Raw genomic sequence first — 72,089 nt, 5'->3', positions numbered from 1 at the left:
TATCAGTGAAACTCGAGATCTCAACACAGGAGTGAGTTTGTTGTCTGGAAAATATTTGAAAGGTTTGACATTTTGGAAATGAGATAGCACTTGGAAAGTTAAGTGTATCTCTGCAGCTTTCCATTAAACAAGCTGCGCTTTACAAGTATTTTAATTCATCATGCATACACATCTCCCATCCTTAACTTCATGGATTTAAGTTTGTTGGCAGTGGCCGGGTCCTTTGCACTGTCTGAACAGTGTTTTCTTCTATAGAAAACCACATGTTCTTAAACTTAAAGCCACCCATATGCCTACTTTTGGCTTTGGTTGTAATGGCACAATAAAGTTTCTCTACAAGTAAGCTCCTTCCCCTGCCACATGAGTATACTTAACTAATCAGAGCATACAATCATAGTCACATTAGGTACATGTATCCTCAGTGTAACTGAATTTGTTGCTTAAGAAGTGTTTATGCTGCAATATCCTGTGGGTGGTCAACTTCATTTTATATAGTTTTATTATAATATATATAATAATATTTTAATACAAAAGCAAATATTTGACAAAGAGGTGGTACACATCTATTGTGGAGTTTGTAATAATTTTCATAGGTAATCCCAGGATAAGTACAATGAATAAACAAGTTAAATTTAAGGTGTGACACACTCATACACAAAGCCACATGGATCGTCAAACAAACCAAACCACCCATGATTCTACCCGTTTGCTCTGAGTGTCTAAATGTTTTTAATTAGCTAGAAGTTGTGGTGTTCCCTCTGTGACTGCTTACTGCCTGCCCATCACAGTCACTTCCTGATGTGTCCTGAGGATGAACTTTGGGAAAAAACATGGACTGGGAAAAAAAAGCATCATCTTCTTAACCAAAACCAGCCTACAGTGAGGCGGCTTGCGGCTTGCCTGCTGCTGCACAGAACATTCCCATCACAATCATGTTCAATTGTCCCCTAATTGTCCTCCTCTCGCTCCCCAGAAGAAGTTGCTGACATGAGAAATTAGGCAATCAGGATGGCATTAGTGCATGAGTGGAGGACTGAGGCATGGTTATACTATAATGTATAGGCCCCATTGGGGGTGCAAATAAGCAGGAAAATACTCACATCTCCCTTTGAAGTGATGGCTGCTCCCAAATTAAACTCTTAGTCACACTGCTATCAAAAGGATATGGTTGTTAGCAGTGCCCTGCTCTGATCTGAGCACACTTCTGGATCTTATTACAATGTGACTTTTGATTGATTCCCTTTAGGGTGGATCATTGTGAGTAAACATACATATTCCTGTCCTTTTTAGGAGTCTGTCATAGGAGAGTTGTGAAATTATGGGTTTTTATTCTAGAATGAATGCACTTGCAGAACATATACGGGAGCATAATTTGGTCAATATAATAAAAAAACAAAACAACTTTGGATTTTATTCTTCTTTGGTATTGTTTTATTTTGATAATGTCTATTTTTTAATGTAGGCAGGAACTTCAAGGAAAATTTGTATTCTCTTTGTTATGTCACATTGCCCTCGGTTTATCATGTTAATATGTTACAACTGAAATTAAGGTAGTTTGAATTAATAGTTTTTTTTATGTGAGTTGTCTGTATTACTAATAGTGTCACTTACTGAAATGTGTATACTTCATGACCAGACGGAAGCAAAACAGCACTCATACGCTAGATGGTGAATTTAGTTACTATGATTATAGAACAATTACAAAAAAATCCAGTAATAAAAATTAGAATAAAATAAGTAAATGTTTTTAGATAATAACATAAGGAAGAAACTTTATCCAAATAAACTGGGTCAAAAAAAGAGGGAAAAAAGTTCCACAAAACCTCCTGGGGGATTCAATGAGATTACCCCCCAAAAAGATTGAATTAGTTTGGCCAACAGAAGGAAGAAATGCTAGAAACTAATGGCAAATAACAAGCTTGTGACAATTCATCAGGCAACTTCACAGAGGGGAGGGCTTCAGTGGAATGCCTGAGACGAGACCTTTCCCCTGTGCTATGTTATTCTAACAAACAATGTCAATGAGATGGCATCCTACCTCTCACCAATTTGCATGGTTGTCAGAGGAGTGAAAGCCAGTTTAAAGGTACATCCTTTATGTGCCGGAGAAAGGATTAGGGCCAGCCCCACAAAGAGGCTTTGATTTTCTTGCAAATATGTATAAGAAGTTTGGCTCAGAAAAGTGAGTTTTCAAAGCTCCAACTTTTCCAAAGCACAAGGTTTTTTTTCTTTGTGTGTGGGTGTTCAAAACAGAAACTCTGGTGATGAACAAAGTTCACCCCCTTACAAATATAATATTACACGTTTAGATTGAAAGGATGTTGTAAAAACTTAAATTGCAGGAAATTATATACATTACAAAAAGAAAGGGTATTAATTTGGACTTGCATTATAGAGGATCATAATAAAGTTATCATTTAAATAAAGACTTTAATTTAAATTTAAAGAATTTTTTTTTTACCTTCCCAAAATGATGTTTAACGTGGGATTCATCTGTGAGAGTTTTCAGCTTCCTCCTTTTCTTTCTTTCTTTTTTCGTTTTGTTTCAGTCTTTGAAAGCTCCTAACCACTCAGTTCAATGATCGACACAATGATCCCACATACGCGAGAAGCGAGCCTGTGTTGCCACACCATATGCACTTAGCGATGAGGTTAGAGAGCAACCCTCATTAGCATGTATAAACTCCCGGTGTCAAGAGGTCGCCTTTGACCCTAACACGCAAAATCTTGCTCAAAACATGGCTGACACAAAGTGTATCCATGTGGGTGAGGGATGTGCACTGCTGGCAAGTGGTTGTGTCTCTTTAAGTACTCAAAATTGTAAAAGTAGGTTGAAATCCCTTCATTGCTTCCACTTGGTGCTACAGCACATATCCATTAAAGACTGACAATCAATCTGTGTGCTTTTTGCTTTCCACTTGAAATCAATTGAAAATAAATTATTAGACCTGATTAAAAACTCTTATGGATGCATCTGCACTTGCTTACAGCAGACTTACAGAAATCCTTCACTGTCCAACAGTTGCTTCACAACTTTAAGTCACTTAATCGATTGATGGTTACATGGCAGCAGTATTTCCAACAACTCCAGTTGACATTATAGGGTTTACACGCAATAAAACTCACACTGCTTCATGCTTAAAAAAGATCACCGGAGAGGCGATGTCCCTTCGGTGGCAGTCCAGCACAATGTGTTCCAGTTCACTTTCATCATGTTGTACCAGCTGAACATGGTGTAGCTTTCAGCCCTGCCCTGTGGGAAACCAGCCTGTCTTTTCTCTCGCTGTGTGTTTGTGTGTGTGTGTGATGCTGTCGAGCTATGTTGTCCCAAGCTTTCAGCGGCACAAACTCCCTATCCTAGGGCCTCCAGCGTGGATTGGCCACAGAGACTCTGTGTGGCATGCTCGGATGAATGCTACCCTGATTCTCCACCAGAATGCCACCAATGCAACCCCTAAAGCATGTCTGTTGGACGGCGCTTGGCTGCCAAGAGGGGGTCACTTTCTACATTTCTTGTTCTACTTCTTCCTTTTTCTTCCTTTTCTTGTCCTTTTCTCTCTCGTTCTGAGAGAAAAGGACGCCTGAGTTTACAGCCCCCTGATATTTTTTCACTGAGAAAATTCTGTCACACAGTATAATTACACACATATGAAAATACAAATATGCCATATAGCCTTACATACACAAACACACACGCACACACACACCCACACACACACTATATCTCTTACCCTCCAGTGGTTAATAAGCTATCAGCTCACATGGGAACCTTCCGCTTTAGAAGCATTGCTTAGGTTTTGTGAAAATGTTCTCCTCTATGCATGCAGGTCAAACCATGAAACTTGATCATATCCTCTAATAATGGTAATTGTTCTGTTTATATCACGTGTGAAAAAGTCAGCCTTGACACCAACAGACTGGTGCAGCAGTAGTCAACCAGTAAATTGCTCCCCTGTAATTGTTTGATTACAGTATTCTGCCTGGGACACTGGATAATGTAGTCATACTATATTGAGGTTTAATTTTTTTTTTCTCTCTCTTTTCTGTCTTTACCCTGGAGTTCATGTCGAAACAGCTGTCTGGCATATAATACGGTCCTCAATGCCTCGTGTCAACAGGTTTACGAAAATAACAATGTCCTCATTGTTTAGATAGGCCACCGTTCCAGACGGTCTGAATCTTGAGTTGTTGACGTTCTTGAATACTTTATGATATTAATTCTCTCCCCCAAGGTGACTTAACATGACCTAATAACAAGTGCCCTTATTTTTGTAAATATACGTGACAAATTCTAGCGTTAAACTTGATCCCACTCTCTGTGCGTGTTTTGCCTATAGTACAATAAATCAGAGCACTAAATAATATAAATGGGAACAAGAATAATACACAGGATATTCTGTTCAGCGTCACACGTAAAGGGTGTAATCTAATTAGATGGTTGTTTAATTCAAGTATCAGTCCTTGTCTACAGAGAGGGGATTTTATTCACAGTGTGAGTCAGACAGTCATTTCTAGGTCTGGCGGCTTTTCAAACCCTTATAGAGATCCAAAAAGACCTGTGTGCGGTTTTATGTTAAACTTTAAGGTCAGGCTAATTTTTAAAATGAGACTAGCCACAGTGTACATTACATCTGCTATTTACTTTTTGGCATTTTTAAATTTCTACAGTGACTTTAAGCAGCTGTGGACATTCCCCCAGTTCACCAATTAATACTTAGGGGCCAAATGTTACCAATCCCAGGGGAGGCAAATCTAAACAAACTCCAGGTTTCAATTTTCAGGCAACCTTAGAAAAGAGGATGTGAAAGTTTGAATCAAATATCTCCTTTCAGATGTCTAGTTTGTTTACATTTTGTTTCCTCTTGTATTCCTTTGGGGAAGCTTGGAAATGGTAATAATGTCAAGACGTGCTATGTCTTTAATGGCTCAGGCGAGGAGGAACTCGCCTCCAATGTCCATGTAATACCAACACTGTGCTGTGGGTGTTTGTACGAAAGGCCTAATCAATTGTGAAGCTGATACGTAGGTAAAATAAATGAGACTTCAAACAAAGTAAAGTAGTCCTCGAGGGATGAAAACAAGGCACAAAGGGAGACGCACTTTGTGTGACATATGCAATGTTTCATCTGTGAAGAACACCAGAGAGCTGCGGCCTGTTTAACATAAACTCAGAAAGGTTGGATTTGTTTGGTGTCAAATATAGTAAATAATTAGCTGATTCAGAGCAATGTGGAGTTCTTCAGAAACCTAACCTCAAGGCCACAATAACATAAAGATATAAACACCTATGGCATTGGTTGAGAGTCGAGAATATGCTGGAAAAATGTAATATGTAGAGAGATTCATGCGCTACAAATGTTTTTTTTAACTCATTGATTTAAAAAAATAAATCAATTAATCTGTTAATTCCCATTCATTCTATCAGTGGTTGTAAATTTAAAAAAGGAGTTTTGCAGATTTTATTTTATTTTTATGAACCCCAATGTTTTTCAAATTCTAATAACAATTTTAAGAAAAATGATCACTGGCAGGGAAAACATGGTTCGTCAGTTTTCTTTATATGACGTGATATCCTTTGTATAAATTACACAATTAATTTGAAATCCTCTTTTCTTTGAGAAAAACATAATATCTCCCGAACTTATTTATGACCTTATGATTTATACAAACTTAAAATATTTGTGTAGGCAAGTATGAAGGAAGCCATCTGCAACTTTAAAGAAATATTGTCCCGAGGGACTGACTTTGATCTATATATCACTTTTTGCTGTCAGAATGTAGCAATGCAATCTGACCTTATACCATGGCCCCCTTTCAAGCTGTACAAATGTTCATCACTGTTAATTTAATTTTTGTTAGGGTCTTATCCTCAACAATGACCAACTTAGACCCAATAGCACAAGTTCAGGGTTTGCAACGACAGCATTCATAACCATTTGCCAAAGCTAGTCTGAAACACTCAGCCTTCACGATCAGCGGTGAAATCAGTCCTCAGAAATGTCTGTACTAACCAAACATTATCTGTTGGTGATTATCTAGCACCACTGCTGAGGTAGTGCGATCCAGTGCACAGAAGTGGCCCCGGGGAACCCTCCCTTTTTCGAGAACTAATGTTTACAATCATTTAGGGGCGTCCGTGGAAGGCATACAGGAGACACTGGCGTATGTTTGTCTCCGTTTTGAGGATTGTGGTTAAGCTGAAGCTCATCTGGCAACCTTATGGGCTGCTCATCCACTCTAAAGCTCCTGCCGCTTCTTCCTCCCCTGTCCTCTCTCGCTGTCACACTTCTTTTTCCCTTCTTTTCTTTTTTTCTTCTTCCCTGTGATCTTGTGGTTATTTAATCCTTTTCTTCCTCTTATACTTTGTAATTTTGCTTTGTTTCCGCGTCTGACTTTCTTCTCCTCATTCTACACTCTCAACTCGTCCTCTCTGTTTATGCGAAGCCACTCATCGTATCAGCTGTCTCTAGTCATACATGTCATCCAGTGGTATGTGCTGATGGCTGAGTTTTAGTAGGTCTTTCATGTGTGCATCATCTGTAGCAATGGCTGGAATGGGATGTAGCTCGAGTAAATCAGTTTGTCATATGAGTAAAATCTGCTGAGTGTGTGGGTTCATGAACAGGTTTTGTGGCTTATCTTCTGTCTTCTCTCCCATCACAGTCTGTTTGTTTCAAATGGCCCCAGAGATCCACTGCTGTAATATATTTAGAAAAAGAAAGAATCTCAGCTTTGGTAATATCTTTCTTTAAAACTGGTCCTATACTGCTTTTACTCAAGGCTGACACATTACCTGAGCAGCTCTTTGAGTTAAGTTTGATGGCCAGACTGATGTAACAAGGGTAGTGCTAGACTGACGTAATAGTCTGACTCAGCACTGATGTCAATTCCAGAAGAAATACATGAGCGATATTAAGTCTCTCACTCCAAATTCATGCATTTCCCATTTGACAAAAAAGTGCCACTAAGTCAGCCAGAATGGTTGCTTGCATCACTGCATGCAATGTGTGCAATAAGAAGAAAGTGATGTAAGATGGTGATCTAAAATGAGTGCTACAGACAGCCTGGCTCCCTGAAATGATTTCAATTTCAACAAATTATTTTGTTTGTGAAATGTTTTGTGAAATTAATGTTAATTTATTATAAAATCATAATGCAACTGCATGTGAATGCAAGACAATAACACAACATAGGGTAAGAAAGTGAAGGAAACACAGGTAGAAAAACACTGACACTGGAAGAGTGCATTGAAAAGTAAAGGAGCTGTGGTTGGGGTAGTGGGAAGGCATCTACATCTGTTTTCAAATACCCAGGACTGGGATTAGGACTCAGCTCATACAAAGATGTTTTTTACGGTAAGTTAACATTTTTAGCTGAAGTTTTTCTTATTTGACCATAACTAAAAACTTGGGGTTAGGGTTAACCAAAATTATTTCTGTTGCATAAATGTAACCCTACACTTAACTCTTACTGACTAAAAGCTTTAGTTGTAACTGTGTTCAAGCAATTGTATTGTGACACGATTCTGTGTGTATATTTTCATAATGTCACACACACAAAGTCAATTAATGCTGAGGGAATGTAATCAGTTTCTGAGTAAATTGGTTATATATATATATATATATATATTATTTTTTTTTTTTTTTTTTTTACAAAATAATGCACAATAAAATGTTAAGTTGTATACTAATGTTCTTACTGAGCCTTTGTTTAATGTTACCCAAACAAGCAACTAATCATTGCAATGCTCATCATATGTCTGAGATTGACTTCAGTTCAGATCCACTTTAAGCATCTAAAGACAGCCCCTGCTAACCATTTCCATCAGTGCCACTGATGGAAATGGTTAGCAGGGGCTGTCTTTTTTTCATCTTTTGGATTACCTTTCTGAAGTGAATTGTTTTCATTCTTTTCAGTTTAACAAAACCATGTTCTTCCATCCTTCACCCTTGTGCAGTAATTCACTTCACACACACACCCAAACCTGAACTGAACATTCAAAAGAGCATGGACTGTTTTAAAATCTGCTCATTTTTGTTTTCTTCAAGTGCATGTCAGCAGGTAGGAGAAATAGATACAATATTATAAAAACCCAATGATTGCTGAGTTTACATATTAAACTGAATTGGATTGGATTTAGAAAAATCTGATGGTGAATGCCTGTCAGAGGAAACAGATGTGTATATCACATTAAGTTGTTGTTAAAGGTCCAGTGAGTAAAATTTAAGAGGATCTGCTGGCAAAAATGGAATACACTAATAATTCTGGGTATGTTTTCATTAGTGTATAATCACCTGAAAATGAGAAATGTTTTTATCTACAGGGTCCTCTTCTATGGAGGCTGCCATATTGAACTGCAATGTTTCTACAGTAGCCCACAGTGGACAAATGAAATACTGGCTCTAGACATGGTCTTTTGTGTTTTTCTTTTTCCTGCTTTGTTGAGTCAAGGGGTTTCACTTGGTTGCAACCTCACTGCTAGATGTCATTAAATCTTAAACCATTGCACACTGGTCCTTTGAGTCTTTCCAGAAATGAAGGTCCTGCGCCAGAACAAGTGAATGCCAGATTGGTAATCTTGTCAAATGGTGAAACAAAAGAAAGGAACATCTGATGGAGTTTGGGTCTGAAGTGTTGCAGAGAAAAACATGTTTGAATGCTAATTACTGTGACATAAGAACTGTTTGAACTCACTGTAGGACATGGTAAATACCGCTAACACCAGCACCAGGTATCACACACACACACACACACACACACACACACACACACACACACACACACACAGACGCACACACAAGAGAAAACACAGCTGAGGAGGAAATGGCATCCTGGGGTCTTTAGCTGGACCAGTGTGTTTATTTTCCTCCCATGGTGCACCATGGCCAAGCTGCTTAACGCAAGGCTGGGGCTCTGTATAATGTATGTGTATGTGCCTAATTGTTTGCAGCCTCATGGTTGGTATAGTATTATTATTACTCTAATGCATGTGTAGTATGTGAGCACCGATACAAACACACAGTCGGCCACTATTTAGCTTGTGTAGGGAAGTTATGAAGTAGCAATACCTGAAAACTAAAAGAATGAAGAAATTGTCTTTTTCTTATTTTATTCTGTATTAATACACTCAGTAATAGGGAGCATTTGATAAAGCCTATAGTACATGAACCTAAATACTATCCAAACAACTAGTTGAGTAGAGGGAGCATGGGGCCTGAGTGTTGGATAAACGTTTGGTTTTCCCCGCTGCCTCTGCCTGTGTCTGGATTATGAAGGGCAGATATACAGCACTTCAGAGCGTGCCAATTAACAGCCCCAGCAGCGGCCGCCACACAGGAGGGCCCCTCATAAAGACTCACCCTATGGTGTAAGCCCTGCCACTTCCAAGTGCTTTATCCGGGGCCGAGCCCATACACACAGCTGTTAAACTGGCAGGTTTCTAAGCAGCCCCAGCATCGCCGACAGGCCCAGGAGTTCATAAAGATTTTCTCAGCAAGTGCTTTCCCAAGGAAAGAGAGTGAGGTGAGAGGAAGGAGACAGAGAGGGAGGGTGAGCAAGGCGGCTGGGCAATCAAGGGGCAGACCTTGCTCAGCGACATGATAGAGCCACCACTCTTCCTGTCTTCCTGCCTTCATCTCTGTCCCTCCATCTCTCTTTCCGTTCTTGACACTCTTCTCCCTTTTTTTTTTTTCATGTGAAGAACCAGTGATTGCGATGGTGAGCAAGCCAACAACAGGCAGGGGGTGGCATGCTGAGGACTTGGAAGTTTGGATAACTCCAATCGTCCATGCCGCTGCCACCCCTGCCTGCCACATACCAACTGCTGGCATTTGAACAGCTTTGATACATATTTTAAAGGCTGCAGTTCATCAGAACTGTACTAATCTTAGTTAAAAGGCGAAGCACCATATACTGTTTTTTTCCTGCATAGAGGCCCAGCGGCACATGCTGCAAATTGCTGGGATGGAAGTACATGCAAGCTGTGTGTGGATAGACAGGCTTATGATATTTTTAAAATCTCCAGATATATACTCATTGGCAAATGTATACAGATTAAGCCAACACAGAAATCTCACTGAGCGGATTACTGCTCCACTATTGCTCTAACGACAATGGGAATTGACTTTAAAAATTTAAAAATAATAAACTTTTCGACAAGGTGCACACAATGATAGCAAATGACTTGTCCACTCACTTTTATTCAACTTTATTTGATAAGGATTTTGCTTAGTATTTAGTATCTAGAAACCATAAATTAAGTCATATAAAACTAATATATATTTTCAGATAATCACTACAGTAACTACGAGGCTCTACAGTGAGACAAACTCTGCTCATGAAAGAGGCCAGTGTTCACTGCTGTTGTGACAGGGCGGAGATGTGGACCGCAAGCTAACTGAACAGCACGCTAGATATTGTTTGACCAAGCCATGTGTGTTGTGTGCATGGATGCACGCAAACGGCATATGCATGTATACCCATTGGTCCAAACATGTCTGTGATATGCATGTTTTAGTATGTATATACAGTGTGTGGAATGACCACTTGCATTCATGTGTTTGCATGTGTGCAGCCGAGGGTCCACTGCCATTGTTCCTGCAGACTGAAGCAGAGATAAAGAAGTAAACTGAGCTGACCAAATGCTAGACAGTATTGGCCACAGATGTGCCCAGACAGATCACAGAGAAAACGTGATGGCATTTCCTCAAGATGTGGATGTGTATTTTTAAACTTTGATGTGAACATGATTTGCCATGAAAAAATGCTTTGTTCGTGTGATTCACATGGTCTCAATAACAGAGCTCATACATATTGTATGCCTATCCAGGAGTTTTTTTTGTCTCAGTAATAATGTCTGTTGATCTTGAGAATGAGCCTTTTGGTAAAGAAAAATGGTGCATGTGGTTGAATATTACTTTGACGACAGGGATAACATGCAAAGCATGTCAGCGGCTGAGACAGTTGGTATCACGGTTACAACAACACTGTGATTTTCTTCACTTTGAGGTCATGTATGGCCACAGGTTCTTTGTCCTCTTTGAATATATTAGCCAAGCAGTTAAAAGACATGATGGGATTTAATAAAATGTGATCAAATAAATGTTAACATCTAAAGGCTGCCATATAGATGCAACATCTTAAGGCTGTGTAGATGGTTATTTTTGTCAGCTACCAACCAACATTGTTTGTTTGATATAATAGCATTTTTCCCCCATCAAAGACCATTTTCTTATCCATGCTGACTTTATCTGAACTGTCACTTCTCTTGTGGCTATGCTGAGCTTCTTCAAAAGGTTGCCTACGTACAATGGATGTATATATTACTAAAGTTTAAAGAACCAGTTAAAAGTCATAGAAATGTTTATGGAATGTGAGTTGGTGTAATTACATGTTGATTTGAACCACTGTTGGCACTATATTTAAATATTTGCACAAATGTAATCCATACTCTACTATTTTCTAGGTGCTGCTCATAGGTTGTTTTGTGCTTCACAACATTAAGGAATTCACAAAAAATTCACTAACTGGATGTTTAAGGGAATAAAAGTTCATTGTTTCCTACATAAGTTGCATGACATTCATTAACACCACCCCACTGTTATGGTGGACAGGTCTGCACTTAATATTTGACATAGCAATCTTCTGTTAAAACTCCCGGCATTCTGCGCCATGTGTCTTGGCTAACATTACATGGGGTACTGTGCAGGGGAACGGCAGGCGTGAAGAAAGAGCCTCCGGTTCAAGCAGAGGGGAAAGGTATCACTGCAAGGTAGCCTGGGTGTTGACCGGCCTGCTCTGTTTAGTTCAGGTTTGCGTGTGTGTGAAGTGATAGTTCCAACACATTATGTTCCTGTTCTGCTCTTCTTCTGTTTCAGCTTTGGCAGGTGACCCGCCACTGGATGTACTGGCTACTGTACACTAGGTGACAGCTTCTGACATTGTAATTGTCTGCTTTGGGCAAGGGGATAGAGGGTGTAATACATCTTATGTTTCCTTTCAGTAGAAATTATTGATAAGTTGAGCTGAGAGGTGGTGTTGGTATCACTAACCTGGTCCGAGCAAATCTTGATTGATGATATTCATTTGGGCTTACAGATATATTCTGGAATCAACTTATCAAACAGTCATAAATTTCAAGGGATTGACTTTTCATGAAGCACCTTTAACATATAGTCCAAATTTAATCCTCAAAACATACTCCTGCAGATGTGTTTTTAAAAACAAAATAGTAACTGCAACTTTTTTTGTCATACTGTAGCATGGTGCTGTTCCAATAAACCAAAAGGCAAATACAGTAAATAAATTACTGTTAAGAGTAAGTTCCTGTAGTATGGTGCTGAGGTCACATATCAAATGTTACTTTAAACACTGACTTTACAGTATAACCCATACAAAAAAAACCACAACATCCCTCCTGATTTAATGGTACTTTTTACTCTCCATACCAGTTAGAATAAATATAAAAAAGTGAAAAAATATAATATATAATTTGCAGAGCCTCAGGAAATACACATACACACTATACAAATGGACATTTTTCACCACAGTGAAAAGAAGCAAAGTAAGAGCGACAGGGCCAGAGGAGAGTTGGACGGAGAGAGAAAAAATTTCACATTAGCAGGCCCGAAGATGGTGAGTTGCATTTGATATCACCTTCTGCGCTGCACATGTGCTGCGAGTGTTCAGAGGGAGCGAGGGAGAGAGGGAGAAGTATCCTCTCCTAAATGGAAATTCCTGTGCTTTCAGCCACAGCTGCAGTATGACACTTCAGATGGCCGCGCTTCCCTTTGTACAGCCCCCTGGAATTAGCCCAAACCACAATGGCATCACATCAGAAAAGACGGCAGGAAAATCAGACTTTATTATCTGTCGCTATAGAAATATCTGTGCAGGGAGGAAAAGGGGGCACGAGGCCCTTGGCTTCCCTGCCATGTCAGCCTGCATCTTATTATTGAAAACGCACACACACACACACCACACACACACACACACACACACACACACACACACACACACACAAACACAATTGTTTTCAAATAAGTGTCAGCTAACCCACTGTTATGATACCTGTGCTTAGGGATGGCTTGGCACAGCACCGGAATGTAAACACTGGTACTGGTGGCTTATTGTTTTCTTTTTTTTTATTGCTCTAATTTTGGAGGCCATAAAAACAATAATTTCTGACATCTTCCTGTCAAAAGCCCGTCATCTGTTGCGTACAACATTTTGCAAATGTAAATTCCTTTTGCTGCTGGGAAATTGGTGCAGCATATATATTGTCAAACTGAACCGATACTACATCGTGACTGAAGGAACACTGTTCAACTAGCGCCAGGAAGCAAACGAAGAGAAGTAGTATGGCAGAGAATAAAACTTTCCATCAAATTGTGTTTGGGGAGGGGATTCACTTCAAAGAGAGCTCAACAACAGTGCTGTCTGTCTAATTTACGTTTCCAAGCACATGCCAAATGTAAAAACCCCAATTTTGAGGAGTGTATAATTACAGGGAGAGAATGAATGACTATAAATACCCCCATCATTACTAGTCCCTCCTGAAGAACATGATCCATACTGAAGGATAATTAAGGCAAAAAATTTCTGATCCTCCAACAGACTGTACCAGGAATGTGTACACGCGTACTCGTGCCTCTGTGTGTTCGAGATAGAGAGAGGGAGTGTGAGTGTGTGTGTGTATGAGAGGGGGGGGGGGTGATCACAAGGCATTCTCCCCTAAATATAGTTCTGTTCTGGTGGAGCTGCTATGTACGGATACTTCAGGAGAACTCAAGACAGACCAGCTTTAATTGGTTTGTGGAGTCATTAATGGAACAGAAGCGCAACTTGAGTACAAGTGTGTGTGTGTGTCTGAACAAAAGCGCTTATGTGTGTATATTGGACCCTGTCAATGCCCTTTAAACAACAACAGACACATGGAAATAACTTTGATCAACAAACATGTAGCAAACAAGAAGATAATAATGAACCTCCATGTTCAGCCGAGGTCTCTTAAAATAGAGCATTTCAACTAGGATATATCAGATTTGAGGATAATATTTCTAGATTAGGCCAGCTAATTAGTGCCCCAATATTTGGCACAGCGCTTTGACTGAGATCCAAATAAGCATATTGTCCTCATCGCAGAGGAGTGAAAGAGCTTTTCTGTGTTCTTCACTCAGAGTCAGAAAGAATGTTCAAGTGAGACAGAGAAAAACTTTACTCGACTGCTCTCCCTGCCTCGCTTTGTTATCTCTTCCTCCCTTTCTTGCCCGATCAAAACATGAGAATGTCGCTTTGAGTGGCCAAATGAAAGAAAACCAGGCAAACATGAGCGAGAGACCGTGTTTATTTCTAGTATATCTATAAGCCAGGCCAGGTTTTTGTGTCAGCAGGGGTTTGCATGGGTTGTTGAGTTGTTGTGAGTTGCTGCTGAACCGGCAGCGAGTCAGTCAGCCAGCCAGTTGTCAGGCAAGTACCAGTTCCTTGTTGCTATTTGTGTTTGAGTGTAGCCGTGCCGAGAGCCACCCTCCCTCCGTTTTTCCTTTTCCAAACCGAATCCTCCAACCTCTTCCTGTGGCAAGAAATCGTGTCTTACAGCAGCCTATCGCTCCTGGAATGAAAAGCCTGTGACCAAGACATCCGTCCCTTTCACTGGCATTGTGTCGCTGAAACAAGGGAGCAGGAGCAAAGTAGTCAGCTAAAAGTGGTGTAGCAGGGTTCGATGGTGGCCCCGCTGTGGCTTCTGCTGCCGGGCTCCAGTGACTTGTTGTTGCTTGTTGTTCTGTGTTTCCCCTAGCTGGGGCCGGGGCCAGGGCCAGGGGACAGCTTTTGTGTCATCGTTGGACCAGTGCTGCACTTATGAAACTAGATAAATGGATTAGAGGGGCGCAGATATGGGCGGGCATCTTTGAGGAAAAAGACAACGGAGATGTTGAAGGGAAAGCGGGGGTTGGAAGAGGAGGGTGAAGGGATAGGAAGAGGCAAAGACATTTGTGCTGTTGGACTACAAGGGGTCGAGTCTGTTGTAAGAATAGCCTGCTTCTGCCAAAAAAGACAAGACAGTGATAAACTTTCCTCCCCATGCAGTCACCTCTCTCCCACTCACTCTCCCTGTTACACACACGCGCATGCACACACACACACACACACACAAACTGTCACAATGCACAATTCACCACTAAAATGAATGGATTGCCACAGTGTGACACGTCTCAGTTGCAGGGGGAGATGGTCCTTGTTCGCCAACAAAAGACTGTGGTATTATGGGGGGCCACAGCCTGCGACAGAATGCTAAATTGTTTTAGGGTCAACAACTTATTGTCTTTGCATGAGCTGCAATTTACATATCTCCCGAGAAAATAGCAGAACCTCTTCTACCTTTGAAAGCCTTTTGCTGGAAACAGTTTTGATGAGTTGATTTCTTTCTTTCTTTAAAAAACAACCAAAAAACTCTGGTTTTTTTGTCAATAATGAGTAAATGGATTTATGATATAATGTATGGTAATTATTAATTTGCATAATCTTATCAATAAAACCATTCTAATGAAATTACCATAATGTAAGCATTATTTACTAACAATGGCTGCAGTGTTTTAAAAATCCTATAATAGTATGTATTTGCCTCTGTAATCCCAAGGAGCGTTTTTCTTTAGCTCTATATTTACATTTAATTCATTTATCTGCTATTCTTTTTTTTTTTTTAATTTCATGGTCTTTATTTTCTTTTCCTCCCCTGCATCGTGGCCCAGGGCATGCGGGGAAGAAATGGCTGCAAGTGACAGCCTAATTATCAGCTCCAACTCTGCTCATTACCCATTAGACAATCCACTGTACATCCACTTACTAAATGAATAATTTTGTATATATTATGGAAACACAATATTATGGCCTGCAGCTAACGCCTTTGTGCTAACCTCACGCTGTTTCAGTACAAAAGAAATAAATGGGACACCGAGAGGTTATTTAATTTTACCCCCAAAAGCCAGCTCATGATGTGCAAATGGAGTGCGGAGGGAGGGAGGGGAATATGAAATTCACACACCTGTCTTTTCAGTCGCAATATTAGAATCATTATTGCCAAAGCACGGGTTTGTAAGTGAAATTGACAAGAGTCAGTTAGGGCTTCACATGGCTTAATAATGTTCTAATTTCGACCGACCGACAGCTAATGACGGGGGGTGGATCACTTACTATGTCTACACGTTGCAATATTTTACAACAATTGAGTTAGTGCTAGAGAAAATGAGAGGGGACCAGAAAGGTGACTGTTAAGTTAATATTGACACAGACATATTAAAACGTCCTCCTTGGACTATTACAGTAAGATCATTGTGAATATTCTTTACCTTCTGTTGATTGCTCTTGAAGCCTATTTTCTATTTGCATATTACGATGTATTTGCAGACTGACCCCGCTCCGGTCACCCAAACCTTCAGTGACCTTTGTTAATTTTTCCTCCACTGCGTGACTGTTTAGCGAATGGCCATTTAAGTGACACAGATTTATGCGCATAGACGTCCCCCCTCTGCCACACAGATATGGTCTAGTCAACGATTACCGAGCATTTGCTAGAAAAAAAAAAAAAAAAGAAAAACTCACTCACAAAAATCACTTTTGCTCTTTTGCACTTTGCTGTAATGTTTTAAAGACTTGTGGAATTATTTGTAATGACTTAATTTGGAAGCTATGCAGTCTTTTCAAGATGTAATAATATTGCAACTCGAAACAGCAAATTATTTATTGCAGATTACTGTTTGGAAATGAAAGATGATCTTGGCCCCTAACGAAAAATAACCATATTTTTCTTATAATATTTTATGTGAACTCAGTGTCACAATATTCCCATAAATAAAGGGATTTCTTGTTTGACTATTTGTATTCCTCTAGAATTTGAGATAGCATAATGCAGTTAGGTGCAATGGGTTTAAATCAAACTGTAAAGTGTATTGCATTGTGTGTGATAATGCAGTTATAGTACAAGTATTTGTGATTTATAGCTCTATGGAGGGTAAAAGCTGTTTCAAGCTTAAGCAATATATTGCCTGCCTATAGAGGTCGCTGTGATATTGCAAAACAGATGTGCATAAGTCACTCCACAGGTTTAGGCCACTCAAATAATTCACCTTCTGGAACAGCTCACTTCGCAGCTTACTGCCATTTACAAAGGAGCCCTAACTCAAATAACGAAGGTTGTCTCTGATTATACTGAAGTCATTTCAGGACAGACTTAAAAAAATCAAAATAAAATAAAGCATATGTGGAATTTTTAACCAGACAATAAAATAATAGCATAGCAGGTAAAGCTAAAAAAAACAACAGTTAGGCTACATGTGCAGAAGGTTGTTAAGAAATGTTACTTTAACTTTTACTATAATATATAGCTATATTACTAAGCTCAGGTGAATTACCAGAAAAAGAGAAAAATACTATGCTCACATCACCTCGCATCACAGCTAATTATTGCACTCCCTCCCCCCTTATTTTGTTTAAACCCCATTAGGCTGCTGTGGTAAATCAATATTTGCTTTTGGTCACCGATTGAGGAGCAAAGAAGCTGCTTTTATAGGCTAATGATCTCTATCAGCCACGGAACAGACAGGACCCCAAACACTGACCCTGCTCCACAAGGCTGACAATGCCCCCTCTCCCCTCCCCTCCCCACACACACACACAAAAAAAAACTAAAATATTAATAATTTATCTTCGAATCGACTTCTCTCTCTGACAGATTAGATTTTAACCATTTGATTTTGTTTGGACTGGGCGTTCCCATATTATTACTTAATGACCTTCCCAGCTGCTCCTGTCCATTTTCTGTCACCAGCAACCATCTGGACACTTATTAGCACCTCAATGCATCCACGCTGCTTTCCTCCCAAACTTGAATAAAATTAAGCCTGGTTGCACACTGCCAATATATTTTTTTTCTCCCATTCCCACCCTTCTTGAAGACCGGCAGTAGGCCTACATTGGCTTTCCAAATGATTATTTGTTATAATAATAATAATAATAATAATAATAATAATAATAATAATAATAATAATAATAATAACAACATTAAATCCACGTGAAAAAGAAATATAGGCTGAGCATACTCTTGGGTTTTCTCTATAATTTCATTTAGTTTATTAGGCAAAATATACGATCTGGACAAATTCCTTCAACGCTTCCTATTTACAAATTTAAATCACTTGGTATTTACATTAAAGAAAGGACACCAAAAACACAAGATAGAGACAAAAATAATAATAATAATAATAATAATAATAATAACAAAGTAAAAAGCCTACCAAAATGTCCCAGCCTGCCTGGGCAAAGTGGAGAGAGAGAGTAACATTATAGGCGCGATTATAGGCTACACAACAATAGAGGAAGTAATCCATCCATCCACAGGATATTACCAAATTACGCCATTTGTTCTGTACCGACTGAATGCTACGCTGCATTATTATTCGTCATTGTCCTTTTTAGGGAGTGAAAAGTCTTTTTTCTATTTTTCTTTTCTTTTTTTTTCAAGCACGAAAAAAAAAATGTCTTGATCAAGCCGAGGAGAGAGCAGTGAGGACCCGTTGCGTGGCGTCTTGTGGACTCCTGGCGCTGGAAGGCAGAGAGGATCTGGATAAAGAGTAATACAGAAAGGTAGATAAATACCCCCGCCGTGTTTGGACAGCGGGTTTCAATATGCATCTCAAGTGTCTGCTGGCTGAACAGTTTTGATATGAAACAGACTGCAGTCCCCCTCTCCAACCACTCACTTGCTGCTATAATAATAATAATAATAATAATAATAATAATAATAATAATAATATGGAGATTAATCATAATTCGTATTTTTACAACCCGAGCATACTATAGCATGTGGAAAAATAAAATCCTCTTTATGTATCTATAATTCACTTGCATGCTTGTTATTTCTTTACCTCTGCACATATTACAAGATACATGTTGCATGGACAGCTATGCAACCGTCATATAGGAAGAAGGCGGTATTTTGTAATACTTGAAACAGAGGTAAACTTTTTTCCCCCTCTCGGTGAGAGCGCTCCCCTGGGCTCCGGGTCTCCCAGGGGTCTTTAGGGAAAGCACACAGCCCAGACAGAGCCCGTTTTACTCGGTGACTTGATAAGTAGCCACACTCTCCCCAGAGGGGAGGAATTAAAGGGGGTGTGGGATGGAAGTCAAGACCCCTGTAACCCGCAAAACAAACTGTGTTTTATTTATCTTTGTTTATTTTATTTTGCAGTGTTATTATTGTTGTTTTGTGTAGAAAAAAAATAAGCTAAAAAAAATGGCCAGACATAAACTTTAGGCTTATATACTGGAATTTGTTAAACGGTTACCACATCCCCAACAACCGTATTTATTGGTTGGATAATTACAGTATTTATAATTTCATCATGATCCTGGGCCTACTCCAACGTCCATGTCCATGCTTAATTTGACTTATTTTAATTACTTCTATTTTAGATATTACTGTGGGGAAAATGTCCAACTGAGTTCATAAATACTAATGCAATAATTATATCATTCTACATTTATAATTCATTTTAAGGCTGGGACTCGACGTGTTTCCAAACAATCCACAAAAAGCAAAACAGTAAAAACGTGTCTTACCTGTCATGGATGGGTCGAAAGGAAGACTTCAGGGTCTGTGTTGGAGGTGAATCAGACCTTACACCGTTTTCATGGTCTACAAGGAAATAAACACTCATGAGCACTGGCATGTTTGATAAAGGCCTATATATTTTCTGATATATATATATTTATGTGAACATGTCTAAATAAACAAAATATGAGCCCATGTTGTTGTGTATGTAGCGTGGACATTGTGGATTGTGTAGGTAGTCTGCATGCATGTGCACACTTTATTATAATTCTATATCCAAAAAAGAAACAGTTAGTTGAACCCCTAATGTAACACACATACATAGGTTCAGTATAAATGCTTAGCGCTTGTACGTGACGTGTGCGCGCGTGCACGCGGACAGACTGTTACCTACCTATGTGCTTGGGACTGTGCGTCTCTGGCGGGGCCTTGCTTTCATTGCTGAGTGCTGCTGCAGCTGCTACCGGCGACACCACCACTGATGTCGGCTGCTGCTGCTGCTGCTGCTGCTGCTGCTGGGCCGGCAAGTGGTGGTTGTGGTGGTGGTGGTGATGGTGCTGGTTTACTCCCAGAAACGACCTCACATTCAGCAGGGAGTTCTGGCCCAGGAAAGCCCCGTTTGTCCAGTTGTGGAACTTTCCAATCTGGCAAGTGTACAGTCCATGACTGGGGAGGAAGGCCGGGTGGGTCTGAATCTGGTGGTGGGGCGCTGACGAGTGTGTGGTGGCCGCCGGGGCACAAGGAGACGTGGGTTTCTGAGATGAACTATCGGGACTAGTGGCGGTCTCTGCCAAAGACCATATTTTAGGCTTATTGTTAGACGGGAGAGGAAAGCTCCCGGGTCTATCCGGGGACAAAACTCTGGTGTTGTTGTTGCCGTCCGAGTTCTCCTTACTCCCTGGGTGAACTGAAATTGTGCTCTTAGATTTGTCAAAGGCCTCATGGGCCTGTAGGGCGAAGGCCCGTCTCCTCTCCAAGCTGTCCAACTCTCCACCTGCACCGACACCGCCCCTGTGGTCCCTGCTCCCCTCCGTTGATTTATCGTCATCGTCCTCGTTGCTTTGATCCCCGTCGTTGTCGTCGATTTTGTCTATGTCTATGCTCTCCAAATCAATCTCCTCCTCGTCTTCGTTTTTCTCCGCCTCGTCTCCACTGCCGAACAAGTTACCGTCCTCGCCGTCCTCTTTGCTCCTGCTTCCCCAGGTCACCTTGTTCTCCTTCTTGAGCCTCCTCCTGGCGTTGGCGAACCAGGTGGAGACCTGTGTCAGCGTCATTTTGGTGATGATGGCCAGCATGATCTTCTCCCCCTTGGTCGGATACGGGTTCTTCCTGTGCTCATTGAGCCAGGCTTTCAGGGTGCTGGTGCTCTCCCGGGTGGCGTTCTTGGGCCTGGCAGGGTCCCCGTACTGAAACTGGCCGTATGGATAGAAGGCCGGAGACGTGTGTGCTGCGAAGCTGGCAGGATGGACACCAGGACTGTCCTTCAGCTCATACTGGGATCCCTTGAAAATAAAGGATAATTTGTTATAACAGCAGAACATGTAAAATGCACATCTAGTTTGGTACACTGAATTGTAAAAATGCATTCTTTAATTCTTTTACAGTGTAGCTCAAACGCGTGCTGGCCTTTGTATCTATCTGCATTTAAAACAATTTGGCTAAATGATCAAAGAGTTGCAGTTGCACCTGACTCTGAGCTTTCCACAAATAAGCTTCTCAACTTGCAAAATGCAACATGCCACAGGCCTGCTGCACCTGCGCCTGCACAAACACTCACTCAAAAAAAGGCAGAGACCTTCCATTAGCAAACAGTTTTCATACATGACAGAGTAATAACGGAACAAATGAAGTCAACAGGACGAGAGAAAGTTCGTTGCATCACCGTGGACGCGCAGATGGCATGCATATTGCCAGCTTTCACGTGTACCTGCCAAACTCCCCCTCCACACTCCTCAAAGTATGTCAAAACAGTTTCGAAGGCCCAAGTTTAGTTTGCCGCACTTACTGCGTTTGTGCCACATTTCCTCCTCGTTTAATATTTGCTTTGGAGACAACACTCAAAGCATATCGATCAGCTCAAGCAACGCCTGTGCTTGGAGTTTGGATAGTAGCTGTGGTTTGAAGCTCTGGCGCTATGCACTGCCTATGGGCCTGGTGCACACATTATCCAATACATTAACACACTGCAAGTTGATTATTATCGTCAGGTGTGTTTTAGGCCAATAAATGTCTGACAATTCTTTATCTAGACGCAGGAAAAAAAAATAAATCCACATGACATTCAACCATGACTGGAGGATACTGTGGACAAACAAAAGCCTACACGGTTAAAAGTTATTGCATATTTATAGACTAAGCTTTTGTTCTATGGCAGAGATTAATTCTAACGATCTGATAAAAAAAAAAATATATATAGCCTGGCCTGGGTAGGGAATGAGTAGAAACTTTTTTCTGTACATGGTGCATGATGAAACGCAGAGCTATTGCACGTCTTTTTTTCTTCTTCCGTGAAATGTATTTAAAATCGATCATTCTAACAAGCTGAGATAATAACAGTTATGGTTGGGTTGAATTACATGTTTTGTTTACATGTTTTGATTTATGAGCAAATAAATCATTAAAAGTCGGATTTTTTTCCTGCTTTTTGTTTGTAGTCACAGATCAAACTTTTCACATTTCTGGCTCTCACTAGCCCAACAAGACGCAGAACTTTCAAAAATCTAGTAAATATCGACTAATATTTAGCGATCGATATTTTAAAAATCAGTCTGGAATGATTTTAATTTCTTAATGCTTTTTGTTTTTAGATTACTTAGCCTGCCTTGGATGCTTTTTTTTTTTTTCTTTTCGCACAGCGGTGGGAACAGCGAGAATAAACAACCGCCTGTGCGCCACCAATCCGTCAACACAAACAAAAACCAACATGTATTCTTACCATTTGCGAGAAAAGAGCCAAGTCCGCGCTGGTGTAAGGTAAGAAAGCGCTGTAGTTGTGTGCGTACGGGTTGGCGTACATGCCCAACACCGACGTGACCGCCGCTGCGGCGGCGGACGGACTTCCTCCGATTTCGGTGCTCCCTCCCCGGGACGAAGGCGTAAGCACTCCCGGTCTCTCGCCCCCGTACACCGCCTGGGAGGCACTTAAGTACTGCGGGTAGCCTAGCTGGGGGAAAGACATCTCCACCGCCGAATTGTCGCACAGCTGTATTCGTCCGACAAACTGTGCGTGAAAAAGTGTGCGAGAGGAAAAAAGAAAAAAAAGAACCCGGAGGAGTGAAGGGAAAGTGTTTAAGCCAAAGTCACAGCTACTACAGACATACAGTGGTATGCAGTCAAAACAACCCGCTCTTAAATCTCGGCTTCCTCTCTTTTCTCGCGCAAAGTCCGCTGGATGTGATCTGATCAACAATTGCGCTCCGACTGACGCGCCTGGCCCTGAGGTCTCCAGGCTGATCTCTCAGATACAATTTGAAGTTGATGCTTTGATTGGCATCCCCTACTTGAGCCTGCAAGCTCCTCCTCGTTTGGAGCAATGTGGATAATGTGAATATAGAGTGAGCACATTGGCTGGGGCCTCTCTCTCTCTCTCTCTCGCTCTCTCTCTCTCTCAGACTCTCTCTCTCTTTCTCTCTCTCTGACTCTCTCTCTCTCTCTCTCTCTCTCTCTCTCTCTCTCTCTCTCTCTCTCTCTCTCCGTGTTTGGACTTATTGTATGTTAAATGTTCAAGCATTAGAGTCCATTCACCGAAGGCTTTGATTGTTGTATGACAACCTGTCTACACGATTTTACAGCTGTCCGACACAAGGGGAAGTAAACCCGTCAGAAGAAGGAACTTACTTTGAATAGATTTAAATTGTAATTAAAGGAGGAAAATGCCACTCGGCAGAGGAATTAGTATTAGGTATCACCGGCTTCTGGTGCGTTTATTTAATTCTTAGTAACTAATTTACACCAAAAGTGTCCTCCTCTGAATTTGATTTATTCTTTGTAGTGTTCTTCATCTACGGGTTTCCAAACTTATAAAATCGATATAATAGTTTAGTTTAACTGTGTTTAGACTGAGTTATTTTAAGGTAAATCATTTAAGAAAATCACCCCAAAAAATAAATTAAGTATTACATTTCAGCCATGTGGCTGCGATATAAGTTTAAAGATTAAAAAGCTTATTTCAAGACGCTTTTCCTCCAAAAGTCGAAAACCATGCAAATCTCTCGTATAATTCATTAATTATGTATGTTTTTATTGACTTCTGTTTTGGTTTCCTTTGATTTCTTCATAAAGGTTTAATCAGCCAAATTCTCCCCCCCCTCCATCTGCACGCGGGCGCGTGTTTGTGCACGTCAGTGTGTGCGTGCGTGTGTGTGTGTGTGTGTGTGTGTGTGTGTGTGTGTGTGGACTTAAACTGTTGTTGTCCTTTGTAACAACAGAGCCACTTCACGTTTCCTTGTTTTGAGTGAAAAGGAATGAGGAAAAGCCAGGGACAACTCAAACACCGAGGCACCAGTGCTGTAAAGTCTGCAGGTCCTTGCAGGCGCCATAAAATATTTTCCATATGCACATTTTCAGTCTCTAAATTCATTTAAGGGATGTGCAGTTACTTTCAAATTATACACTACACACATTATCTCAAAAAAGATAAAAAGGAATTTATTTATCGGTCATAGTTCAGAAACCTTTTCACTGTAACTGGGATTTTTTATTTTATTTCTAATGACTAACACACAGCTGATTAGACTCTCGCACAATTATATTTTATTTGATTTTATAAAACAGGCTTACGAAAAAAAAAAAGAAAAAATCCCCCAGAGTTAAATTAAAAAGAAAATCGGATGCTGTAGCTTTTGGTCACCTCCTCTTGAACCGCTTATCCAATTTCCAGCTCAGAAAAAGAAAAGGGTCGGACTTTATAACCTCTACTTTCCTCCGCTGTCCACTCCTGACACGGCCATGTGGCTCGCGAGAGGGGGGCGTTCATGTTTTAACAGTCCTATTTTGATTTGATTTTGATTCTTATATCGCCCACCTCCTGAGTCAACGGGGGGGTATTCTGTAGATCTAGATTTAATGCCTTAACGACTGAAGCCCAAGAAGTCAGTAGATTTTGATCTGCACCAGATGGCTCCGAGTGGATATTGCCGAGCGCCGAGGATCTGTTAAAAATATCTGAGGGGCACTGATGGTAATCTGGGTAACACATCAGAAAGGAGGGGAGGAATGGCAATTGTGATAACCCGCTGGAAATGTGTGCAGGGGGCTAAATATGATGGTTGTGGTGGGGTTGGTGTGGTGGTGGTGGGGGGGGTCTGAGTGAGGTGACACAACATCTCTCTAAATAGAAATGAAAGAGACATTAGAGAAAGCGACAAAAAAAAAAAATACTTGATGGCCAATATTAAAATAAGGGAAGGCGGCGATTTAGTAATAATAATATTCAAAATACGACTAGTAATAATAATACCACTACTACTAGTAGTAGTAGTAATAATAATAATAATAATAATAATAATAATAATAATAATAATAATAACAATAATAATAATAACAATAATATTAATAATAATAATAATAATTGCGTAGTAGTTACTTTTTTCTTATTGTTTTTTTTATTTTTATGGAAATGTGACTCTTGGTAAACAATGACACGTGTTGAGGGCAATAAACCATCACCGTTAACTGATTTATTGGGTCTTGTTAAACTCTCATTACCACCACAAGCTCTTCAACAGAGAGAGAGAGAGAGAGAGAGAGAGAGGGAGAGAGAGAGAGAGACTACGGGGAAACTTTGTTCCGGTTCCTCTCGCCGTCCATCCCTCTTTAAAACTCATCCACACGTTCACCTTCTAATGTATTTCCTCGAAACAGATGGGCTTTCACCATCTGTATCCGTCGCCGTGTGCCACGCACGAGCGTCCACGCGCACGCGTGCACACGTACACGCGGCATAACTTGAGGATTTCTGAATACTCTCTCCCTTTGTAAACCCTCAGCCTGCTCATATTGGATAGTTTTATCATGTAAATCTACAGGAGGCTCTTCATAAGCTGTTATGGCTTAATGGCCTCATTTTAAAAAGCCACTCAGGTAGTGCACGCGTTCTTTTTATTTAACAGCCTGTGTTACACATTTTAAATTTCTTGTCACCAATTTCATCTTTATTTTCATTTTCTTTATGCCTTCTGTAGGAAGTATATATATATATATTTATCCACTGTCAGTATTGTTTGTTATTTATGTGTATTCATGTAACATTTTTGTACTGTATACACTCACTACATTCACCTTCAGAATATAAAACAAACACATCAAAGGATAGTGACCCCCCCTTCTCTGATAGACTAGTTTGAACCTCTTAAGGTATTAAAATGAACAGAAACCTTCTATGTTACTCTGTTGTATGATAGACACCTCACTCATGACTCATGTCCAACTTAAAAATAATATTGACTCACACCTACTGTACATTTTGTTTAATAAATAGGCCTACTTGTAAAAATAATGATAATAGAAAATGATAATAACAATATGATAGCCTATAACAAATAAATACAGACACGTAAAATGAACACAATTTTACCAGATGACTATACGAACAGAGCAGTAGTGCTTTACAAACCACATGATGAGGTTTTATGAATGTTGAAAATGAAAGTTCTTTTTCCTTCTAAATGTGCATGTATGACAGTCACTTATGTGTAAACAAACAAAAATATCCTTCTGTAGCTACAATCTTTGTTTCATCTACTTTTTTTCCTTAAAGTTGTATTTTCTTAAATCTTCATTAAAAAATCACACATAATTTAATTTAAAAAATGCCTGTTGCCATGTTAATGTCGTTTTTTACTTTTTAAAGCTAAGCTGTTAGTATGGGATCATGGCAATGTAGTCTTATTATTTAACCTAATTTAGGTGATTTAAAATCAATATGTGCTTGAACCCGGGCCTCAAGGAACTAGGCCAACACTTAGACCTGAATGACTCCAATAGAAGTCAAAGAGACTGAACCTACATTACAATAACATCAGTTATGTTGACTGTTGGCTACCACCGCAGAGGTCAAGGGTGTCTCTGTGAACTAATAACTGTGGTGAAAGATACTCCTTTCCTGCCTCTGGGAGTGCCAAAGTTGAGGAAAGGTTAAGAATCCGCAGAATGTCCCTTTTGTGCTTTTCTCACAGATTATCAAATTAAGTGTTGAAACCAAAACTCCTTTTCCCCCCGAAGAGGGGAGATTAGATGAATATCAACGATATCAATGGACCATCACAACTGTTAGACCTCTTCCCTTTAACATCGCACACAAACATGTACACTCACGCATTGGTTCCAACATACTCCCTGAACTGCGTCAGAGCAACTCAACTATTTAGCTGTGGGTTAGAGTCAGAGGACCACTGGTGTTACTGTGAGACATTTGATACACAGACAACTGCACCACACCTATAGGTAAGGAAACTAGGAATTTCCTGGATAATAAAAGAGGTCTATTCTGGGTATTAGAAGGTCAAGACATTATGCACTTGACAGCTAAACACGTGGAGGGGTGGTGTTCCCCAGTTTTGATGTGACTAAGAGCTTCCGAGCTCAAATTGTTGCTAAATTTAAAGGTGCTTTGCAGCAGTTGGATGTGCAGCACAGTTCTTCCAAGACTATATATTTTACGCTCTGCAACAGGTAATAAATAAATTCACTTCCGATTATGGTCTGCCCATATACAATAATATATTAATAGGTCATTAGTCTCCTTGAGATGCACTCAAATTCATCTACTTTTCTTTCTTTTATGTCTCTGCTTTAATCAGCCTTCAACTTGGCAGATGATACTCAAAAAAGACCTTTAATTTTGCAGCAATCTTAATTTTTGTATATATTTAAAAGGAAAGAGCACCACGTGGACTTTGGTTGCCCAAAATGAACTAAATAATTAATACTGGGACTCAATACAACATGTGCATTGCAGAATATTAAAAGCAAGTCTTCTGCTAAAGTAACATGACTTTTTAAATAATTTTTTTTATCCCTCATTTTAATCTATATTACACAAATAGACAATCCTGTCTCCTAGAAATTACATTTACTAATTTATTTTGCCAATTATGTTTTCTCAAGAAACACACAAAGCTCAGGACTTTGACATCTGAGACTGGGGTTTGCATTTTAAGTCCCATGTGTTTAGGCAACAAAAGCTCTTTGTTTAAAGTTGGGAAAAGATTGTGGTTTCAGTTAAAGGTCCAGTATGTATCATTTAGGAGAGTCTATTAGCAGAAATGGAATATAAAATTCATATGTATTTCAGTATTAGTATGAGTATAATGACCTGAACATAGGAATCGTTATGTTTTCATTAAATTAGAATAAACTGTTTTCCGCCGTGGGTCGTCTTCCGTGGAGTCCACCATGTCGAGCCGCCATGTTTCTACAGTAGTCCAGAACAGACAAACCAACATGGCACCATATAGGGCCATTCACGTTTACCATGCATTTTGCGGCCACTGTAGTTTCTCCCTTGCGCTTGGGGAGGGGAATGTGAATCGAGGGAGTTGCAATCTGTGACTACATTGCTAGATGCCACTAAATCCTATGGACTTGAACATTAATAAAATGATCACGTCCTGTCACATGCTTCAACTCACTGGTGTCTTATCCATTATTAAATCAAGACCATGATTGATCAAGTGCCGTGAATTCCAAAACCTAACCAATAAATAAATAAATAAATAAATCATGCTTTAGTTGCTAAAGATATTGAACATACAGTATGTTGTCACTGAGTGAACATTTTGCAAATACTTGCGTGTCAAACTTTTGTCACTTAGCAGATGTTTATTAACAATGTGTCCTCATTATGTTGATAAAAAAGAAATATGGCATGCATTACATTTAACTTAAATTAGTGTATAAATGTTATTTCTAGGAGGAGGGGTTGAAAAAGATCCAAGGTGCATTAGAGCTAACTTGCACTCAGCAGAGTACGTTGTCCTGTGCTGCAATTCAATAACAATTGCCTACTGCAGCAAGATCACTACTACCACCACTGTTGCTGAAGCTTTAAAGAAGCTATAAAAACAGCAGCAAACACTTAGTACAGTGGGTGTTACCTCATCATGATAAAGTATTATCATGATTAAGTAGTTCATTGAAATAAGTATCATTTCATATCATGTTAAGGCAACGTTGTAGGGGATATAGCACTTCATTATTGTTGACAAGTTTCTTTTAACTCATTCTGGCTTCTCACTGCATACCATACAAACGACAACAGCCAAGGATCTGACTTTTTTCCTCCCCAAGGGCATTCTCAGGGGTGGGTAATGAACGGGTGGGCCCAGATTTTGATGTGGTTAGGGGCCAAGGGGAGAGAAATGTGAGAAGGGGTGTTAATTGTTTTGGCTCTTTGCTGGGGAAACATATCAACATTAGATCTAATGGAGGTTAAAGACTCTCATTGCCATAGGGGCTGGAGCTAATGAATAGCTTTAGCTAGCCAAGGAAAGAGAGAGGCAGAGAGAGACGCAGTGAGAGGGAAGAAAAAAGAGGATGTAGCATTTACTAGCCTTTACAAGGTTTTAACTTCATTCAGCTGAGTGTTTCATTGCAGTATTGACCTAAGAGGATTAACATTAAGAACTCATGAAAGTATTTTTATGTTTTTTTTTTTTTTTTGCCTGCTTTTTTTTTTTTTTTTCAAATGGGACATCTAAAATTATAAGCACAGCTATTTGCAACTACAGTGAGTGACCTCAAGGACAACTTCAACCATGAGTTTATAGAAGTAGAAAAGTAATGATTTAAAGTAATGTTGTCATTTTATTTTACCTTGAATGCGATTACTTTGTACTTGTTGCACATAGACTCACAAATACTGTACAAGTCAGCATACCTCGACCACAACAGCTAAGATTGCAGAAGCTAATTAACAATTTTGGCAATTCGCAGACTAATTCCATTACTTGGTATTTAACTTCTGCATGAATAATCAACTAAATGCTGGTGAGCCAACAGGCTGTATGCCACACACTCCCAGTATATACTGTTTGTGTACATCGGCACAATTCAGTTGCAGATGTATGCAAAGTACAGTAAACATGCGAGATGTACAAATTATTCTTTGGACAAAGAGAGCAGCATTACCAAAGTCTTCTTTTTGTCCCACATATAATGTTATGCTAAACCTGAATGAGGGAGACTCAAACATTGGTTTGAAACACTAGCTTAGAAATATTCATAATAGTTAGTCTCCCATTTCGGATTTTTATTTGGTCCCTCAGAAATGGTGGAAAAATATGGGAGCATGCAAATCGGCCTTCAGATGATACAATTCCCTCGTTTATTTATCAACAGAGTTAATTGAATTTTAAGGAAGGGCCTTCTTGGGGAAAAAGATTTTTGTACACTGAAGTATTCTTTTGAAATCACACCGTTTGATAGTGGTGTAAAGGATAGACTTATAGATAAAATGATCAACAGAAAGCATGACAAATGGAATTTTAATGAGGCTGTTTCTTTCATCTGTTATCATGTTGTGTTGCTTTTTGCTTTCGTGTGTCTTTGTACTAACTATTGATAGTATGTTGAAACCTGCTGTTTTTATGTTACTGGACATGTCTCCCCAGGATGCCTCGGCCTCTCACTCTTAACAGCACTGCTATCACCTTGATCACTGATCAGACTGACTCTGTTTTAGTTGCTTTGGGGTTTCACTTCCTGGAGTGTTTAATTGACTATAAACACACAAGCCTAAAAAACTGGAGAGAATAAAATGAGTCTGAGGAAATTCCTGTCATAGGAAGGTTTGGATGAGATGTTTTTTTTCTTTTTTTTTCAGTGATTTTATATATATTAAAAATATACAACAGTTACATATTTAGCATTACTTCAGTGGACAACTAACTTTCACTGGAGCCATTTTTGTCACAGGATATAGTTCTTGATGTCTATAAGACCAGAGATAACTTTTTGAATTCAATTTATTGATGTCATCATGGCTCCTGAGTAGTGTAACTATTGGTCCCACCCTCTAGCCTTGGGTGTTATGGGGTCACAGATGAAAACAGCCGTCTGTCAAATTCACTTATGCAGTAATGAGTAATAGACACAGTGATCTGGGAAGGAGAGGGGCTGTTAGAGGGCAAACACCCTAAAAAAACAGGGCTCCAATGGGGTTTACAGGCTATTGATGTATTAGATTAGCTCTTTGTGTCACAGATTAGATCTTTCCTTTGCAGCTGAGCAGGGACAAACTACATGGAATTTTCTTTTTCTCTGTTTAGACAACCATGACGAACCTTGATATAAGCTGGAAAAAGAACCTGGTTGAGTGCCCCAGAGTATACAACCTTAGATAGATGTGTCATATGGTGACGCTCAAGATACTATTTGAGCTTGGATAATATATTTTGTAGCTCAGATAATTTTGTAAGGAGCTAAAATTAACAAGAACCATACTTTCCAAACAATGTAATGTCCACCTTGTATTTATCAAGTCTTATTCAGAGCAAAATGTTTTTAGCTGCTAAAAGACTGTTTTGCTAAGATTTGTTCATTGTACGGTCAACAAAAATTGATGGGTATTTCCAAAAACAATGTATTTTCTGTCTGATTAGTTTTCATTTAGCAATGAATCTCAAAGAGAAATGACCAAATTGCCTTGGACTGCACATTCTTGTTTTTTTGTGCACAACAAAATGAGACAAATATGATTTTTTTTCTGTCTCCAGTGATGATTGGTTTGTTGGGTTGCACCTGCTCTTGTTGACAATGTCAATAAAGTCAATTTAAAACACAGCAAGTTCACAATAAGTGACATGATTCACATCTTGCTTAAAGTAGGCCTATATTATTGTGTATGGAAATCAGCAGCAATAGTTGATATCACAATTGCAGGCACAAAAAAATGGCAGTCCGCAAAACCTCGCCACGGTCAACTGAAGAAGTGCAGACGTTCCTCTGTTTGGTTGCCAATGAAAGGATCTTTAAAGGAAAGGATATCCAATGATGTTCCTGTGTGTTTGTTTCACGATGAAGATAATGTCACAACAGTTTCACCCAATGTCGCTATGACGATCAGCTAAGAATGTGGAATCGAGTGGCCCCATGTAGTGGAAACACAACATTAGAGAACTAATGCAACACTCACCAAAATGCATACAAATTTGAGCCTAAGTGGATAATTTACTGTGTTTTTCAACTTAACAGGTTCCTTTGTCCTTACTTATGAAATATCATGCTAGCAAGATATCTAATTGATCTTACCAACAGAAATAAAATGGCTGTAGACTGCACATACTGTAGAAAAGTTCACTTACACAAGGGCAAATTAAAAAGCCCTTAAAGGAACAAGGGTGTGCACTTCTATTTCAAGTGCAGTGATGGTGTTACTTGAAGTGGGTGTCAGGTTGCAGCACGGCTTTTTACATCACGGCCATGTTGAAGCATCATTGATCCCAGCTGAAAAAGAAAGCAATCTGGACAATGAAGTTCAATAAAAACTGTCTCCCATCTCAAAAGGGGCCAGCTGATCTGGCGCAGTGTAATGCTTTAGCATTAGTGGCACTCAGCTGTTTCTGCCAAACATTGGCCCACACCATGAAATCTCTTGTTAAGAAGAGAGAAATAGTGTTCGGCTTGTAATTGAACCATTTTCTACCCCCCTCCTTATCCTCCTCCTCCTCCCTGCCCCTCTATCACTCTTGTTACCCCCTTTTCCACCTTCTTTCCTTCTGTCCCATCCTGCTCGTCCCCATTTGTTTTCTGCTCACCCCATCTGAACACACACACACACACACACATACACACACACACACACACGGTCAGACACACACTCCTTTTGTATGAGCAGCAGCACCCATCAAAATCTGGATCGATCCCCTGGTGTCATTGTGTGAAGAGGTTATTTATGTGGGCATCCAATCTGCACCTGCCGTTGTGTTTGAGCAAGAGGGGAACACGGCCAGAGTTTGTTAACAGTGAAAGAGGAAACATCAAAGCTGAGGGGAGAGAGAGGGAGAGAAACGGGTAGAGAGAGAAGGGGGTGGGGGGTAGAGCAGCCACCTCGGAGCCCCATGAGTACCCGCCAGCTCACTGCCTCGTCTCTCGTGAAATGAGCACTTTCACAGTCAGTTAGTCTTTAAGTAATAGATATATTGAGTTCATCCCTTGTAACGTTAGACAACTAATTTATTATTATTTTTTCCTTTTTCCCCTCACCCTTTGCAGCCCTCCCCTTCTCCTTGTCCCCTTCCATCTCTTCCCCCGCTTTCCCTCTGTGTCCCTTTTCCCTCCGTTCCCCATCAACACAGGATTATGAAGGTTAAATAAACTCTGTGAAAATGAATGAATATTGCCACAACCTCCTCCCCTCCTACCCCTTCTGCAATCAAACCCGCACCACCGCCGCCACCACCCTCTTTCTCTCTACCCTCCACCCTCACTGCCTGAAAAAAAAAAAAAACTCCAGCCTGGGCTATCTGGCGGCAGAATGAATGATCCTATTTATGTTAATGCATACATGAACGTTACACAGGTTTTTCCCCTGATAAGGCGATAGGTTAATGAAATGCTCATTTCATTTTACCAGTTGTTTTCTCTGTGAAGTTCCGATAAGTAGCAAACCAATGAAGCTTGTAATTACAATCTTACAGAAACCCGGCCAATCTGTGTATAAATCTCACCATCCAATTACAAGATGTAATAATTTTGCAGTCAAGCTGGTAATGAGGTCTAATACTCATGCATGTGATAATCCCCCCTGGATGCTGACTCTATCAGATGTTAGCTTTGTAATTATATGAGCTTGAGAAAAAAAAAAATCATTATTTCATGTTCAAGTAGAAAATGAGGTTGGTGGGAAGTTAATTTTCTCTATGCTCTGTGAAGCGTAGACAAGAATTTAATGATTTAATTACAGTTGTTAGCCCTTTTTTGCGAGAGGCTTAAATTGAGCTAAGCATTTTTCATAGCCCCCGACATCAAGAGTCAGGGAACATCAAAGATTTTGACAGCATACAAAGTGATGAGCAGGCCCAGTGGCCCTGAGATTTTTTTTTTCTCTTCTTGGTAGCCAGAAAATAAGGTTTCCTTTCCTTTCCTTTTATTTTGGTTCCTTTCCTTTTCCTTTCCTTTCTCTTTCCTCTCCTCATCGTCAGGGTAACCACAGCCCAGGGACACCAGACCTGCTGGATAAAAGCAACATCAACAAATATTAACCGCTCTGGCTTTCACCACCGGCAGCTAATCCACTGTATGTGAATTTGTCATATCAGATTACTATGACAGTCATGGTGCAGCGCAGAATGGAAAGCATCCTCCTGCATCCTCAAAAGGACAATATAGTTTTACTCCCCACCTTCTTTGAATTTCAAAACAGCCTATGAGTGGTGTCTGTAGTCCTCTGATTTCCATACAGCCTTTATATGAGAGAAAGAAACTGTAAATACATTCCTCAGAGTAATCCCTAGAAAGAGGAATGGCTGCTTTTGGCACTTTAAAAAAGTGCTTTGAGCAATGTAATTCAACTTCATAGTAACAGTAGCTACTTGGTTATGCAGGGCGATATGCTTGTGTGTGTGTGTGTGTGTATGTGTGTGTGTGTACTGCTGTCATCCATGCTTTTATCAGGTTTTTGGAACCTGGCATCTGGGGAGTTATTGATTCAGATTTTAATAACTTATTTAAGCTCTGAAACTTGACATGAGAAAATTGTGAATTTATAAATAATTTGTGACAGTGTAATAGTTTATTCTCCTATTTATGACTCTTGAGATGTTTGTAAATCACAGACCATGATCCAAGAAAATGCATGTATGTATCTATGTATCTGTGTGTACATTTTACATCTCATATGGGTGGCTGTGGCTCAGAGGCAGAGCGGGTTGTTCCTTAATCGGAAGGTTATGGGTTCAATCCCCAGCTCCTGATGCCACATGTCAAAGTATCCTTGAGCAAGACACTGAACCCCAAATTGCTCCTGATGCCATGCATCGGTGTATGAATGTTATTTTTTGTTCAATGGACTTTGGCATCACTGTGTGAATGTGTGTGAAAGGGTGAATGTGGCAAGTAGTGTAAAAGCGCTTTGAGTGGTCGGAAGACTAGAAAGGCGCTATACAAGTACAGGTCCATTTACCATTTTATCAAATGTATACTTACATGTATGTAAGAACTGATGCCAGTACCAGCTTGTTAGGAACTTTGCAAATATACTTAGTAGATATCCCTGAGCACCCATCAATAGGCATATGTTCAACAGTTGTGTTAGAGGTTAAACCCAATCACTTCTGTTCAGTTACTTTGTTTTAATTCGAAGTAATGTTTGAGTCACAGCTTTGCATTTTACATTAAAAAAAATAAAAAATGCCTATTTGAATCCACATGGTCCACATTGATGTGCCTCTGTTATAATGTGCTATTAAAAGGTTTTTGGGGTAAACTGGCACACTGTTTTGACAAAATCAATGCAGTGCTGACTGCATAATCATATATGATTGAGTTTAGACTCTCATTAGGTTTATTAGGTAGGTTAGCGTATTCTACTCCAATGTAAATATTTGTCTTATAGATGCAAATGTTTGAGAGTGAACAAATCAAAGCAAAACACCAAATCTGATAATAAACCATTGTATACTACTGCAATTACAACTGAGTTTAATGAAATATTTAATTTTTGATAAACTTATTATTTTCAAATAATTGTTTATTGTTTGGTTTATAAAATGTCCAAAAATAGTTAAAAAGGCAATCATGATATCCAAGAGCACAAGTTGACCCACACATAATGCAAACTTTTACAGCTAGAACTGGTGATTAAAAACATTAGGAATCAAAATTGTTGATTGACAAAATGATGAACTGACTAATGGTTTCATAACATTTGTGAAATGCTTAATACGAATAGGCCTTTCTATATATTTCACTTCCTTTTTAAACCCTGGTTTGGAAAAGTGCGTTACATATTGCCCATTACACTTAAGGATGTGAAGTCGCCCTCAGGATTCATAAAAAACAATAGCTTCCCTGATTCTGCACTCTCCATCCTATCTGCTCTCCCTCCCTCCCTCGTCCAGTAGTCCCAACCTCCTCTTTTGACCTTTTTTAATCCCCCCCAGCCCTTTCACTCCTTTCTCTGTGCTTGGCCATGTCCTGTTAAACAAGGAACGTGTTGCGGTGTTGTGACCCACGATTGTGGGCAGCTTCACGGCAGGTTTTGCAGGCCTTTTTTCTGCTCTGGTGTCCAGTCTGCCTCCATCTGCCACTGCCTCACCACAGTCCCGCTGGGGGAGATGGGGCTAATTCTGCAGTCAATTAGCAGAAGGGCCGCTTTTGTTCTCTCACTGGCTCCCATGGGCCCTATCTGCTTCACTGCTCCCTCACTCATGCTCCATTTCGATGGTTCTCACTTTCTGTCTCATTTATTTGTTCATGGTCCTCTGTTTCTCTTTGGTTGTGTCATTTCTTTTTTTTTCATTTTGTTCCATTGCTCTTCCTGTTCTCTTTCTTTGTATCTTTAATTTGTCCATCATATTATCTTCATCTCTCTATCTCTCCTGCTTCTCTCTCCGATATAAATTCTTTGTGGTATTGAGTGTCTGCTTGCCATATTTCTCTTCCCAGCCCACCCTTGCTCTGTGACCTTTGTGACATTGTTGGCCAAACGCTGTCTCTGGCAATCACAAGCCATAAAAAAAGATTTAGGAATTATAGGTACATCCCCAGACAGATTTTGATACATTGTGTCATAAACATTAGCTATCAGTCTAAATGGCAAACAGTAAACAGCAGGCTACAAATTAAGTTAACCTGCTGTGTTTGTGTGCATCATTTGCTGTGTTTTGTTCATATTATACTGTACACAAAGGGGGCATATTACTTATATTTATTCAACAATATTCTTAACATGTGGAAAATAAGTTTACCTTCTAACTCATTTATAGAACTCCATTATAGACATACGTTTAAATTATGCAAGTTATCATATCAAGCTATTTAGAAACTGAGGAAAAGTCAGGGGGTTTACAGTGTTTGTAGAAACTTTCTTAATTTTATTTTCATAGGTTAAATATATAAGACATATATAAGCCATCACATTTTCCCATTCACAATAATTAGCATTTCTTCCATTTTCTAATTAGGAGGCATTACACTTGAACCAAAATAAATTTTCCCTGCACCTATACTGCCATTAGAAAAAAAAAGAAGCATTATTGAAAAAAAAATACCCACTGTAAAATAAGGTGGAAATCATTCTTTTCCCTCTGTCTTTTGATCGATGCGGCACCCTGTGGGTCTTACCCTGCTGTTGTCCCTGTGGCTCTACCTGGCCCTACTGAGCTGTACCTGTCTCAAGTTAATAAATCATTTTGGCATTATAAAATATTCAAAGGAGGGGGGGGGATCAGGCAAGGCCAGGTTAAAGAATTTCTTAAATTTTCATGGCATGACAGCCTGTTCCACATACGCCCCCCCTTCAGCTGCTTCGTGTTCTGAGTTGTGTGAGTGTGTGTGTGTGTATGTGTGTGGCTAGGGGTTGGGAGGATCTCCCGTGTCACTCTAATAGTCTAGAATTACACTTGTATCAGTGTCACTAGCATATGGGGTCTATGTATACCCTTAGGCCCATCACACTCCCTTCCACCTTCCACTGTCATGGCATTTAAAATGATACCATTTGGGCAAAGCTACTTTTGACAGAAAAAGTGAAAAGCTGTGTGTTTCCCTCCTTAGCCCGACGACAGAGCTGCAGCCACCAGGGGCCCCTGCCACTGAGCAGCCAATCAAATGATATTTTACAGGATAATGATGGAAAGTAGGTTTGCCTCCTTAGTGAGTGCTCTCGCTCTGTCTCTGTCTCTCTCTCTCTCTCTCTCCCTTCCCTCTTTTCCTCCCTCACTTTTCTTCTCTCTGTCCCTATCTTTCCCCTCACCCTCTCTTTTTACCCTCCCTCTCTCCGGTGCTGTGGGATATAACAAGAAATCCAATGGCGAGGATGGCATCCTTGAAGCAATCAACAATGTTCATAGACTATACTACAGGAATGCAGTATTATCTATAGTGAGATTTCCATTTTAGTCCTATCACACTTCACTTACGGAGGAAGTGCACCAGAATTTTTGTTTTTCATTTTGGTATCATCTTTGTTAATAAGTGGTTATTGTAGTTCTCACTAGTCAAACTTTGTTGCTAGTACTATATACTTCTTTGGATCTTTTGAAATTTCTGTCAAGGCTATGTTCAGACAGATATTACTATGGCGCAAAACAACGCAGCTCTGTCATTCATTTCACCGAGGCTATGTGGCAAGTGTGCCGAGACAGAGGGTTCCAGCGAAAAATGCACGTTGGTCCTGCAAAAAAGTTATGCTGTAATGCAATGTGACGTCATCCAGCTAAGCTCTCGCCACACATGGCCAATCAAATACTGTATGTTTGTAATGTAACACTGTAATGTGTTATTCTGTTGTTTACCTGCCAATCGATGCAGCAGAGGATAAAATAAGTATCCCTGTGATTACTTTCCAGAGGAATCTGTCCTTACAAACATGCACTGTGTCGGTGCTGTGTTTCCGTAATCATCTGGGTGTATGTTGAGTCACTATTAATTCACTTTTGTTATAGACTTTAACAAAATGGACAATTGCTTACATTTTTGTAGAAACAGACATTTGTATCACTATGATGAAAGAAACAAACAAACAAAACAAACCCTCACAGAGTATCACATACTTCATTTGTCTTCAAATTTACTTTGTTTGTATTGTGAACACTGTTGTCTTTGAATGGAGATTAGGCAATCAAACAAGAGTACTATGAAATGAATCATTCTGTCCTTCGCTGTATCACACAGCTGTAGAAGCCTGAAGTAAGTTAGTCTCACAAAGGTTAAACAGCACATGAAATAGTGATGAATCCACGGATAGGGGGACCAATTAAAGCTCCAAGTGCCGTCTCTCCCATCTCTCCCTCTGTCTCTCCCCTCCCGACCCCTCTTACTACCTCTCCAACACTTTTTCTCCTTCTTCTCATCCTCTCTTGTCATACCTTTCACCGTCCCTTGATCCTCTCTTCTGCCCCACCCATGCCTCCTAATTCCACTTTTCCTCTTCGCCCTCTCCCCCATTCCATTCATCCATCCATCCATACAAGACAGATAGTGCTTTGGCTGGCTGTGTCGCTCTCTGTGATTGATTCCTTCGGGATAGAGACTTCACAGTTGGTAATGTGGGAACCTGGTGAAAGCAGGTGCAAAGCCAGTAATGCTACCACATAAAGAATAGTGGAATGTGTAGGATGCAATGTGGAAGCCAAGGTAAGAGCTTGTGAGGGAGGTTTGAAAAGTGTCCCCATGGTGCCAACTGAAGTACTGACATTAGAGGTTTACAAGAGGCCAGGGTAACACATCTCAAAATGAAATGTAATACAGTGTTGTGAATAAAGAGTGGGCTACTCTTTTTACACTATGCTTTCCTGTAATTATTCAAATTTGAATGTGAATTTGAAAGTGGTGAGAGGAACAAAAATATCCACCCCTGATATTACCTTAATTAAGACTAATATCTGGTGGTCAGTGAAGCAGATGGAGAAGTGATGCGTAGGTAGTTGTTAGCATCAGAATGGCACTACTGCTCCTTCCTTGCAACAGGTGGATCTTACAGAGGCTTTTAAAGTTTTAGTTAACTTCGACAGTTCTATAACCACCTTCTCTTCACTGGCACCACATTTGTGATTTAAAATCTTTGCTAAGAGGAGATTTCCTCACAGCTAATACACACTTGACCTTTTGTAAAAGTGTGACGAGTCAGCAAACATAAGATGATAGCTTACTGTTTTACCATAAACTGCTTAATTCTATCATTATAATGTACTGTATGATAAAATAAAGAATGTATTAATACTGTTAATTCAGACCTATTGAAATCTCACATAGTCTCATTCTAGTCATTCCAGCATCTCCAGCAACTAAGTCATACTGGCCCTTGCTGCTTTACTGACATCAAAAAACATATACACACACACTTGCAATATTGATATGTTTTTCCTTTTTATCTCTTCATATCTCATCACCCTTTTGCCATGCTAGTTTGACCTTTCTGAAATCCCTAATATATGCCAGTAATTGCACATCAAACCTCAATACATTATTTCAACCTCAAGCGCTCCCCTATCTAACACACACTCGTACACACACATGCCTGGACAAATGCATTCATATACAATATTCTCACATGCAAACACATACATAAATCTGTAATTGCATGTGCATATACAAGCATGCATTCACACACAAGCTTGCAGGCCCCATTTTCATGTATACACACAAACACACACAGACACGGCTTGCTGGCCTGCTGATGGTGTAGGATTCATGTATTTTGATGATATGAAAGTTGACCACATTTACATGCAAATCGAAGTTCCAGATTAATAGGGTCCACGTATGAGGGCGAAGGAAGACTGCATGGTAATATGCTATTATGGCTTTTAAATACATTTACCGATGTTTTGACGCAGAATTAGCATGGTCCTAGCACAAGGAAATCATGTTGGTCTGATAGCAATTTGGTTTTCCAATTGGGAATACAATTTCATCAGGTTCAACTGTCATTTCTAATAATGACCCTGGTTGTGCTCACTAAATTGAAGATTCTTTTCCTCACTTTTTTTTTTTTACCCCAACCTTGGTGGATGAAAGAACAAGCATTGTGTTAACAGAGGCTGTTGCTGCTCAGAAATTGCTGTACCTAATGCTATTTACAACAACCTGACTGGAGATATAGTAGAAAAAACTGAATGGCAAGTGTCTCTATGTTCATGTGTGTGTATTGGGAGTTTCATGTTTAGAAAATCTCTAAATTGTGATAAGTTCTTTCTTTCAACTTGGGAAATAATAATCTGGGTTGTCATTGGACTACAAAGTAAAGGTGAAAATGACTCTTTGGCACCAGCAATAGTCCCTTTATTCTTCCCTGCTAAAGAGTACATTTGCATATTCCACATATAGCATTATCTAGTCCACACTCTGTCAAGTGATGGAGTAAATATGACTAGTCAAATCACTGCTTGTCAGCCACAGCAAAATGTCAATCATCTCTCACCCAAAATGGTCCTGACAGCTAAATACAGATCTCAATTTTCCTGCAGAGAATTCATTACTTCAGAATAATAAATAGATAAAGATAATAAATAGATAATAAATAGAATAGTAAAATAGATTGTTGAATCTTTGCATTTCTTTGCACCATATTTTGTCATCAAAATGATGAATTTCAATATGAAGGCTGTTGACAAAACTCAGAGTTCTCGTTGTGGAGAAATGATTAGACTGTAGCCTGACCTAAAAGGATAAACTGAATGCTCTCTACTGTTATAAGCCTTGTTTATCAACTTTGCATTTAATTAATGCATTCAACTGTATAATGGTTTGATTTCCTTTGAGCACTAGCAAACATGAGAGACATATGGAGAGAGAAGCATAAAAGGAGACAACCCCCCCCCCAAAAAAAAAAAACAAATAAAAAAAACAAAAAGGAAAAAAAAAAAAACAGAAATCATCCTCGGGTGTTAGACTTGTGATGTGTTTTCTTTAAGTTTCCCCACTCAAGAAAAACAAATAATTAACAGCCCCATGGGACATAACACACAAATAGAATAATGTATTTGTGTCAGTCAAATGCCTTTCCATAGCTGGGCATAGAAAACATAATAAATGAATATGAAATGCATAAACAGAGCCCGGATACCATCCAATTAATAAATACCATTTTTATCATGTCTTCTGGGGGCTAAAATACTTTTGAAAAATCGCAGCATGCCTTTTGGCGTCCTTGTCAATTTATGTAAACAGCCTGCAACCATTCTAGGGGCGAGGAGCACAAGGAGATCATAGATTATTAATGGAGTTTGAAAATAACAAAGGCTGTGTCAGCTGCATCCTGTGCCACAGTATCAATGGCACTTGGTCGCTAAATGGCACAGAATGGTTCCTTGCTGTACACCACAAGCTCAATATCCAGGATTCCTTGGAGTTAGTTATAATCCTTTAAAAGCTGGTAAAGATGTAGTCTAACTCTTGTTCATTTTGGTCAAAGTAGAGAGAAAATGGCTTTAGAATAATCTTTATCTTACTCAGGCTCTGATGTGTTGAGGGTCTACTAATAGGGAGGGTGGGGGAGTGGGTGAGGGACTCCTGGCTGAGTAGGCCAGAAATGTTAGGCCTTTGACATCAAGTATCGATTCCACACTGAGAGGGCTGAGCGAGGGAAAGAGAAAGGAGAATTGTTGCAATGCATGCCCCTTCTCATTAGCTGACCGCAGGGGAGCGGAGGCGTTAACTTGGCTTTTCCTTTGGGACTCTAAATGGGTCTAGGGCCACCACTGATGGGGGGAAGTTCACAACCACAAAACTGGGTTCAATATTGAGTTAAGCTAACTTTGTTTTTCTTACTATTGTAGCTGGGCTGATAATGCTACCTTATGCATAATAGCCAGACAAAGAGATAATGCACGAAACAAACACTGCTGGTATCTTGAAAGAAAAAAAAAAAAAACATGCAAGTGCACCTCTTCAAGAACAAGACATCATCATTGCAGTTCAGTAAACGAGATTACACTCTTTAGTTAATTAATCTCATACACCCTGTCATTAAACTAACAGGTAGCTCTAAATGTTGGGAGACAAATAGGCTGCTTTGACTAGCGAGGCTGAGATAAAGGGTTCAGATAATGAGGGACTAATCATCTGCATCAGTTAAGTCCACCAGGCCTAATTTCCCTAAAAACAAAATACTGTACACATGGAACTAATCTCCACCTTTTATTTATTAATTTCCCATCCAGAGGTTCAGTACCACACTAATAAGGCATACTCGCACTGCCATGCAAGCTTGCATTCTAGCCCCCTCCTTTCACACACAGAGATTAAAAGGTGTTATGAGCCATGGACTGCAGAACAAAGAGGAAGAGATTGTAAGTAGATAAAGAGTATACTCATAAGGAGATGCAGCTCTTAGGATAATGAGGCTTCACTGAGGGAGCTTCTCCTTATTCCTCATCCTCTTCCTTTACCTTTCTACTGATTTTGTGTCTCACTTTGTCTCTACCCCCCTGCCCCTTCCACCTTCCACCCTCAACCCTGTTTCTTTTTTCCTAGTGTTAGATGCTGAAAGGAAAATGCCTGTATAATGCGTATAATCACATTTGTGCAAATATTGGTGTGTGTATATATAGCTCTATAGTTTTATGTCTCTTTTCTTTACTGTAAATTAATGACAAGCAAATAAACTTTTTTTGCATTAGAATAACATTTGTTATTGCATTCTAACTGCAGGTTGAGCAGCTGTATTTGACATATTGCTGATTGACACTTGAAGCTCTCAACCCCCCATAATGCTTCTAAACAGCTGCAAATTAGACACATTCTCATACATGCTTAAATACTTACAAACTTGGGCTTGGTAGTTGTCCATTGTATTAATAACCAATTATTTGCACTAGTTGTAGCATAACTGTAAACCCAAGTTATAAAGGAGAGAGGTATTTGCCTGTCTCAAGTGCTCTAATTGGCTAAGCTTGTCGTTCTCAGAGGTCTGCTCTGTCTTTGTTAAACTGACAGATTTAAAGAGATAGAGAGTCAGAGAGAGCAAGATTGAGAGAGAGCAACAGCCCTTCACTGGAACGAGATGTCTACAGTCTATCTCAACACATTTTTTAAACTTTCATGGCCTCCTGTTTGGCCCCTTTGCCAGCTACGTCCCGGAGCACTCTACTGTCAGTGTAAGAGAACACTCAAGATTGTGTTGGTCTTGAATAAATAATGTGACATTAATTAATTAAGGCACAACACTCCCTAAACATAGTGTACATCTGAAAAGAAAAGCAAGCAAGACCTGGAAAATGAACTTAGTGTTATGTCATTTGTTGGCAAGCATCATCACAGTTGAACTTTTTTTTCAAAATGAACTTGCAATACATCTCACTTCATACATTAAATGAGCCTCATAATTTCTTACTAAACAGCATGCATGTTGCATCTTATTCCTTTAAAAATGAGATGATTTTTCTCTAACGTGAAACAGATGTTATAGATCACGGATCATACCTTGCCTCTTCTGAAATGGAAAGGGGGACATTTATCACTCAGAGCTTTTCTAATCCAGTTGTACAGTGTAATGCAAGACATTATTCCACAACATGGGGAAGAGAAGAGTAGAGAAAAGAAAACCTGCAGCAGCATGGACCAGCAAGCACCATTGGAAAACTGCATGGACCACCAAAGGCCCAGAGAGCACAGCTAATATGACACCCCAAGGCCTAATCTTCTTAGCGGGTAGGGATAAAATGAGTATCCATTACGGAATGAACCTTCATCCCAACCCTCTCTACCCCATATTACCACCACTACTACTCCGTCCCTCTTTCCTCTACTCGCCTCCATGCATTCACCCCCCGCCCTCCCTCTAGAGCCAGTGCTAGCATTGATAGCCAGCATTGAGACAATTGGCTGACTCTGGGCCCTAATCAGGTATTAGCCACTAAAGCTGTAAGGGAAGGCTGCTAATCTCCATACTCACTTCATATGTAGAGGCAAGGCCCCAGCAGCTTGCTTTCCTCTGGCACAGGCCTAGATCAAAGATGCCTGCTAGAAATCAGATTAGAGTAAAGAAGAGAGGACAGGGTGAGAGGGAGCAGGGGTGCGAAGGCCACAGATCTCTAAAACCTCCCTCCATCTTGCCTCTTTTAAAAGCTTTTTGCATAATCAGGGAGGGGAGTAGGTGACTTTAGTCCCCCAAAAGCCTCTTAGCTGCAGATGAAACAAAAACATGAAGGGGTTGAAAGATAGGTAAAGTGAAGGGAATGTCCATCAGTAGCCCAGAATATGCAAACCAAACAAAGGCTCTAGATAGGGCCTTTCACGCTTTTTCTCGGCCACCGTAGTTTCTCCTCCATGCTTAAATTGGGAGGGTGAAACAGAGTGTTTGTAATCTGCAGCTACACTGCGAGATGCCGCGAAAGTCATTTAAGCAATGCAGTAAAATTTAATTGGTATGTTTGATCACATCATATTGTTCTAAGGTTTCAGACCTTGTATACTGGTTGTCCCAGATCCCAGCAGAGATCTTTAACTGTGTGAGACATACTGGCTTTTAATACACCTGTTGTTGAAGTGAATATATAGTGAATATGAATCTGATGTCAGCAGTGGGGGCTTTCTCATAGATTTTTATGTCTCTCTGCATGAATTCCACTACAGGCACACAAACAAATCAACTTTTGTGAATTGCTGACTAATAGTAAACCTTCTTGACAGTGCTGATCTTTGAGGGAATATACAGCCAGAAAGTCCAAAACAGAGGTTTACATGTTAATTTAACCCAATATTTCACGAGCATCCTTCTCTACTAACAGAGGTATGGTTTGCAGACTGTTTTGAGAAAATAAACTATGTAAAAAACTGTGTGAACCAATCAATCTATAGCTAGCTTACCTGCTTACCTGGACAGCTATTGTGACTCTACAGCTACTAGAGGACCACCTACAAAAACTCACTATGTCACCTAGCATCTCCCTTTGCGAGGATGCATTGATGAACTTCAGTGAGCTTTTGGTTATTAAAGCACATGCCTACCATTACAGGGCCACCCTGAGCAAGGAAAGACAACTTCACTGAGATGCTTGAAATCCAATTTTCAATCTAGGTTGGTTGTAGCTTCACATAAACAAATGCTTTCACTTGTATCTGTCCACTGCAGGGAACCAATTCCCATTTCTTTGACAATTTTTAAGGTTGCTAGTTTATACTCACACGCAACTCTCCCTTACACACAGACATAGACACACACCCGCTCATTCTTGTAAAGTGCATGGCTATTGTTATTGACTGCAGTACCTTGGGTTCACACTTTTCTATGATGGATTCTGAGGTGGAGGTGGTCCTTTAATTGTTAAGGCAGCTGCCCGAGTGGAGCAGAAGGTGTCAGGGGAGTTCTTCTGTGTCGCCTCTCCTCTTGAGGATGGTCAAGGGCAAGCTGATCCTGGAACCTCATACACACACAACCACACACATTAATTATATGTATGTTCTGTACATGTATGTTAACAGTTTTAGCCAGTTTCAGTTAATTGTGACAAAATACAAATATGGTAACAACGCAATGTCAGGGTCTCAAATAATTTTGGATGATACTTTCTCTATTCTTTTGCCATTTTATTTATTAAGCATTAACTTTTCAAGACATGGATAAACACTATTAAGCTTAACCATCACATTTTCATTTGACATGTACAGTATATTTTAAACTAACTGCATAGCACAAAATGTTACTGCATGACCATTAACTACACAGAAATGAAAACAGGCTAAAGCTCACCAATCTGCACACAGTTCCTGCATTCTCCATGGGGGACAGCCTGTCCTTAGCAAAGCAGACAAATGTTAATTCCCCTCAGTGAGCACAGGTCTGACCTCCAGACTTCTTGAGGAGAGCACACACACATACACACGTACACACACAGTCTTCTCAGAAGGTCACAGAGCAGATGACACCAGCCTGTTCCCTGTTTCACTTCGATTGGCCCATCTTTTCTCCTTCATTACCGCACACAGCTGTGAATAAGAGAGTCTGTGTGTGTGTGTGTGTGTGTGTGTGTGTGTGTGTGTGTGTGTGTGTGTGTTGTGTGTTTTTTTGTTTGTGTGTGTGTGTGTGTGTGTGTGTGTGTATGGGTGTGTTTATGTCTTTTTCCCCAGTCTCTGAAATGGCTAAGTGCTGTTAGTGCAGTTTTTATCAGCGAGGCCACTGGCGAGACTCAGGGGAACAGACCAGGGCTATCTCTCTCTGCCGGCCCTGAAAATTGATATTGAACATGGAGGAGGAGTAGGAGAGAAATCTCACATGCTGGTAGCAATTAGCTAAAAAGGGATTTGGAACTCTGTGATTCATCACACCAGAGATCGAAGTCATTTAAAGACAATGTTTTTTCCCTTTCCCTCACTCCTTGCTCACCTCCTCTCAGACTGCGCCTCCTTTAGCCTACTTACAAGACAGTGTGAGATTTCCTATTTAAGGTTTATTTCTCCCAACTGAAAACCTGCACTGTGCTGAAGCACAAACAAGGTCTTTGATTTGACTTGCTGTGTGTACATACCTAACACCGGGGTGCTAAACTGATGCAAGGCCACTGTTGGTTTACCTTAAGAGTTGGCAACACAGCGTGACACACTGTCAACAGCATGGCGAGGGAAATGCATCATTGCGGAAGGGAGGGGAAACGGTACAGGTTGAACAAACTTTTACCGTCTCACTCGAGGCTTCTTATTTATGGCATTCAGAGCCTGTTACGCTTTGTTTACACTGTCTGCTTCACAAATACTTTGACCGAACCGCCAACTGCAGGATATGAGGTTGAAGTCGTAAAGCACACTCTTGCCACTACACTGGCGAAGTTCATGTTACAGTGAGAAAGAAGAGACGCATTCACCTCAGTTTGTTATTTTAACAGCTTAATGTTTTGAGTGATGGAAGAAGTCTGTTTTGCCTATTCAAACACGGACTTAATGAAACTCACACACCCTGGACTGAGAGAATGTGCACAATGCAGGCTCGTTTGGGATCTGTGTTTATGCAAGTGGTGGGGATGAGGTCAAAGAAGCCTCAGGGTAAAGGCAAAAGCTTATTGGACAGTAGGTATGTGTTATTTTAATTTGCAGGACAGTATTCGTGTTGAGGGAAAAATGCGACTTCTTTGGTATAACTATATAACGTATGCACATATTTCAATAGCCCCAACTGACAACTTTGTTATGTTTTGAAGTAATATTGAATTATGTTTGTAAGTATATTAAAGCATACTGATCAGGATTCTTATAAAATTTTGTTCAATATAATCAACAAATCAAATTCCCATGCAAGGGGAACTTGCAATATATTAAAAAAAAATTTAAAAAAAGAGACAATTGAAAACAATTGACTTACACGCAGGCATGTACGAAAGTGGTATTTCAGATGCTACAATATAGATGCAAACATTATGCAGTGCATATGTTAAAATAATGACTTACTTAAACACATGTTTATGCCCAAAGGTTAAATGGTTACATAATGTAACAGTTGTTGAATGAACACAATGCAAAGCCTTCTTTTAAAGTAATTTTTTTGCCTTTATGATAGTGACAGCTGAAGACAGACAGGGAGGGGGGGGCAGAGAGAGGGGATGACACGCATCAAGGGGCCGCAGGTTGGATTCGAGCCTTGGTACATGGGTCACCAGCTCTACCCACTGAGCTATCTGGGCGCCCAATGCAAAGCCTTCTAATAGGGTTCTACAGACATAGCTAGTCATTGGGATATAGTTATATACAAGGTTAAATTAAACAGTCGGGTGACTTGTTGTTGAGAGTCTTGCACCTGTAGAACTAGAAGTACTACTGGCATGTGTGCTAACATAACTCTGTATAATAATTGTAATTTCCATCATTATGACATGACAGCATGATCTTAAAATGTGTAACAGTGACCAGTGTAAATTGATACAGACTGTAGAACAGATGTAGTAGTAGAAAGGACCTTGGTGGACAGTGGATGTGGACAGCGTTAATGTGCAAAGATTCACTTCCAGATGTGACTCATCATGTCGGGGTGAAACAGAAAGAATCTTTGTAGTGGCTATTCTCTGAAGTCCAGTGCCATATGGTCTGTAGTTTACACTATCTCTGAGGGTGCAGCGTCCACCTGCCCAAGAGCGGTATGTCCATCCACGTCACTGTTTTTCTGCTAATAACTTGAACTTCTAGTTTTATTGAGTTCCATGTTTTGACTGATACTGTACACATGTTATGGTGGAAAAGGTGAAAAAGGCCAAATATGTTTTACATTAACTTTTTTTTTCAACAATAAAGACACATACAGTTTGTTTTTGCTACATAGCAAGATGCACACTCTACACATCCTATTTCCATAGCCATAGGCCTCACCAAACACCAATCTTACTAACTCACTTCCCTACGTACATACACATCCAATACGAACAATGACACATTCTTCATAAAGCACATACAGGCAGCAGGGGAGCCTTGCCCCAGCCAGTAAACCTCTACAGTTTAAAACCTGAGCTGCAGCCATTAATAGAGCCGAAGATGACGGATGAGTTCATATGCCATGCAAGCAGCCCTAGACAATGGCTTGAGCCTGATGACAGATTGCCTGACCGTAACCCAGTTTATGTTAAACTCATTCTTGCTGTTCAATTTCACAAGTGTAATTTTGTTGGGCTGTGCTGCATTGTCCTCGACTGTGGGTGAGGTGTTGGGGTGTGCTCTCGAACTCACAATCCCTACCTCCGGTAATGATTCCCCTGCTCTATTCTATTGTATTGTTTTCTGCATAATCAGGTTGGTAGTCAAGGGTTTGGGTGACACAGCCATCTGTCAAGTTCATTTGCTCGGCGAAATGCAAAGGAATAATGGCTGATCCTACGGGAGCCTATCTGTTATCAAATAGGAGAGGTGCCCCCTGTTTATGGCGCTGCTCCACTGTACAGCAGAATGGGATTATGTTAGCACGCACACACAAATAAATGTACACACAGATGTATGTGAACTCACACATGCTTTTTCTAACACAAGCCTGCACAAACACACAGCATACTGACACGTACTGTTGTGCATGCTCCGCTTGATCAGCTCATCTTACTCTAGTATAGTTGTATAGGCATCCTGTGTTATGAAATCTATAATTCACTTAACACTGTGAGCTGTTGTCCATCTGGAGCTTTGCGCCAGCTGTTTGTCTGAGGACTTGTGTGCTCAATGTGTATATTTGTGTGTGTACTGTATGTGTGTGATGGGAGAGTGGCATGTGTTTGTTGGCGTTCAGTGCATAGACACATGTAATAGTCATTTGCAGTTGTGTATGTGGGTGTGTGTTTATACTTACATACTTACAGTATGCTTTTGTTGCCACTTTTAACCTATTACCTTCTTACCATGGCTCCTATTGTAAACCCTATAGATGAGATGAAACTTCTATTATCCTTATGGATAAAGTTAGGCTTTTTTATCTGGTAATACAGGATGCAAAAGCAGCACAGCATGAAAACATTTAGAACAAAAGAGTCTGGTACTAAATATGCACAAACTAAAAATACTGTGTGTACAGTATTTAAGCACCACTTTATGTATTAACGCATCATGGTTGCAGAAGTATCCTCCTGTTCTTGGAATGGAGCAATAGAAAATGTCAGTGAGCACAATTAAATGACCCCTGTTTTCACTGGGGATCCTTATTGTTAAATTAAGATGACACTGAGAAGCAGATTAATATTATGAATAGAAATAAAAAAGATCTTTATTAACAACACATTCAAATCCTAAACTGGTAATTATGATTCCCATAAAAACTAGGTAACTGAAGTGTTCAATTTGATTCCAATCTCTTAAATGCACTTTAAAAGCAAGCTCAGGTTTGTTCAATAAGTTGTGTAAGTGTGCATTCTCTCTCTCTCTCTCTCTCTCTCTCTCTCTCTCTCTCTTTGTAGAGGAATTTAGTCTTAACAGCATAATTGCATGATGATTAATCATTCCACTGCTTTATTCAGAAGTTGAATCTATGCCATACTTGTGGTAGCGAGAAAGCCAGAGAATCAGTGAAATAACATTTTATTTTCTGAATAAACATGCTCACAACCATGCACACCTCCATACAACCCTGCAGGAAGTTCAATGCCTGATTTGTTGAGAATAGGGCATAGGGAGGCTGTGAAAAAGTGAACAGCACAGTTACATAGACTATATGTAGGCAAAACCATCGGAAACATAAAACACAGGTCTTAAGTGTGAAAAAAATATACAAAAACAACAACAGTAACATACTAAAACCGTATTTCATATTGTAAGGCAGACAGAACGATTAAAGCAAAGTCTGTAGGTTTCAGATCACATCAATGTTAACTTAAACTGAGCAAGCAACCCCAAAGGAGCAAAATCTGAAAGAAGCACAAAAACTGCACAGTATGAACTCTGATAGGAGGGCAGGTTCTCGTCAGCACCTCATTTCTGTTTGCTTTCCCTGGTAAAGTATTGATTCAACTTTGCTCTCTGAAGCCAGCGATTAGACACAAGCACCTTTGGTATAATAGATGGCTACAGTGGATGTTTGAGTGAGTGGTCAAGCAAAATGAGTTACTTCAGCTATGAGTATGTTAAAAATGAATGACAATATTCTTTTATTGAGCTGTATGACCTGACCTGATCTGATACTCTACACACATTAGTACTCACATTAATAAACTAGTGAATGATCATTGGTATTTCATACAGGTAATTCTTTAGATTGACATTGATACTGTGATTACGGTTTTGCAAACATAACATTTATACATAATCTCTTATTACTCTGTATTTATCGAGGAAATGAACAACACTTTATATATCAGCAAACTAAGTGTTTCTTCGAAATGTGTGCTAAATCATCTAAGATTTTCTACATATAAGTTCACATTGTTATAATGTTTTAGAAATTATGTTTTATATGTCCGATAGCTTCTGTTTGATGCTATTTTTTATTAACAATACTGTTCAAAATTCATAGGGACAACATTAAAATAAATTCAATTTACAGAATTTCAAACAATGATTACTCTGAATTAAAGCGACACATGAACCCTTTTTTATCTGAAGCTATCCTTTCAGTTTGTCTCTCTCTCTTCCCTCCATGTCTCTCTTTTCTACTCTCCCACCGCCCCCTCGCTTTACTCTCCACTCCCTCACCTAACCCATTATTCCATAGCTTGTGTGAAAAGGGTAATCGCTCAAATCATTCAAAGGCAACTATCTGTGTGTGACACTGGGGAGCATAACCATCATCACAAGCAGCCGCTAATGGCTCTCTCTGGATCCAGCAAAAACGCTCCGCAGCTCGGCCTAGCGCAGCACAGGGCAGCAGGGCCAAATGCTGTGGGCACTACAGTGCTGCAGCCAGGGCCAAATTTTACCCTAATGAATTTGGACCTTGCCAGGTTATTGCAAAAGGCAGCCACGACCATCCAATACCCTCCTAGATGATCTGAAGCGACTCCCGTGGCCACCGTTCATGCCAGGGAGCCCAGTGCCATGTGGAAATGGAGGGAAGGGGGGGCAGCACTGTGGCTGTTTTTGTCTTTGGCACCCGTTGGCTCAGCTCAAGCATTCATTCCTGCACACACACAGACATAAGCAGGCATGCACGTATCCACACTCACCTACGCACGCACACACACACACACACACACACACACACACACACACACACACACACACACACACACACACACACACACACACACACACACACACACACATCTCACACACACAAACAAAAGGGGACAACTTCATGTGCACAAGCTCTCGGGCACATGCACATACTTCCAAACACTGGCACACTAGCTGTAATGAAGCCTGAAGAAAATGGCACGATATCCTATTATTTCCAGTGTTCAAATTTGGAGAGAATGTTTTTTTTTTTTCCCACAATGAACATATTGATTTTTTTCCTCTGAATTGCTTGGAAGCTTTTGCATATTGTATATTGAGCACTGGTCCAGTCCACATTAAAATGTACTGTTTTTATGGGTTTTGGGAGTGATTTGAAAGGCTACGAGACAGGCTGGAAATCCCTTTGTTAGCAGTAATTTTTGCATGCATTTTCCTTGTTAAAAGCAAATTTAAGCAGATGTATATTTAGAAACAAAATGTGTTACCCAAATGCTGAATTCTATCATCCATATGTCTTAAGGATTAAGGAAGTGTGCTGGTTATGCTTCATTAGTAGGCTACCATGGCTTTATTAACATTATTTGCCATGAACAAATTCCCCCTTTAGACAATGTTGATATTTTACTAATAATCTCTCTTTTCCTCAACCCCAGTCATTTCTTTGTCTTTTATCTTCCACCTTTCCTTCATTCCTCTATATTTCCCATGTCTATCTTCCTCCATCCCTCTGTAACCTATCTCCTTCCTTCCACCATCTCCTGTAACACACACTCTCTTCTTTTCTCCCTGCCTGTTTTCCTCTGTCCAATATGCTCAAGGCCCCCCAGCTGTGTTACAGGTAGCGAAAGTCTCCTTCAATTAGACATAATCATCACTCACGGTCAATGATTGCGCTAAAGGCTAACTTCCAGTCTATGAGGGGGCCTTCGCATCTAATGCACTGATTCAGCTTGTCTCGGCCAACTTCTCTGTCTGCTGAAACCAAAGCAATTTATTCGTCGCCCAAGGCTCTTTTGGCAACAGCCAGTTGAGCAAGCTAACAGAGAGACAGATAGAGAGACATGAGGAGGGGTGAGAGAGAGGGAGCATGAAAGAGGGGAAGAGCTGTAAGGAGGACTCTCTCTTTTTCTCTCTCTGAGATACAATTTAATCAGAGACATCTGTGCGCAGGCAGGCAGCTTTTCCTTGGAGGAGACTTAAGCAGAGTCTTAGTTAGGGGGCTGTGTTTGAAGTGCAGGGGAATTATCACTTTCTTCCAATAACAGTGCCAGGGATGGAGAGAGAAAGAGAGAGCATAGAAAAACAGAAAATCTAGTTAATCTGCTTCATCCCGGTGTGCCGGGGTGTGCTCCGGACACATGAGAACCAAATCCAATCATCAGACAGGAAAGGCACACAGCTGACCAATCAAGTTACCACCTCGCTGGCCAAATAGACAAGGCCAGAGGAAATTAAATACTGTAGGTTTTAAAGCAAGGGGTGAAGCAGGGAATGTGTGTGTGTGTTAATGTGTTTGCTCATCAGTAGTACTTCAAATAAGGTACCATGTCATCCTCGAGTATTACAGCACAACAGTAGGCTACATTACAGGCAAGAGTAATAAATCCAAAAGTGTTCAGTGTAACACAAAGCTATCAGATTACTAATAGCAGGCATCTGCGCCCTTTTTAATGTCCCATTTTATTCCTTAACTCATTACTCAAGCCTGTGATCTTAATTGCCATGAGTCACAACTCTGAAATACAACATGATGTCTCCTGTTGGTTCATTTAGTTTCTTTCCTTTAGCCAACATCCTGCACTGAAGTGGCCAAGCTGTGAAGAGACATGATTTGGGTTAAGTCTGAGAGGGACGCGATAACCGAATGAGAGTGGGGCAAGAAGGTTAAAAGGAAAGATATAGTCCTTGGCATCATGTGCTTTGCTGAAGGGCAAGAGAAGCTCTATGTATGCGTTTGCACATGCTTTTAGGTGGAAGAAGAGTGCATCGCAATTGTCCTGTGTGTGCTTGTATGCGTGTGTCCTCATCCCTCCGTGGTATCTTAAAATAGTCAAGTGATGGAAGCTCGACAGAGATAGAGACCTTGAGCAGTTTGAAGTCACAGTTCAACAAGGCTGAGTGTCGCCAGACAGTGCTGTCATCACACTCACATCAAAGGAATAAGGAGTTTTTTAAAAGCAGTAGCTGCTCTTTGCCCTCTTTGATGAATCTTGTACGATAAACCCCATGACAACCATAATAATTACACTCCCAATGTAAACTCAAGTTTAACACTTACACCTGGGCAGATCTAAACATTGTTTTTCTTCTCTTGAGTGTGCTTTTTGGGACAGTTTGATCTCAAGTGTGGCAGTAAAACTGGCAAACAAAGCATTAAAAGCTGCCTTTAGGTTTTATCCAGGTAGCTTAAGATCTGATTATTAATGTAGACAGAACCACTGACTAAATGACAAAACAAACCATTTTTAAAAAGGCAAAGCAATAACTTAAATACTTTCCAACATTTATACTTACCTGTAAATGAGCAGACTGGCGTGAGATGTAGAGTATAATCCTGGGAAAGTGAAGGCTGCGTGGGGGCGCAGATGAGTTACAAAGTGAATGGTAAATCAATCAGGCAGATTGTTACATTCACTTGAATCATAACAGACACATGCCAAACAATGATGAGGTTCTCTGTCTGTCTCACACAAACACACACACACACACACACATACACATACACACAAGCACACACACAGAGCCTGTGATTACAGCTTGGGAAAGTAGTAATTTAGTCCATGATTACAATCTATCAGGCTGCCTGGGGCCAGACTCTGAGAAGTGTCTGTCTAAATGACACTTTAATAAGATGCCGTCAAACACACAAAAGGTACAGGCACACATGCAGGCACACGCTCATGCAGGCTCACTGGTAGCCATGTTACACACACACACACACACACACACACACACACACACAGGCACACACACACACACAAGGGCACACACACAGGCACATTTAAGCATGCAAACACAATAATATATGCACACATTACTGCACACACACACAGAAATTAACAAACTTGCAGGAAAAGCATGTACACTTAACACACTCTTGCATGCATGACTGCACATACACACACACACACTCCAAAGATGGCATCTAGAGTGATTACTTTTATCCCTCACAGAGTGTCAGCCATGCATCATTTCAGATTAACGTTCCTCTCTCCCTCTCTTTCTCTCTCTCTTTCACTGCCTGACACTGGATAAATGCAAATGAAGTTGTTGTGGAGCAGATCTCATGCAGCAAAATGAATAATGTCTCTTTGTTTTGTTGTATTTCTGTCAGACGCTGGCCTACACTCGAAAGTTTCTACTAAGTAGGCGAGGCTATTTAATTCAACTACCTTGGTACTTGAGCTACTTAACCTCTTTTAACGTATTTCGAGGAGCAAAGGTCATCTGTACTTTTCATCAGGAGTGAAGACCTACAGTTATATTATTATTAATCATTTGACTCATTTAGTATTCACTGGTCCTGTTGTTGCAGCTGTAAGAACATTGTATTTGCCATTGGGGCCTATTCTGAACAAACTTCATTGTATGCTTAAAAGATGCAGAGGTAACATGTATTATGGACCTTGGTAAACAAAAGAAAGAAAAAAAACCAAAAACCTGCAAAGCAATTACTGTGAAAGACAATTTATCAAGCAGCCATCACAGATTTCAAAGGTGTTCCTTCGCCTACACCAGCACATGTTTTACATATTTTACCTTGCCGAACAACCAGTTGTTAGATTTGTAATGTTAATGTGAGTCACTTCAATTCAATCACTTTTTCACATAGCATAGTTGACAGTGCCAAAAAGGCATGCGGTTCAAAATAAGGGCTGTGTTTCTTGCGTGTTGACGTGAATAGCACATATTTTATTATTACCTAGTAAGAAACTTAGGAACAGAACACCTGAGCAAAGAAGTACATGAATAAGTTTCTAATGCCAGCAAAACTACAAGAACTTCCTTATCTTATCATGCAAGCCGTGTGTCCACTTTCTATGCTTCAATAAGTCTCCAGCAAGTGAAATCAATTCAACCTCAAAAAGTTCAAATATTTGCCCCAGAGGGATAGACACACTGAAACAGATCAAATGAAAACATGCTAATGACTAAAAGAATACACAAACACATACGAAGGAAAGCCAGGTTAGTGGTATGATGTAAAAAAATTTCTCTTGCAGCTGACATTTACAACGGCATAAATCAGTGAGTAATCAAACCTAATCTATAACCCACAATTTATCATGATGAAGCTATTCAGTTCAGTATAAACACCTGTTTAAATAAGTCTGACTCATCTGAAAGCTTCAAACAGTAAGAAATGCAAATAACCATTCCCAAAATCCAAACTTCTGTTTTACACTACGTGTGTATCAGCTCCTGTAATCATCATGGTTGTCGTTTCTTATTTCTTACGTCAGCAGGGTGGTGTGATAATAGTGAGGCCTCCTTCCTTCAGCCGGAACACCCAGGTGTATTGGATTGTTACTTGTGACAAGTGTTTGTCCTATCTTTCAGTGTGAGTTCCTTCCAGCAGCCAACTGCTATCTGTGGCTCTCTGCGTCTCAAACAAAAAGGGAGGTTTTCGGATAAATTTAGGACTCCAAATGCTAATGAATCCAGTCAAATAAGGCAGTTAACTGTGCAGAAATGAATAAAGCACAATATAATGAGATAATTATTATTTCACTCAAATATCACAATGGACAGCAGAAGCTATACAATGTATGAGGGTATTTTGTTTTCATTGTGATGGCAATGAGTGATTAAACTTGGGCATGTTTATAATGAATCTTAATCAACTTGAAATAGCATATAAATCACCCAGGATAAGTCAGGATGATCCACGCTGTGAGGCCTGGGTTTCCTACGAAGCACTCTCTCTCTCTCTCTCTCTCTCTCTCTCTCTCTCACACACACACACACTCACTCACACACACACACACACACACAATATTCTTACTGCGTGCACGACTAAGACCACATACAGTATACATATACACACACACATACACACACACACACACACACGCTTCTCCACCACTCATACATTTTCTTTCTTCCACAGTTTCTGTCTGGCCTCTCTCTCTCTCTCTCTCTCTCTCTCTCTCTCTCTCTCTCTCTCTCTCTATTTCCTCTCCTCTGTGTCTCCCCACCACTCAGATATTCATGGCCACATCTGGGACAGTTTAATGAGTTAATGCCAGTTAATTACTCACTCCGGTGCGGCTGACCGACCAAACTCTGCAGCTCTCTCTCTTTTTTTCTCTCTCTCTCTCTCTCTGCACTGCAGTCTCTCTCTCTCTCTCTCTCTCTCTCTCTCTCTCTCTCTCTCTCTCTCTCTCTCCTTCACCACTGATTAATGGCAGAGAGAGAATAAGAGGAAGGGAAAGAGGAGCAATCAGCATCTACTGCCATCATCAACATTACTGGTGTCTGGCTGCATTAAAGCTGGGAGAGAGAAAAGGCTGGGGAGTGTGTGCGTGTGTGTGTGTGTGTGTGTGTATGTGTGTTTTGGGCTGAAGACTGTTAGACCACTAATTGAATAGAGATGATTCCATTATCAAGCAGTTTGTTTGAGCGAGGAAGCCGGTTAGTTATCTGCTGAATAACTGAGGAAAAGAGTGAGAGAGACAGATAGATGGCGGCAGTTTTTTTTTCTCTTGAACTACCTAGTAAAGAAAGAAAGAAAGAAAGAAAGAAAGAAAGAATTACATTAATGAGAAACAGAGGGCAAGAAATACAGATGGAGATGTGCACGTCTCTGTGTGTAGGTGAAAGGTTTTGACATACAGTAAAGCCAGTCTTTATTATGGGATCACTCACTGACCACAACTAAGCTCACCCATGGCTCACAGAGATCTATATGTACACACACAAGGAGACAAAGCTTTGGGCACAGACATGCACGCACACACACACACACACACACACACACACACACACACACACCACACACACACACACACACAGTCAGCCTGGAAAGTATACCTTCTCAAATCACACAAATTGATGAGCGATTATTATCTTAATTGCATCTAAACAATAACAGCACCTGGCATAAAAGCACACAGTTCATTCTAATCTATTGAATTCTCATCACAGAGGGAAAGAGAAAAACAAGGACAGCTATTTAAGTTCGGATGGAATTTGACGCTCCACTTAACAGACGCTGTGGTATCTTGCTGCACTCCAGTTCATGCACGCACAAATGAAACTGTATTAAGATTTACGATAAGAAAACAATAGACAGAACACTGGGGAGATGGTTAAAAATTGTTTTGTTCCTTTCTATTTTTCCTGTCTTGCAATTTGTCTGGGGGCCCCAGACCCAATAATTTATCACCTTTGGTTTTTTACAGCTATCGATTTCACCCCTAGTGACCTCTTGCACCCAGCAGTAGCCTTTTAGTCTTCTTTTGTGTGCAAGTATGTGTCCATGTACTGTATGGCGTGGAGCGTGTTTCGAAATTGGTGCAGAAAGGTGTGTATGCATCTGTGTGCAAATGTGTGTGTGCTTGTAGTGTGAAAGGCACAGGCTGTTTTTCCTTACTGAAAGGTCAGTTGCAGTGTAAGAAGGATGGCCCGAGGTCAGAACAATACACCAGGGGACTCTCTCTATGTGTGTTTTTGAAAAAGCAATAAATAGTGCAATAGTGATGTACCTAAATATTTAAATCAGATTTTTTGCACTTTCTTGCAGTAATTATGTATTTAGAAACATCAAGTTATGTTAGTAACTTAGACACAGCATAGAAACCAATAAATAGCCTATGAATGCCTCCCCACCACTAATTCAGAAAAAAACAAAAACAAAGAAAAAGAAGAATATTTGACTTTATCAAACCCAGCTGGCAGATTGCATGAACATACAGTACTAGGATGCCATCTTGATTGTATGATCTGTGGGTCTGTGTGTATGTGTCTGTGTTTTTGTACCCAGTGAGTGGAATCGGGCTGTGTCATAGTTTGTTTGTTGATGCAGCAGTTGCTACTCTCAGTTTACTTGGCACGGTGACGCTCTCATTTTACCTCAGTGGAAAAGTTGTTTGGCAAAGAAAGTAGTGATGAAAAGAACGAGAAGCAAGATAGATACAGAAAGAGGCCCATGGAAATAAAAACAAAGCAAAACAAAAAAAACATTGATTTGGCATAAAATTGCTGCAACAGTGTGACATGCATAGAAACATTTATCGTCTTGCACTTGGACAGGACTGTGTGGTTTACATCTTGTTTCCTCTTTCTTCTGCACGCTTCCAAACTAGTTAAGTTCACTTGCTGAAGTTTTCTATGCACTGATATATGTCTCCTCTTATCTATAGTTTATCAGTGTAGGGCTGATTCATCTGCTGTATATTTTTTTATCAACTGAAGAGACCTCAAGTCAAGTATACAGTATTGTTTGTGTGTGATACAGTCTGAATTTGCGGAAGGTTGGTTTTTTTTTTTTTTAGTATGCTGCTGCTTTAAGAGAGAGTGAGGACAAAGAGCAAGACAGAAAAGAGGGTGAAAAACAAAACAGACAAAGACAAAGAAAAAGGAAATTAATGACCCCTCATATATTACCTCCTTTGTGCTTTGGGAGAACAAAAGAATGCCAAGTTAAAATACAATGTACAAGGAAAAAGAGAAGAAAACAGAAGAGGAGGAAACTGAAATAACAAAAAGTAAGACCATGACCATAAATACAAGGTTGTAAATTCCAGAAAACATTACCTTCATTACATGGCAATTACTAGCTGCAAGTGACAAAACAGGAAATCTCACTCTCTCCTCACTAGCCAGCTACTTCTCGGCACATATTTGTGTCTTTTGTTGGGGGAAGGTCAAACCATTATTTCAAATTAAACAAGCTTTGTGCCACTTATGCTGTAACACCAAAAGCTTTATTCATTGCAAGCTACATAACAGGGAACTTTCAAGAATGTGGTACAGATTAGATTAAGATTTAATGTTTTCATTTCATAATTACCCGAAATGCAAACATTTCAAAGTATGCTGCCCCTAGGAGGAAGAAAGGCAAACATTTTGTTTTCTTTCCTTTAAAGCTTTTACATTTGTTTGCAGATAGGGTGTCTGTTCTAGAGAGACGTGTCCGTCGTTATACGACCTCAACTCTTTTATTAAAACCACCTCTGTCAACTATAGTGACAAACTCCGGACAGTCTACATCGTCAAGACAAGAATTTGAATGTCTGACCTTGTTACTGATCCAGATGAGTGACTGAATTGAGGATTTAAGACTAGAGGGTGTCATATGCAATATAAATTTTAAAAGCCTTGAGCCAAAATTTGTGATGGAGTACATCAATAAATTAAACTTGACTTACGGTGAGTTAAAGATAAATAATGTCAGCCAGTCATTATTAAAATAATTGCAAAAATAATATTTGAAAATATCTAACTTTCAGAAAATGGTGCAGCACCGCTGTTGTGGTCATGGAAAGTTGCATATGCAAAATATTAAAGCTCTGTTGGCAAGCTGTGAGCTAGAGTAGAATGGCCCAGATATGACCTCTCTGATATTTATTAAAGATAAGCAGGGAGTGTCAGGATAAGACAGGAGTGAGTGTTCAGATCTGATACACTTGTTATTATGATTAAAGTTAAAGCTATAACTCAGTGATAAACACAAGTTGTATAATAGCTGCTTAAACACTGACACGGAGAAGTGGCACTCTCACTGCTCTTTGATGGTGAAACCCACACTTTGATGTGTCATGCTGTATATGTTGTATGCAGGTGTAGAGAAAGAAAGCCAAATGTCAACAGAAAAGCCAAACCAATGTACATTATGTATTCTAATGCAGCTATTAAATATGGATGAATAGTTGTGTTTAGAAGTTGGAAACTCACGTCAGTCTGAAGTAGGCCTGCTTTGTGTGCTAATTTTACAGATTCTCTTTGGTAGCTTTAATTGAAATGGTGTTGAATGAAATATCTATTTTTTTCTTTTTTTTAAATGACAAGGAAATTATTTTTTTATGATTTAAATATGATTTAAACCAGTCATTGAAAGTGTAACTAAGTGGAATGCAACTACATTTAATCAATTACTGCCCTTAAGTATCATTTTTGAGGAGATTTTAATAAATTGTCAAAACTTTTACTAAATTTGTAACATTACTTTCCATTAGTTATTCAGGCTCTGTTAAGGATAATCTGAAAGAACTCCAAAGCCTCTGCACGCACACATTAAATCAACATGGGGAGAGAGAGAGAGAGAGAGAGAGAGAGAGAGAGAGAGAGAGCTTCAGATATTAACTGACTAACCCGAAATTCAACTGGGCACGGATTTCTGACCACGCTAACACATCCTGGACAGGTCTCTGGACACAGACAAAAAAAAGTAAAACATTCAGTCATTACTTGAGTTAGCAACTGAATTGTAATCACTGTGCATTACTGAACAAAGTGATCATCTTCCTGATTCTTGTGTTACAGTATATGCCATATAGTAAGTTGGTATCTCTAGTTTAGTATGTCATATGTGTAGGGTGAGAGGAGATCGTTTGATTTTTAACAACAGTACTGTCCAAACAGTAATATTTTGAAACTGAGCTGTGGCCCCTTTTGGAACAACTTACATCTCAGCTACATTTCATCTCTCTCTCTCTCTAACAGACCCGCATTTATCCACATGCAAAAGTTTCAGTATAAGGAATCATCTAGAAATAATAGCTTTTTTTTATAGCATCTCATCAATGTATTTTATCAGAATGTGAGAAATTAAAATGTAATACACTCATCGTCTGGAAATCCACCGTCTATAACGGTGTTATAATCTGTGATAAAGTTAATAAATACTGTACATTCATAAACAAGATTCATAAAATCATTTAAAATGGTTATGAGTGTTTATTTACATTGTTTACTTTATTCTTTATGTTAACTTTAAATAGTAACAGTGTTAACCTGTGATCTACGGAGTGGTCTTGTCTAATAGTCTGACATCGATTGCTTCTGTCTCCACCCACGAACCTGGGGAAATCGCAGTATTTTCACTCTCATGATTATTTCTCCCCACTTTTCAGGTATGTTATTAATATTAAACAGAGCTAACATGTCTGGGATAACTTGACTTCTCCCCACTTTTAGGGGAAGAACAAAAACAGCCAGTGTCCACCATATTTTGAACATTTTATGTAATATGTATTTCCAACATGTTTTTGTAGAATACCTAGTTAAGACCTCATGACCCCTAACATTTATCACCTTTAAAAGGCAATAATAAAATCAAATCTCTGATGCATATGGCAGGTAAAAAGGTTATTTTGACAAACACATTTCTTCATGCCAAAATACCCGCCAACAAATCTCTGTAATACACTCTGTAGCCCTCAGCTATACAAACACTTTTGAACAGTTCCAAATGGGTTGAGGACAGGGGGCATGTTAGACATAAACAAAACCTGTTAATCCTGGACCTGTGTGGTAATGTCAGGTCTTTTGTAAGATTAATAAGAAAAGCACATGCTACCAGTTCCTACGGAAGCTGGAAGAAAGGCATGTGGAATCCCCACTGTATGTAGGTTAAACAATACACTGTCAAATACTGAGACAAGATAATTATAGCTGTGAGACAGTGTGAACTCAGGGCACACAGAGAAAGAACCCCTTATTAAGAGCTGTGTAATTAGGTGTCAAATAGCTGTGATGTGTGAATGCTGTCTTATCTGTCAACTTTGCCGCTTCTTAAAAGAATCGGGGAATTACACTTTTGGAAGACAAATCATTCAGAAACCACCCCTGTTGCTCCAATAAAAGCTTAAACTAATTTAATTAGTTAAAGATTTTGTGAAAGCTAACGGTGGTTTATGTTAAATGCTCATTACTATATCATGATCTTGTTGGCCCTTCAGGTTTTCTACTGTGCATCATCAGTCAACATAAAGTATTTCTGACATCAACATTGTCAAAAGTAATACACTAATCAATCACTTAATTAATTATTTTGGTGAATAATTGATCACATTTCACAACACACTTCTTCTCTGATGTTTTTTGAAACATGGTGTTGGGGGGTGCATGAGGCCCTAATATATACATTGCTTTAATCAGGCTTTTGATCTTCAGTACAATTCTGCGATAAGTCAATTAAAACTAGGCCTGCCAAAAATGAATTATGCAATAAGTTTATTAAAACATTTATCAGCTAGGCTTATTATTAATGGATGACTTCCAATGGAAGACAGGCAGATGAGATGAACAAGTCATCATATTGGCTTCTTCTCCATCTCTCTTATTCAACTTGGTTGTTTACCATTTTGCATGCAGATTGTTTTTGATTATGGAGTCCTATATAATCTGCGGTTTTTTGTCTTATTAAACTGCATCCAGTTAAATCAGAGAGTACTCTGTGGTGGTTTCTGACATCATGAAATGGCAGCCAGAGATTTGAAAAGTCATCCTGTCCTTCATCGTCTGCTTTTTATCTCCATTTTGTGTGTGTGTGTGTTTACTTATCAGTAACCGACAAATCCAGATTTGGCCCTAACAGACTGTGAGGCTTGGTACTGTCCTTGGGGCATGTAGGGTGTCAGGGAGCACGCAAATGCCCCCCTGCCTTGAGGAATTGTCAGTGAAAATGCTACCACCAAATCAATCTCTCATGGGCCTCACGAGACATGGGTTTTGGGTGTGAGAATAAACACGGGGAAGAAATATATAACACTAGACAGCTTTGACTGGGCTTTGGCTGGGCTTTGGTTGGGCTTTGACTGGGCTTTCACTGGGCTTTGGTGCAGGTTGGTCAATTGTAAGTTGACAAAATAGACAGTATTGTCAACCAAAACAATAATTGAACATGATGACAGATCCTTGAATCCCCCTGAATTGTTTCTTTTAAATACATACTGTCCTGCAGTGTTGTCAGTCCATTTGTTTTGATATTTCACATTATACACCATTTAGCCATACTTCTTGTTCTTTCCATATATTTGTTTTATATCTTTTTGGTGATATGAGGCAAAATTTCTACAGACTCTAAGTCCAACTCTAATTTACAATAGAAAAGTTGCAACATACTCCCCAGAAAACAACATGAGTCCTCAATGCCCAAGGTACAACACCAATCTTAGGGGTTGGAGGCTGCTGTTAATTAGAAGGTTCAAGTGAAGACAAAAAAATAGGGGGGAAGACAAAAACAAAATGTAGGGACAATTATTTTGTAAGTGTTTTTCTCTGTCTCTGTTTATGTGATTCTTCTGGGCATTTTGGAACCTGTTGACACAGATTATTCAGGTGGAGGCCTGAGGGGCTGGCTGAGGGCGCTAAGCTGGGCCAGTGTGCACATCTCAGCGCTTCTCTGGAATGGCTGCCAGCTCCGTCTGCTCGGCTGTGATAATGGAGCCTCCATTCCCCTCTCTGTGTTGTGTGGAAATGTTTCCATTAGCCTTTGACAAGAAAAGTCCTCTCTGCAATTTAGTCCATCTTTTATGTCCATCTTGTTTCTTCCAGCATGCAGATTTTATGCCTGCCTCCCTCTCTTCCTCTCTGTGTCTTGCTTGCTAGTTTGCTGCCTGCTACACCCCTCAAGCGCTACTGGAATGCTGGGGTGAGATAAAGAAAAGGCCCCGCTCTGAGCAGGTTCGAGTGTTTCGCTTTTTTTATATCAATGACCTTTTTTTGTGGGTTGTAAACACAAGGGATAAACTACGGTATGACAGAGGCTATTCCAATTCAGATCCCGGCCTCTCTCACTGGCCATTTAAAAACATGCTCTTTGACGGAACAGTTTAGTATGACAGAATCATAACACATTGCCGTTTGAATGGTATCCTTGTTTTCCAAATGCGCTCACGTCCATTGACACAAGCACATCTGGAAATTCTGATGTGACCTTTATTTGCATTACTAAGCTCATCAAATTTGAACAATAATTCACACATCCAGCTGAAACTAATGTGAAATATTTTGGCAAGCGCCTGAAATGAGTGTAATGCAAATCTCATGTCTTTTTGTAGCACAAATAGGAACGGCAGCCAAAAGACTAACAGCTAGGCAATAATTCAGTCAGATGTGGAACACACTTACAGCGCAGTGGAGAGAGACAGCAAGAGATGGAGAGGGAGAGAGAGATGTGAAGAGGCCATATAAAGGCTAAAGCTTTTTGGCCTGGCAAAGGAATCTGGACCGGTTAGCCAATACGAGACAAATTGTGGTCCTAAATGACTCTGTGAATTAAATTGCTTACAGTGGATGGTTTTCTGAACCTTTGTCTTGAAGAACGAGTCGAAATATGGTATATGATTGTTGAACTCTAATGTTATAGCAGATGAGATTGAGATTATACGTATGGTTTGGTGGCAAGGATGCTTGAAAATATGGATTCCGAACTTTCTAATAGAGCATAGGAAGTGCTGGAAAAGTGGTTTTGTGTTTTGGCAGAGAACCTTTGATTTTATGCTCATATGAGAAGGTAGTTTAAACTTAAAGCTGACAGCTGCTGAGAAATTGGCACTTGCTGGGCTTTATTTTTCAGTTTCTGTCTTGAGCTTTGTGTTCACACCAGGGGTCCATCCTGGATTTTCTAATCATGTAATGTTTCTAATCATGTTGGGTCATTTAAACATGGTCCTTGCCTTTTGTGATAACAGAGCCAGAGTCCATCACCAGTCTGCACACTTCAAAATCTGTCCTACTGAGCATGACATGCATTTTCTTCTGTATGAGAAACCAGTTGTAAAGTAGAGGATGCATCCAGTTGTGGCAGCTCAGTACCTTTGGATGAAGACACAGAGCTAGGATTCGTCTGAATGAGAGATTCTGTAGAGCCATATGTCTATTTGGTCCCCAGCACCTGACACAGACAATGATGAGCGCCAGTTGCACAGTTGCTGTTGATATGAAGACTTGGATCAATAGTTATGGTGCAAGAATGACACAATTCATTTTTGGTTAATTTACCCCAATGCCATTTCAGGTAAATAACTTGCTTATGTATAACGTGTTTCACATGCATTTCCATATCAGCATAAAGAATGTCCTCTATACATTTTTCTTTTTACAAAAACAAACAGTTGACATTGTATAGAAAAAGAAAGTATAGAGAAAAAAAGAGGCTGGGTTACATTTAATGGACCATGGGACCTTTATACCCATGATTGTCTTTAGCTCATGCAAAGCAGATGTGTTTTTAAGGGGAGTAAGATCTTTTACTCATTCATAACCATAGTCCATCCTGTTGACTGTATTACAGAAGGAAACAGGTTCTCCAAACAAATATAAAGTAACACAATCATAGTTTTCACAGTAATTTTCACACTTTTTGGTAGTGTGTCTCACGGAAAAAGTCAGTCATCCCATTACATACATTTCCTGAACTATTTCTATTCATTCAAGGACTGTTGGAGACTCCTTCCTCAGCCATTTCCTGGTTATTCCCTTTTGCTACCTGCTAGTTGTCTTGTAGTAAATATATGTCCTACTTATACAGCCCAGTTGGCAAAAAACATTAAAATTAAAATCAAACCCAGGGCTGATGATTGATCTGATCTCTGTTACCACATCTACCCAGTAAGAAGAAATATTAGGACATGCAAATACCAGCAAAATACCAGCAGACATATTACCACACATTCTCCAATACTGGACATGTTGAGGTTTGTAGTTGTGTATCACAATAATAGCAGTGCAAAAGAATATAGATTAAATGTAGAAATCACATATTGAATTTCCATGACTCACTGTAAGTTAGGGTGGATATATGTTCTTGATTTGTTAACAACCTTTTAAAGCTTCAATCAGGAAATTAAATGCCTACTACTACTACTGATGACTACTAATAATACATTTTAATATGCTAGTCATCATAATATTGCTTGGTGGCAGTGGCTAAATTAAAATAAAATTAGCTTCCAGCAGGCTGTGATTATTAGTACAATGTAATCTTCATTATCATCTGTGACTAAACTGTACAGCAGTAAGTAATTGTCAATTCATAAATTACTAATGCAACATGCAGCCAGTAGCAAGGAGTTCAAGGCTGTAAGTACTATTCTACCTCATGTAACAGACAATAAATACTTGGCAGCACTAAAACTACTGATAGGCCCTAATGTAACAAGTATACATCTGTAATGAAATTAGCCCCCAATGGGAGGCCTGTTTATCCAATTAGGATGCCTGTTGGATGATTTTAAAGAACCACCGCTCAGTGAACAAATAAGCATCTGCAATGATGAACTTTTATACGGTGTTGAACATCTTAAGGATCTTTACCAAACCAATTAAGAAAATGTCTGAAGGCTCTGGTTATATGGCATGGTGGATGGAACCACTATATTTAAATGTGTGTGTATATGCATGCATGTGTGCATCTATATGTATCTAGCCCTAACAGCAGGAAGCATTGGGTGATTGACAGACTTCCCTCATTTCCTTGAGGGCAAGGTTGCATGTACTGTTGCATCAGGTGACTGCAGCAGTGAGGCTGAAGAGCATATGAAATCCATTAACCCTTGGTGTTATTATTTACCAACCCTCTGAAACCCCAAATGAAGGTCACATATCTACAAATGCAGCCAGCATGTCATATGCGCCATATCTCTCTCTATCATTAATGTTTGTGCATCATCCCTCATCAAAGGGAGTGTGATATCAGTGTGGCTCAGAGCGTGTGATAAAATATGCAGGAATGTGAGTGACAAACATACAAAGCTGCCCCTGATTGTTGTGGTACATTAAAACTGCTTTCAACATGGTACGTGGGATCAGAATATCACTTTACATGACTTTGAACAAATAAGTAGTCTCCAGGATTACATTAGTGAAGAGCTAAATTCTCAACACTCACATTTAAGTAACATGCTGATTTACTACTCAGCCACAAATGCACTTCTTTCAGGGCTGTTGCAGAAAACCATTCTTAAAATTTGAAACTGGTCGTTTACTGGCCATTTGTCATTGAAAACCAGAGTGTGTGAGTATTGTTCAAAGTTATCACGCCAGGGAACAGATGTGATGCCTTTTCCAGCCTTTTGGAGCTTGCCTAGTCACACTTAATATAGATCCACTGTCACATACACTTCACAAGTGTTTGTAGGATAAGTGCTGGATTTCACCAAGTGTTAAAAGCTTAATCCATCCAAATGTGTGAAACTGAGAAGTATTTTGTTCACACCAGAAGGAGTAAATTGACTGAGGTTTGGTGTCAAGCACTTTGCTTTGCCATAAGAGGTTGGGATCAATAACGTGACCCTTCATAATGATTTAACTTTCAGCCAACTGTTAAAGAGAGGCCCACATATACACTAAACCACTGAACTGATGTATTAGACTACCACATGATGCTGTAAACAATGAACACTCTTCAGTCACTATATGCATGACTGATTGATGACTTTGAAGCAAAAACTGAAACGATGCTTGACTGTCAATGAGAAAATGGTTGTGAACATACTGTATAATTACTGCTTTAAGCTCAGTTGATACAGTGGCTTCAATAGCTTGAACAAGCATCATGATTGGTAAAGCATGGGCAAGGCGGTTGGATTTCAACAGTAGGGGCATGTTTGCTGGAGAGTTTATGGATTTGTCATTGGAAAAGACCAGATCTCCATGTTCCAGACTCTATAACGCATCAATTTGATTCCAAATAAGACTCCCGCATAGGCCCCCGTTCCTTATCAGCAAACATGTCCACGTCAGTCTCCAAGATTTAGCCACGGCTAAATTCCTCCGTGTTTAGGCTGGATGAATGATATGGACATCTACGCAGTTCCAATAGCTGCAGGCAGCACCTCTTGAATAGAATTTTGTACATAAGCTTTAGCTTACTAGCCTAGGATACCAGGCCAATGCCTTATCCCTGTTAACAGAGACCCTTCTAAGACAGGATTAGTGGGGAAGATAGTCAGTGACAAGGGGGGACGGTCCATCTCCTGGGAAGCACCACTGCTAACCCAACCGTAATTGCATTTGTTTAGATAAGGAGATCACAGCAAAATCAAGTACTATGTTAGTCCAGCAACACAATGTGATTTTGAATTCATAGTACCAAAAATAGGATGCAGATGACTATAAACAAGATGTTTGTTATTTTACTGTTTGTCTCGATTCTAGCTTGACCATCAATTTTCCTTTTGCCATTGAAAATAATTTATATTTATTTTTCTCTGTAAACTGCATCATACAAAATACAGATTAAGTCAGAAAACGAATTAACCCTTACTTTATGCACACACGAGGAAATCAAGTTACAGGAATGGACCCTAAAGGATACAAATGCTTTGTCGCTCCAGCTGTACCCTAGCAGTGTACAAGCACTGTACCTTTGAACATGGTAAATCCATGTAAATTCAATGTACCTTCTTTTCTGTACCTCTAAAAAAAAAAAACTCTCAAAAATGTACCTTCAGGTCCTGGTACAAAAATGTACCCATTGCAAAGGTTCCGATTTGGTACTTAATGAGGTACAGCTGGAGCGGCATGCCATTTTGTATCTTTATGTTGCAAAAACATTCAACAAACATTTTTTTTACCTTCAGGGAAGGTTCACTGAGCGGAAGCCTCTCTTTTGCAGGAATGCCCCGATCACATTTATTACTGGAAGCTGTCCAGTACAACCACAGCAGTTAGGGTTAAATGCTATACTCAAGGACACCTAAGTGGTGGTAATGAGGGAGGGGCAACTGCTGCTTCTTTACTTTCCCCACCCAGATTTCTCCTGCCAGTTCCAGGGATTGAATCGACAAATTTCTGGTCACAAGCTTGTTTCTCTAACCTTTAGGCCACCACACCTTGTATCACCTTTCAGTACATTTTCATTGTATTGTTCAAATAGAACGGATTTGTCCATTACAAGTGATTGCAGTAACAGCCAAAATGAAGTTTTAAACTCTGTAAGGTTCAGCAGTGCCAACTACAAGTGCATGGAAAAGACTGCAGGGGAAAAAACGGGTTGCACTACTTAACTCTGCAGGGGCTCCATAAGGGAGGTCCACGGTATAAAATAAAGTTAAATAAATACAGAAAAGGTGTTCCCACGGAGGAGTGCAAAGAATGAGAAAATACATCGACAATAAAACAGTGATAATACTTAAAATAAAATTGGGACCAATGGTAACAGCTAGCAGAAGCGTTTCACTCTGCTACACTGACAATTAGCTGCTTGATTAAATGAAAAAATCACTCAGATAGATCCATTGTGAACTTGCCAATACATGCTGAAGAAGGGCATCTTACCCAAAACAAGCAAAAATAAAAAAGTTCAACGGAAGTGCTGTCCTAGTTCTTTGCTCATGAAATTATTCCCAGACCAAACAGTCAAACAATTGAACAGAAATGTACTAGCAGCCTATTGTATTCCAATAAACCCAACTCTCTATTTAAATCAAGATGTTGTGATCACTGATTCGCTGTAACATTTTCCTTTACCATAAGCTTGTCAAAAATACAATTATATACCCCTTTCTGTCAGCCATGATTCTGTACCTTTACAATTAAACAAAGGTCCACAGTTATCACCTTAAGGACCTTTTTCGTCCCTTACAAGGTACTTTTCTGACAAATGTACCTTTGGGTACAAAAATGATACTCCTATTTCTCTGTGTGTACATCATACATAGCATGTATTTTTGGACAATACCATGTGCAGGTCAGTGAGCTAGTTTCCCCTGTGTGAAATAACATGAACAGAGACAGTGAGTCAGACACTGTAGAGGGAGAAAAAAAATAAAATAAGCAACCTGACTTTCAGGTGTGACCTTCCACTCTTCTCCTAGTCTTCAGTTCCTTTATGGGTTAACCATCCTAAATGCTTTATGTATGCCTTGTGTGACACTCTTTGCATAAATGATACCAAATAATTGGGATTTATAAATTATTCATTGTGTATTAATGCAGGTGAAATGGCTTTTTAGCTTGGACTGCTGTCTGTCGTTCAGAAAATAAAAGAGGAGGAGGTGGGATATCATAGATACTTCACCGGGGAAAAAATAAATACCCCCATGGAAATATATGCAATCAAAATGCATGAGCCACGCATGGTCAGTGCAGCAACCTTAGTGATATCCTCACTAGTATTCTTCATTCGCATAAACAATAGCTAATACATAATTTTAACTTTTAAGTTAAAACATGGATTTACTGCATATACCATATACACGTGAAGCCATAGATCTACACATATACCATATAATGTTTTGCCCAAAAAGATGTGTTTTTGATGGAAACATTACATATGATAGAACCCAGACTATATATAGGCCTTACTGTGATGCCTATGTAACAGCTCCAGAGATTATCCCTCTGGCATTGTGGTAAACATCCAAGCAAAACAAGAAAAGGCAAAATTAGACTTAACCTTATGCTAACAGTTTTCCCAATTCTCACTGGCTAAAGGCCTATAATGAGTGATTCGGTTCTCCATAAAGCAATGTTGTTTCCACACACTGCTTATTAACAAGGGATTATTTTAAGGGGTTATGGTTGAAATTTAGTCTGTCAGAGTTATGGATCATTGTTCCCAGCTGCTGCTGTTCAACATTGTGCAGTGTAATACAAACTTCAGTTTTATTCGTAAAACTACAGCAACAAAACATTAACAGATAGTACTAATTAATAGTTTTACAGGAATATAAGTATGAGATAAGTCTTAGTGGTAATAGATACAAATCAAGCAAGACAGATACAAACATCGAAAATAAAAAAGAAGTAGATCCATGTCAAACCAATGGCATCAGCAAGAGAAACAAGTGTCCACACTAATGCTTTTGACCATAGTTATAATATCCCTTATCCCAGACTGCTCTCTTTCTACTTTATGCAACTATATCTCCTGAACTGCAAACTGCACTGTTGTCTCCGCCTCTGTCCTGAGATAGGCAGGTCTTGATTTCCCCTATTCTTGTCCTAAATGCCTTGCATAATATCGTAATTACAGGTCTTTCGTGACCTTACTTTAACACATGCTGACCCAAACATTTGAAACCGGGAGCTTGGGAGGCAAGAAATATTTAGACTGATAAAGAGGGACCCTACTCCTTCCCTGGGCGAGTTTTAGTGCGACATAATATTTCTTTTGGCAGGGGTCACGGGTGACTCGACGTACATCATCACTAACTTATTAGATCTTGAGGCAATTAGCCGAAAACAAACAGGCCAGACAGACTGGCTATTGAGTTGCCTGAACAGAGAGAAAATAGCCTATGGCGCTCAGTCATTTCAGAGCCGCATCAAAGAGGAGTCCGTGGCATCAACAGAAAGAAAGAAA

General features: G+C 39.8%; 1 protein-coding gene and 1 long non-coding RNA gene across 3 annotated transcripts; both read right to left on the bottom strand.

Annotated features, from left to right (window-relative positions):
* Window positions 1–18,094: 18,094 nt before the first annotated feature.
* Window positions 18,095–23,109, bottom strand: irx1a (iroquois homeobox 1a). Its single transcript, XM_051407388.1, has 4 exons — window positions 22,539–23,109; window positions 19,998–21,105; window positions 19,612–19,687; window positions 18,095–18,612 (listed from the first exon to the last, which is right to left on the bottom strand). The coding sequence occupies exons 1-4, from the start codon at window positions 22,779–22,781 to the stop codon at window positions 18,537–18,539; spliced, it is 1,503 nt and encodes a 500-aa protein (XP_051263348.1). The 5' UTR covers window positions 22,782–23,109; the 3' UTR covers window positions 18,095–18,536.
* Window positions 23,110–33,078: 9,969 nt separating this feature from the next.
* LOC127367609 (uncharacterized) lies at window positions 33,079–54,415 on the bottom strand. 2 transcript variants are annotated; one of them, XR_007885509.1, is made up of 5 exons: window positions 54,347–54,415; window positions 45,957–45,996; window positions 45,476–45,627; window positions 44,160–44,227; window positions 33,079–33,774 (listed from the first exon to the last, which is right to left on the bottom strand). It is a non-coding gene; the product is annotated as an uncharacterized LOC127367609 (long non-coding RNA). The 2 variants fall into 2 exon arrangements; XR_007885508.1 differs by lacking the exon at window positions 54,347–54,415 and having other exon boundaries at window positions 45,957–46,236.
* Between the last annotated feature and the right edge of the window lie 17,674 nt (window positions 54,416–72,089).

The sequence above is a fragment of the Dicentrarchus labrax genome, unplaced genomic scaffold (genome assembly GCF_905237075.1).
Source record: "Dicentrarchus labrax unplaced genomic scaffold, dlabrax2021, whole genome shotgun sequence".
Lineage (NCBI taxonomy): Eukaryota > Metazoa > Chordata > Actinopteri > Moronidae > Dicentrarchus > Dicentrarchus labrax.
Note: the sequence above shows the minus strand (reverse complement) of the source record. Positions and strands in the feature narration are given on the sequence as shown.

What these genes read in the sequence shown, in the direction of transcription:
- irx1a (XM_051407388.1), bottom strand. Translation starts at nt 22,781, where the DNA reads ATGTCTTTCCCCCAGCTAGGCTACCCGCAGTACTTAAGTGCCTCCCAG. An exon ending in GCACAGTCCCAAGCACATAG is followed by an intron (nt 19,688 to 19,997) that starts GTAGGTAACAGT and finishes ATTTCCTTGTAG; the next exon opens with ACCATGAAAACGGTGTAAGG. An exon ending in TTTCGACCCATCCATGACAG is followed by an intron (nt 18,613 to 19,611) that starts GTAAGACACGTT and finishes CTCTTTATCCAG; the next exon opens with ATCCTCTCTGCCTTCCAGCG.